A 60,948-nucleotide genomic window follows, 5' to 3' on the forward strand; every position below is an offset into this window, starting at 1 on the left:
GATATCCAAGCACAGGAAGCACAGAGGGTCCCAAAGAAGATGAACCCAAATGGACCCACACCAAGACATATCATAATTAAGATGCCAAAAGTTAGAGATAAAGAGAGGATTCTAAAGACAGCAAGAGAAAAACAAAGAGTCAGTTACAAGGGAACCCCCAGAAGGCTATCAGCTGAATTCTCTGCAGAAACTGTGCAGGCCAGAAGGGAGTAGCATGATATATTCAAAGTCCTGAAAGGGAAAAACCTGCAACCTAGAATACTCTACCCAGCAGCATAATCATTTAGAATAGATGGAGAGATTAAAAAAAAAAAAAAAAAAACTTCTCAGACAAGAAAAACTAAAAGAATTCAGCAATACTAAACCTACCCTGAAAGAAATATTGGAGGATCTTCTCTAAATAGAAAAGAAGCAAGAATATACAGGAAAGGGAAAATCACAAAAAGAAAGGCAAATATATAAAAAGATTGAAAATCACTTAAATAAGCCAGTATATATATTTTTAAAAATCCAAAAATTCTGGGAAAGCAATTATAACTACAATGAACAACAAAAGGATAAACATGAAGATGGAAAATAGGACATCAAAAATCACAAAATGTCAGGGAGGGGAGTATAAAAATGTAGGTCTTTTAGAATGTGTTTGAACTTGAATGACTATCAGTTTAAAACAAGTAGATATAGTTATGGGTCAGCATACTTGAACTCCATGGTAACCGCAAATCAGAAAAATACAGTTGGGAATTTCCTGGTGGCCCAGTGGCTAGGGCTCGGGGCTTTCACTGATGAGGACCGAGTTCAATCCCTGGTTGGGGAACTAAGATCCCACAAGCCTCGTGGTATGACCCCCCCAAACAAAAAAATTAGAAGTATACAGTAGATCTACAAAAATCAGAAAGAAAGAAACTCAAGCATACTACAAAAGAAAACCATCAAACCACAAAAGAAAAAACAAAAAGAAGAAAGGATCAAAGAAGAACTACAAGAACAACTGTAAAACAAGGATTACAATGGCAATAAGTACAGACCTGTATACCTATCAATAATTACTTAAATGTCAATGGACTACATGCTCTGATCAAGAAACAAAAGGTATCCAGATTGGAAGGGAAGAGGTAAAATTGTCATTATATGCAGATGGTACTCTATATAGAACACCCTAAAGACTTCACACAAAAACTATTAGAACTGATAAATGAATTTAGCAAGGTAGCAGGATACAAAATTAACTTATAGAAACCCGTTGTATTTCTTTACACTAATAATGAGATACCAGAAAGAGAAAATTAAAAAAACAATCCCATTTAAAATCATGTCAAAAAAATTAAAATACCTAAAAATAAACTTAACCAAGGAGGTGGAAGACATATAATGCTGAAAACTATAAAACGTTGATAAAGGAAAATGAAGATGATTCAAAGCAATGGAAAGGTATTACATGCTCTTGGATTGGAAGGATTACTATTGTTAAAATGGCCATACTCCCCAAAGCAATCTACAGATTTAATGTGATCCCTATCAAAATACTAATGGCATTTTTCACAGAACTAGAACAAATAATCCTAAAATTTATATAGAACCATAAAATGTCCAGAATTGCCAAAGCAATCCTGAGGAAAAAGAACAGTGCTGGAGGCATAACCCTTCCAGACTTCAGACTATACTACAAAGCTACAGTAATCAAAATAGCATGGTGTCGGCACAAAAACAAACACATAGATCAATGGAACAAAATAGAGAGCCCAGAAAGAAACCCACATACTTACAGTCAATTAATCTTTAACAAGGAGGCAAGAATATACAATGGGGAAAAGACAGTCTCTTCAACAAGTTGTGTTGGGAAAGCTGGACAGCTGCATGGAAAAGCAATGAAGTTAGAACACTCCCTCATACCATACACAAAAATAAACTCAAAATGGCTTAAAGACATAAATATGACAGGATACCATAGAACTCTTAGAAGAGAACATAGGCAAAACATTTTCTGACATAAATTACAGCAATATTTTCTTTGATCAGTCTCCCAAAGCAAAAGAAATAAAAGCAAAAATAAAATGGTACCTAATGAAACTTAAAAGCTTTTGCACATCAAAGGAAATCACCAACAAAACAAAAAGACAACCTGCAGACTGGGAGAAAATATTTGCAAACAATGAGACCAACAAGGGGTTAATATTCAAAATAAACAAATAGCTCAAGCAGCTCAAGAAAAACAAAAAAACAAAAAATAATAAACAACCTGATCAAAAAATGGGCAGAAGACCTATATAGACGTTTTTCCAAAGAAGATATACAGATGGCCAACAGGCATGTGGAAAGATGCTCAACATGGCTAATTATTAGAGAAATGCAAATAAAAACCACAACGAGATATCACCTCACACCAGTCAGAATGGCTATCATCAAAAAGTCTACAAATAATAAATGCTGGAGAGGGTGTGGAGAAAAGGGAACCCTAGTACACTCTTGGTGGAAATGCATAAATTGGTGCAGCCACTATGGAAAACAATATGGAGGTTCCTTAAGAAACTAAAAATAGAGGTACCATATGATCCAGCAATCCCATACTGGGTAAATATCTGGGAAAAAGGAAAACTCTCATTCAAAAAGATACATGTACCCCAATGTTCATTGCAGCACTATTTATAATAGCCAAGATATGGAAACAACCCAATTGCCCATCAACAGATGACTGGCTTAAGAAGATATATATATATTTATATAGTGGAATATTACTCAGTCATAAAAAAGAATGAAATATTGCCATGTGTAGCAACATGGATGGACGCAGAGAATATTATACTTAGTAAAGTAAATCAGACGGAGAAAGGCATATACTATATGATATCACTTATATGTAGAATCTTAAAAATAATACAAATGAATCTATATATAAAACAGGAACAGAATCACAGACGTAGAAAACAAACTCATGGTTACCAAAGTGGAGAGCAAGGGAGGGAGGGAATAATTAGGAATATGGGATTAATGGATAAAAACTACTATACATAAAATAGATTAGCAACAAGGATTACTGTTTAGCACAGGGAATTATACTCAATACCTTGCAATAAACTATAATGGAATATAATCTGAAAAAAATAACTGAATCACTTTGCTGTACACCTGAAACTAACACAATATTGTAAATCAACTATACTTCAATTTTTTTTAAAAAGCTGAGTCAGAATTAAAAAAAAAAAAATCTCCTGGGCTCTGTGTCCTCATCATAGAGAGACATATCTAACAGGGTTGTAAACAGCAGGACCAACTATCCTAGTTTTCCTGGGACTGGGGTGAGGGGGTGGGGCAGTTCTCAGGATGTGGGAATGAGGAGTTCCCCAGGATGTGAAAATTTCAGGGCTAAAACTGAGGATGTCCCAGGCAAATAAGAATTGGTCACCCTAGTTGTAAGCATATGCATTGTAAAGATGTAGGTGTGATAATTACATTGATTCTATTTATTTATTTATTTTTGGCTGCGTTGGGTCTTTGTTGCTGTGCGTGGGCTTTCTCTAGTTGCAGCCAGCTGGGGCTACTCTTCGTGGCGGTGCACGGGCTTCTCATTGCGGTGGCTTCCCTTGTTGCGGACCAGGGCTTGAACCCGTGTCCCCTGCATTGGCAGACGGATTCTTAACCACTGCGCCACCAGGGAAGTCCCACACAGATTCAGAGAACAACTATTTTCTCATGCCCGTTCCCCTATCATACCCATCTCATAGGTCTAGTTTTTACCTGTGCCCTTGGGGACATCTAAGGCAAATCTCATGATTTTTATAGTCATCTCAGATAATAGAGACTTTCAGTCCCCATTTTTTTTCTTTTTTTCTTTTTAAGTCACATGCAAGGAAAAAAATTGTGTCAGTTCGGTAATTGCAATGCTTTTGGCAAGTTGCGTGCAGCTGCAGCGGTCATAGTCAGTTTTTTATTTACGTCCCTACCTGGCGCTTCTCTTCCTCCTCCTCCCTCTCTCAAAGCTGCAGTTTTCTCACGTGTTGTCCGTAGATGCTTCCCCTCCAATAGGTCCTGTGAGGAAACCCTCAATCTTTGTGGGGTGTCCATGGTTACATTTCCAGCTTCTTCCCGCAGGGTTCATCTCCCACCTCCAGGTGGCGCTCCTGGAAAGGATATAAGACCCCTGATTCATATTCTGTCTCCCCCTCTCCCTCTCTTCCCCTCTCACCCTCCCTCTTCTCCAGGCTGTCCCAGACATCTTCAGAGCTGTCAGCACAATCTTGAGCCCTTGAGATGTTCCAAACGTGAGCGAGATCCCATTCTTCTCTGGGTCGTGCCCCTCCCCCATACTAAGTGCTCTGAGTGGCTCAGTTGAAGCTTTTCCCCCTTGAAGCTTGGAAGTGCGAAACCAACATCCTCACCACCTTCCTATGTTGAAGACAGAATGGGACCCACAGCGCAGCAAGTGCTCTTGTAAACAAACATATGAAGACAAAACAAAACAGCTCTTTAGCACCAGGTGGAAAACGGACCTGGGGTGGGGAAATTGGGTTTCCGGCTTAAGTCACGCGTGGATGGTCCCACTTTCGAGTCTGGCCTCATTGGCACCTATAGTCTGTGGGTCTGGGCAGAAACTGAGTTTACAATGATCCTACTTTAATGTTCTGTTATATATGTGTGCAAGCACCTTGCAAATGTCGCACAAGGGTAAGTTTTGAAGACAAATGGATGGTAGGAGTCCATTTTCACCAAAAAGCAAACACAAACAAGTAAACAAACAAAAACTCCACAAGAATTCATGAACAGATGCACACAAAAATGAAAGGTGACATTCACCAAAACGTTAACAAGGGATGGGGGGCTTCCATGGTGGCGCAGTGGTTAAGAATCCGCCTTCCAACGTAGGAGACAAGGGTTCGAGCCCTGGTCTGGGAGGATCCCACATGCCGCGGAGCAACTAAGCCCGTGAGCCACAACTACCGAGCCTGCGCTCTAGAGCCCGCGAGCCACAACTACTGAGCCCGCGTGCCACAACTACTGAAGCCCGCGCGCCTAGAGCCCGTGCTCCGCAACAAGAGAAGCCACCGCAATGAGAAGCCTGCGCACCGCAACGAAGAGTAGCCCCCGCTCAGCGCAACTAGAGAAAGCCCGCGCACAGCAACGAAGGCCCAACACAGCCAAAAATAAATAAATTTATTAAAAAAAAAAAAAAGGGATGGGAACTTGAGTAATTTCTTCTTTTAAGTACGTGGATGTGCTACTTCTTACATGAAAATAGTAACTGTATAATAAAATGTACTGCAGTAAGTGTGGATGGGTGATGTGTGTAAACGGCCTGCATACCATTCATTCCTCAGAAGGTCACTTTATTTTGGTTGTTTTGCAGCTGTCGGTTCATTGCCTCCGGGCAAGGCATGGAAAACAGCTGAGTCTTTTCCGTATCCATCGCTTGAACCACAGTTAAAGAAGATTCCTTCTGGAAAGGGAACAGAAAGTTGGAGGCTAGCGCTGTGGAATCTGGGAGAGAGCCGTGGGCGTCTGCAGAACCATTTCCTCCGCACCAGGAGTGTCATAAGCAAGAACAAATCTGACTCCATATTAAATCTGTTTCTTTTACTTTAACCTTTACTTTCCGTGGCTTTTGTTACAAGTTATTCACTAAAAGGATGTTGCCTAGGCTAAAAGCATACATAATGGCCTATGGCAGGGAATCCTGCTGCCTCTGCCTGAATGTTAAACTAAAATCGCTTTGTTCAGCTCCCAGGGAAACATCCTGACCCAGCCCACCTGTGGATGGCTGCAGGAAAGAAGAAATTAACACATCCCCTCCCCAGTCCGGCCAAACCAGGAGATATCTGCAAGACGGACCGGCCTTTTCACTTTACCTCCTCACCTCCCCCTCTCTGTTCTGTAAAAGAAGCTAGCAGCCAGACGCCGGTAAGAGAGTTCTCTAGGACTCTAGTCCACCGTTTTCTTGAACTCCTGTCTAACCAAATAAAGTTGTTATTCCTTGCTCGAACACCTCCCGATTTATTGGCCTGTCGTGCGTGAGGCAGAACGAGCTTGGACGCGGTAACACGAGGAAATGCCAGAGGGCTTGCTTGCCTCCAGCTGAGAATGATGATTAAAAAGCTTCAGCTGGGGCTTCCCTGGTGGCGCAGTGGTTGAGAATCTGCCTGCTAATGCAGGGGACACGGGTTCGAGCCCTGATTCTGGGAGGATCCCACATGCCGCGGAGCAACTAGGCCCGTGAGCCACAATTACTGAGCCTGCGCGTCTGGAGCCTGTGCTCCGCAACAAGAGAGGCCGCGATAGTGAGAGGCCCGCGCATCGCGATGAAGAGTGGCCCCCGCTCGCCGCAACTAGAGAAAGCCCTCGCACAGAAACTAAGACCCAACACAGCCAAAAATAAAGAAATAAATAAATTATTTTTTTTTAAAAAAAGAGTCCTTAGGAGTCTGTCTTTAAAAAAAAAAAAAAGCTTCAGCTGAACCCCCGTGGCACACATGCTCTGAAACAAGAGGCATGACATTTTTTTAAAGGATGCACTTGCCAACTACAAATTGGCACTTGCCCTCTACCTCTACAAGGATTAAATCATGAGCCGCTGCCCCTGCGGACCTTCCACATGCCCTGAAAGGAGTTCAGGGTGGAGATCAGGAATGAGGCACTCTGTGCTCCGGGAAAAACGGGCAGAACAGGCCTTCAGAGAGTTAGATATTTTCAGGAGAAGATTCTAGGAGCCCAATTCTTGCATCTCCTCATATCTAGAAAAGCACTAACATCTTTCATGGTGATGTCTGCTCCGCCTGACTAGCCGTAACCTTCTGCAAAAATGTGTGCTTGATTGCATGTACCCACCCACCCTTCACCAAAATCCATATACACTGACCTTCCCCCTGCCTCTTCGGAGCAGTTTCTCAGAGGTCTCTGAAATGCTGTCTCCCGGGCTACAGTCCTCATTTTGCTCCAAATAAAACTTGACTCACAGTTCTCACGCTGTGCATTGCTTTTTCAGTCGACACAGTCTAAAGTGACTACTCAGCTGAGGGACCTGACCAGTATCCTCAACATCCTCAAGGTCATTCAGAACAAGGAGAGTTTGAGAAATTGTTGCAATCAAGAGGAGACACATTGTATAAATGCAATATATCCTGGAAAGGAACAAAGGACATTAAGTAAAAACTAAGGAAATCTGAAAAAATTATGGGCTTTACTTAACAATAATGTATCTATACTGGTTCATTATTTGTGACAAATGTATCATACTAAGAGTAAGATATTAATAGGGGAAACTGGTAATAGGTAATAAAGTAAATAGGAATCTCTGCACTATCTTTGCAATTTTCTGTCAATCTAAAATTATTCTAAAATTTTTTTAAAATTTTAGGGAATTCCCTGGCAGTCCAGTGTTTAGGACTCAGCGCTTCCACTGCTGGGGTCCTGGGTTCCATCCCTGGTCAGGGAACTAAGATCCCACAAGCTGCGCGGTGCGGCCAAAAATAAGTAAATAAATAAAAGGGTTTTTTTTAACTTTAAAGGATGAGACAAAGACGCATATGAGGAGTACCTTGCAACCCTTTCTAACATGATGACGTCTTCACGAGATCTCTGCTCACATCTCATAAAGCACAATCACACCCAGCCCGTCCCTCAATTAACCATTAGCAGAGGGTATGGGATTACCATGATGAGCTAAGAGCAGTGCATAAAGTTTCACATGCAACAGAATCACCTGGAGCAATTGTTATATCATAGATTGTTGAAGCTCACCCTCAGAGTTTCTGATGCAGTAGGTCCGTTTAGGACCCAATTATTTGTATTTCTGACCAGTTCCCAGGCAATGCTGTTGTTGCTGCCCTGGAGACCACACTTTGAGAACCACTGGCTTGCTAAGCCTTAGACTAATCAAGATTCACATCTGGGACCAGAAAAGGCCAAATATCACCAAGACTTAAGGATGGTTACTCGATACCTGAACAAGATCGGGATTCTCTTAGCAAAGCAGCTTGTGAGAAGTGGCTGTCTCCTATATGTTACAATGGCTTTTATCATTTCCCCCCTTTCTATTAATATCATTACACTGGCTTTTTGGAAAAATTCCTCAATCAGATCTTCTGTCTCAATAATTTGTTCTTCAGCTGTATCCATTCTACTGTTTATCCTGTTATAGGCTAATATTAAATTCTTTATTTACTGTCATGTTTTCATACCTAATATTTCCACAAAACCCTTGCTTTATGGATTATTGTTCTTTTTTTCACATTGCTAACATGTTTCCTTATCCCTTTGCCATATATTTCTTTTTTAAAAAACATTTTTTGAAACTATTTATTTATTTAGGCTGCGACTGGTCTTAGTTGTGGCATGTGGGATCTTTTAGTTGCAGCATGCAAACTCTTAGCTGTGGCATCTAGTTCCCCGACCAGGGATCGAACCTGGGCCCCCTGCACTGGGAGTGCAGAGTCTTACCCACTGGACCACCAGGGAAGTCCCTCTTTGTAGTATATTTCTTATACTTACATAAATTCTTGGTCCACCTAACATCCCTCCCCCCAAAATCATGCCTTCACCCCACCAATCAACTCTTTAGGGACAGAGCTTCATAGTCAAACCCTTGGGGAGAATGTGACAGTTTTACGACACAGCTGTACATTGTTTGACACTCCTTCCTTCAAGAGATGGGGTCTATGACCCTGTCCCCTCAAATATTAGTGGGTCTGTGACTGCTCTGGTCAATAGTTTGGCAGATCTGACCCCAGGCAACTTCCATATCTAGGTCATAAAACGCGATTCAACTTCTGCCTTGTTTACTGAGCCGCCATGCAAAGAGTCCAACTACCTTGATGTCGCCATGCCACGAGGAAGCCTAAGACACACAGAGCGGCCATGTGTATGCACTCCACTCACCTGTCCCCTAGACGAGCCCAACCTCGGAGTCACCCTAGCCCTGCACCAGCTATGTAAGTAAAGAAGCTTCCAGGTGATTCTAGTTCATCCCAGTACCCCACCCCTCATGCCACCCTCAGCTGGTCAAGTCCTCCCAGCTGGAGCTGCAGATATAGTGGAGCAGACACAGCCATCCTCTCTATGCTCTGCCCAAATGCCTGACCCGTAGCATCTGTGAGCACGATACAGTGAAGGTTGTTTTATGTCACTAAGTTTGGGATGGTTTGGTATAAATCGATAGATACCCAGAGCAGAGAAGCAGCATTGGGAAGAGGCAAGGGTCCCAATTTGAAGGGATGAAGTGGTGAAAGCCTTTTTTCCTGTGGCCCCTGCTGTAGGTCATTGCTGCCATTTTTTGTCGCTAGAAGGAAGCCAGTGATTGTCTTCAGCCCAAGGGGGGATGCAGAAGGGGCAACAAGACTCACCAGCTGCTCTTGTCCTAAGCCTAGTGTCCGATACAATAACACTTAGAACTGTAATTAATATCTCCTTACAGAAACTCAGCCTCATCCTACATGAAATACACTCGGACCTCCGTATCCACGGGTTCTGCATCTGCGGATTCAGCCAACCGCGAATGCAGAATGCGCCAGTGGGAAGGGCCGACTGAACTACACCATTTTATATAGACGACTTGAGCATCCGTGGGATTTTGGTATCTGTGGGGATCCTGGAACCAATCCCCCACAGATACGGAGGGGTGATGTACTCTCATTTCCAGCCTCAAGCCGCTTGCCCAACCCCATAAGACTCCCCAAAGCAGAGAAGGGTTTGGACACATGGGGTCCCTTTGTCCTGTTCCAAAGACCCTTGTTCAGTTCGGCAGTTTGAGAAAGGGAACAAAGCTGCGGAAGTCACACCCTCTCCCCAGCTTCTGTCCTCTGCCCCACGGTTTGGTTTGTCTTTTGCTGACCCTACAGGAAATGAGATGTGGTTTATTTCTACATCGTACTCTTAAAAGCCATCCCCTACTGAGCTTCTCTTGGCGTTGAGTCCTCCACTGACACAATAAAAATTCACTATCAGGGCTTCCCTGGTGGCGCAGTGGTTGAGAATCTGCCTGTCAATGCAGGGGACAAGGGTTCGAGCCCTGGTCTGGGAAGATCCCACATGCCGCGGAGCAACTAGGCCCGTGAGCCACAATTACTGAGCCTGCGCGTCTGGAGCCTGTGCTCCGCAACAAGAGAGGCCGCAATAATGAAAGGCCCGCGCACCGCGATGAAGAGTGGCCCCCACTTGCCGCAACTAGAGAAAGCCCTCGCACAGAAACGAAGACCCAACACAGCCATAAATAAATAAATAAATAAATAAAAATTGTAAAAAAAAAAAAAAAAAAAAAAATTCACTATCAGATTCTAACTCATAAAATAGAATTACCATACGATTCAGCAATTCCACTTTTGGGTATATACCCAAAAGAATTGGAAGCAGGGACTCAGATATGTATATTTGCATCAGATATCTGTATGCCTGTGTTCATAGCAGCGTTATTCACAAAAACCAAATGGTAGCTTAAACAACAGAAATTTATTTCCCATAATTCTGGAGGCTAGAAATCCAAGATCAAGATGCTGGTTTCTGGTGAGAGCTCGCTTTCTGGCTTGCAGATGACTGCTTTCTCAGTGTGTCCTCACGTGGCTTTTTCTCTGTGGCGGGGGGTGGAGGGAGAAAGAGAGAGAGAGACAAAGGGAGGGAGGGAGAGAGAGAGAAGAGAGAGAGAGAGAAGAGAGAGAGAGAGGGAAAGAGGTCACTCTCTGGTTTCTCTTCTTATAAGGACACCTGTCCTATGGGATTAGGGTCCATCCTTAGGACCTCATTAAATCTTATTTACCTCCTTAAAGGCCCTATCTCCAAATATAGTCACATTGGAGGTTAGGGCTTCAACATATGAATTTTGGGGAGATTCCATTCAGTCCATAACACCATACAATGAACTATTATTCAGTCTTAAAAAGGAAGGAAATTCTGATGCACGCTACAACATGTATGAAACTTGAGGACATTATGCTAAGTGAAAGAGGCCAGTCACAGAGAGACAAGTACTGTATAATGATTCCACTTATATGAAGTACCCAGAGTAGTCACATTTATACAGAAAATAGTTGCCAGGGGCTGGAGGGAGAGGGGAATGGGAGTTATTGTTTAGTAGATACAGAGTTTCAGTTTGGGAAGATGAGAAAAGTTCTGGAGACTGAGGACAACGTGAATGGATTTAAAGCCACTGAAATGTACCCTTAAAATGATTAACATGGTAAAAAAAATTCTAACTCATATGGATTAACCAGAAAATTCCTAGGCACTGCAGCAGACAGAATAAGACGGAGAAGTTATGGGCACCCTGGTGATATGAATATTGAAAACTGCAAAGCAGGGACTCCGCAGGGGGGCTCAGGTTCAATCTCTGGTCAGGGAACTAAGATCCCACAAGTCACGTGGTGTGGCCAAAAACAAAACAAAAAACAAAAAAACTGCAAAGCAAATCTGCAGGAGAGCAAAACTTCTAACCAAGTGAGGTGGTCGGTCAAGGCACCTTGAGTGACTACCCTGGGATGAACCCCAGCTTTGGGGCTTTCATTGCACTTTATGAGAGTTGAATCTGTAGGGATTAGACCCTGGTTGGGGAAACAGGAGACTGAATACTGGTGCACCAGAGTCCTGTTAAGCAAGTCCTGCTCATCTCTGGAACTATTTCATTTATCCAGTTATTTAAGAAATATTTATTGAGCATGTGTGCTGTGCCGGGCATTTTGGGGGAAGAAATCAGAATCCCCACCTTCGTGGAGCTTATATTCTCCTTGGAAAGATGGGCACAAACAAGCAAATAATATTTATAGATTGTGATGAGCGTTATGCTACATATAAACAGGGTGGCGCTATGTAACATAATTGTGTGGAGGGTAGGTCTTACCTTTAGGAAAGAGTCAAGGAGCGCTTTGAAGGAAATGTGTTTCAGCTGAGAATTAAAGGCTGTGAATTATCCAGCCGTGAGAAATGTAAAGGGGATGACATTTCAGGCAGAAGATACAGGCCGTGAAAAGGCCCTGAGGCAGGAGCAAGCTTGGCATGTTCTAATTCTAAAAAGGGACACTCAGCCAGTGTGGCTGGAGCAGAGAAGGCTGGTCAGAACTTAGCACGAGGGCTTCCCTGGTGGCGCAGTGGTTAAGAACCCGCCTGCCAATGCAGGGAACACGGGTTCCAGCCCTGGTCTGGAAAGATGCCACATGCCGCGGAGCAACTAAACCTGTGCACCACAACTACTGAGCCTGTGCTCTAGAGCCACGAGCCACAACTACTGAGCCCGCGTGCTGCAACTACTGAGGCCTGCGTGCCTAGACCCCGTGCTCCGCAACAAGAGAAGCCACCACAATGAGAAGCCCGCGCACCACAACGAAGAGTAGCCTCCGCTCGCCACAACTAGAGAAAAGCCTGCGCGCAGCAATGAAGACCCAACGCAGCCAAAAATAAAATAAATTTAAAAAAAATAATGGGGGCTTCCTTGGTGGCGCAGTGGTTAAGAATCTGCCTGCCAATGCAGGAGACACGGGTTTGAGCCCTGGTCTGGGAAGACCCCACATGCTGCGGAGCTACTGGGCCCGCGTGCCACAACTACTGAAGCCCGTGAGCCTAGAGCCCGTGCTCCGCAACAAGAGAAGCCACCACAATAAGCATGCGCACCACAACAAAGAGTAGCCCACACTCTCCACAACTAGAGAAGGCCCACGCGCACCAACGAAGACCCAACGCAGCCTAAAATTAATAAATTATTTTTTTTTTTTAAATGATAATAACTTAGCATGAAAAGAGAGGCCAGGTCTCACAGAACTTTGCAAGCCACAATAAGAAATTTGAAGTTTTGTCTAAGCGGAAAAAAGAAGCGCAGTGTGGAAAACGCAGTCATTAACACTGATAAGGGAGCTGCAAATTCCTAAGCCCGTCTTATCTTGTGGCTTTTCACATCTCGCATTTCAGCGTTTTTCCTTGCACGTGAAAAACGAGTAGGCAGGGAATATTTTTTACAGCTGCTGTTGTCAGATTCTGCAGTGTTTCCCCCTTTCTTCACAAAGATTGTGCAACATCCGTTAAAGCAAGGAAGAGGGGCAGGGCTGAGGAGGGGGCGGCCCTCAGCCTCCACAGGTATCCCCCAGCCTGAGCCACCAAAATTCCTCACCCAGCTTATCACAATCGCCCCCTAAATGATTACCCTGCTTCTGGCTCATGCACCACCTCAACCATGTGGTCTCAACACAGCAGACAGAGGGAGCCTTTAAAAATAGGATTGCCAGATTTAGCAAATTAAAATCCAGAATGCCCAGTTAAACTTACATTTCAGATCAACAACAACAAAATTTTGGTATAAGTACGTCCCTTGTAGTTTTAGGGAGATATTTATACTAAAAAAAATTCATTGTTTACCTGAAATTCAAAATTAACCGGGGGGGTCTTCCCTGGTGGCGCACTGGTTAAGAATCCACCTGCCAATGAAGCGGACATGGGTTCAAGCCCTGGTCTGGGAAGATCCCACATGCCGCGTAGCAACTAAGCCCGTGCACAACTACTGAGCCTGCGCTCTAGAGCCCGCGAGCCACACCTACTGAGCCTGCGCTCTAGAGCCCGCGAGCCACACCTACTGAGCCTGCGCTCTAGAGCCCGCGAGCCACACCTACTGAGCCTGCGCTCTAGAGCCCGCGAGCCACACCTACTGAGCCCGCGAGCCACAGCTACTGAGCCTGCGCTCTAGAGCCCGTGTTCCGCAACGAGAAGCCACCGCAATGAGAAGCCCGCGCACCGCAACGAAGAGTAGCCACCGCTCGCCACAACTAAAAAAGAAAGCCCAAGCGCAGCAACAAAGACCCAACGCAACCAAAATTTAATTAATTAATTAATAAAAAATTAACTGGGAAACCTATACTTAATCAGGCAACCCTATTTTTTTTTAATTAATTAATTTATTTTGGCCAGACTGAGTGGCTTGCGGGGTCTTAGCTCCCCTACCAGGGACTGAACCCAGGCCCTCGGCAGTGAAAGCGTGGAGTCCTAACCACTGGACCACCAGGGAATTCCTGGGGCAACCTTATTTTAAAACCTAAGTCAGATAATGCCCCAAACTCTGAAACAGCTCCCTATTTTACTCAGAGAAAAAGAACAACCCGAAGTCCTTAGAATGAATAAAAGTATCTTTAAAAGCCTCATTCCCCACTTCTTTGTTTTTTTCTTATAGCTTCATCTCCTACTTCTCCAAGCACAGTGGCTTCCTAGGTCACTCCTCAAACACACAAGATGCATTTCTGCCTTTGGTCTTTGAGCTGGCTGTTTCCTCTTTCTAAAATGTTCTGCCTCCAGATAAAGGTATAACTAACTTTCTCACTTCCTTCAAGTCTTTGCTCAGTTATTGTAACCTAGCAGGACGCTATGGGGCCTTCCCGGGACAGGGCTTCCCCCATATCCTCTGCTTTAGCTCCTCTCTGAAGTACCGAGATAACAGTATCTGATGCACATTGCCTGAGATTTTTTGTTTTTTTTAATTTATTTTATTTATGTATTATTTTTGGCTGCGTTGGATCTTCGTTGCTGCACACGGGCTTTCTCTAGTTGCAGCGAGCAGGGGCTACTCTTCATTGCGGTGCACAGGCTTCTCATTGAGGTGGCTTCTCTTGTTGCAGAGTGTGGGCTCTAGGCGCATGGGCTTCAGTAGTTGTGGCACGTGGGCTCAGTAGTTGTGGCACGTGAGCTCAGTAATTGTGGCTTGCGGGCTCTAGAGCGCAGGCTCAGTAGTTGTAATGCACGGGCTTAGTTGCTCTGCGGCATGTGGGATCTTCCCGGATCAGGGCTCAAACCCGTGTGCCCTGCACCGGCAGGTGGATTCTTAACCACTGCGCCACCAGGGAAGTCCTGAGTGAAGAATCCTGTGATGAGACTCTTATTCTGGATAATCCAGAAGGGCCCAAAGCAATCACAAGAGTCCTTATAAGAGAGAAGCAGGACTGTCAGAGTCGGAGAAGGAGATGTGAGAACAAAAGAAGATTTTAGATTTCCACGAGCCAAGGAATGGCAGCAGCCTCTAGAAAAAGTGCAAAAGGCAAGGAATGAATTCTCCCCTCGAGCCTCCAGCAAGGAACGCAGCCCTGTAACACTGTGCTTTGAGACCCACTTTGGACTTCTGCCCTCCAGAAACTGTAAGATAATAAATCCATGTTGCTTTAAGTCATTAAGTTTGTGGCTATTTGTTACAGCAGCAGTCGGAAGCTTATACACTATCCTATTGAAATTTGCAACACCCTTCAGCCATTCTGATCCTCCCTTCCTTGTATCTTTTCTAATCCGTTTCTTACCTTGCATCTTCTAATCTTTCTAGTCTTCCACTTTCCAGCTTCTACAATAGAGAAATATAAAGGAGGTAAGAGTTGTGGCCGGGGTCGAGTGAACCAACCTACAGGTTCTGCTAAAGGTGATGGTGCGGGTCCTTGGTACCACTATCCTTCCTCTAGGCGCTGAGAAAGAGAGTATGTTCCCTGAGGAACTACAGTCAATCAGGCAATAAAGAGGAAGGAGATTCACTTGCTCTTATGGCACCATCCCGGGGCTCCTCCAGGGAGACAAAGAGAGTCTGGTGAGGAATGCTGGAATGCTGGAAGGAAATTGGCACCTGGGGGGATAAAGTGGATATCAGAGCGTCTACCTTCTTCCAAGGTAATTGATGAGATATATGGTCTCTCCAGCTACAGAGCCCTAGAGAAGACCACAGTCCCCCAGTCAACTTTGGCCCCTTCACATGCCCTGTACTGAAATGAGACATCTCGTGCTTTTTTCTTTCCCCTGATTCTCTCTTCTCCTCTAATAAGACTCTAAGCTATCAAAAGGTAAGTGTGGCAAATTAAAGAGTATTTTCAGAGGCATCCTCTTTACTTGTACCCATGGGCTTTGGTGCCTTACCACATTCTGTCCCTTGTCAGGGTAATTCTATCAGCTAGGCTGAGCTCAGTTGCAAGGAACCGATTACCTAACTCTGGCTTAAGCAATAAAGATAATTAATCGTTTTGCCCAACAGGAAGGTTTTATCCAAACACTCGAGGCATGCCAATAAGGACCAAGCCCTTTCTATTTTACCACTCTGACATCTTTAATGTTTGGCTTGTTGCCTCCAGATCGTATAATGGCTGGGGCAGCTCCAAGCATCTTGTCCTGGCACAAACACGTTCGAGCGTAAAAGAGCATCCCTCCTTGCCTTCTGTGTTCTTATCAGGGAGAAATAGCCACCCCAGAATCCCAGCTGGCTTCTTTTTATTTCCTCATCTGTTAGATGGAATAATAGTAGGAGCATCTCCTAGGGTTGTGAGGCTGAAGTGTGTTCATGCAGAACACTTAGGACAGTGCCTGGCGCAGACGAGGCACTTAACAAACGTTAGCTGTTATTATTATCAGTAATAATAGTAATAGTAAAAGAGGAGGAAGAAGGAGGAGGGAGAGGGAAGGAGGAGAGGGGAAGGAAGAAAAGGAGAAGAAGGAAGAGAAGATGAGAAGCAGAAGAGAAGAGAAAGACATGGACCATGTCCAGAAGCTCTGGGGAGCAGGACTGAGAAATTCCTCAATCTGACTCTCAGGGTGGCCCTCGTCAGGCTCCTCCTATTTTGCCCCAAATAGGTCCAATCCTGCCTACATTCCTCCTCTTAGGGAACCACTGAGGGATTTGCTCCTATCTACCCTAACACCTCTGTTGCTAGGCAACCTTCTACTACATCTCCGGCACTCAACTTTCACGGAGCATTGGGCCTCTGTCCAATCGTGGCTGAAGTCAGAGTCTGGTGCCTGTCGGAGGACAAGGTGAGGAAAGAGAGATTATATGAAAGATCATAACATTAAAATAGCTACTGCTTAAGTGCTTATTATATAACACTAAAATAGCTACTGCTTAAACACTTATTATATACTTATTATATAAACACATTATATAGCACTGTGCATTATTATCATTAATAGTTAACATTTACAGAACACTTACTATTTAGAGGTCTACTACTGAAAACTTTACATGGATTAACTCATGAATCCTCCCAGCAACCCTATAAAGTAGGTAACATTATTATCCTTATTTAAGAGATGAGAAAACTGAGGCATAGTGAGGTGAAGCAACTTGCCCAAGAACATACAGCCAGGAAGCGTGACCCCTTCACGAGGCTGGGACCAGTTCCTCTTCTTTCCTCACCACAAGCCTGACCAAGTCTCTCTGCAAGAGAGAGGGTAACTCCTCTCTCTCAATCCCTCTCTGTGAAGAAACACAAAGCCATGCATAAATTGACATGCAAAAAAGAAGCAGAAAGACATCACACAAATCATTTAGATGCAAACCCGTAGACAGGCACCAATACACAGAGATACACCAAAGCACAGATGGACACAATTGCATAGACACAAATAGAAACCCATAGAGAAACAGCTACACAAAAACATATTGAGAGTCTTCAACACACCAGTACACCACAAACACACATACACACACACAGAAACATACAGAAACAGAGATGCGCATGCACAGAGAAATTTACACACACAACACCTTGCACATGTGCACACACAAACAGCATGTACACACAACAGAAACAAAAGCACAACCCCAAGACAACTGCAGAGGTGACAGAGACAGAGCCAGGCATGACCCAAGAAAGGCTGGGACTAGAATGGACCCTTCAGAGCCGTTGTCCCAGGAGCCCGTCTCCCTAAACAAGACCAGAGGCCAAAACCTCATCCAGATGCAGCCTGCAGATTGTTTTCATACAGCCACAAGCTAAGACTGGTTTGTACAAGTTTAAATGGGGTTTCGCTGGGTGGTGCTGGTGCAGGGACTTCCGTGAGTTTTCATACAGGCTGTTTCTTGGTCAGGGATGTGGGGTCCAGAGGTCTGATGGGAGCCAGAGGAGTGACTCCCAAGCTCACTCCCACAGCTGCTGGCAGGAGGCCTTGGTCCCCCGCCCTGTGGGCTCGCCGTGGGGCTGCTCATGACATGTTTTCCCCCAGAGTCCGAGAGAGAGAAAATAAAAGAGCAACCAAGATGAGACCCACAGTGTCTTGTATAACCGAATCTTGGAAGTGACGTACCATCACTTCTGCCGTATGCTATGGGTCCCACAGATCAATCCTAGTGCAGTGTAGGAGGGCACTACACCGGGTGTTCTGTTACTCAGGGTTCTTCAGGGAAATAGAACCAGTAAGACGTGTAACATACACAGAAAAAGGTTTATTATAAGGAATCAGCTCACGTGATTATGGAGGCTGGCAAGTCCAAGATCTCTAGGCTGTGCCAGTTGACTAGGGACCCGGGAGAGTTGATATTGCAGTTCCAGGGTGAAGGCAGTCTGCTGGGGAATTATCTCTTGCCCAGGGGGGGGCTGGGCGTTTTCTTCTATTTTTTTGTCCTTCAACTGATCAGATGAGGCCCATCCATCATATAGGAAGCAATCTGCTTAACACAAAGTGCATCCTTTTTTTTTTTTTTTTCTGCCACGCCACTCGGCATGCAGAAACTTAGTCTCCCAAATAGGGATCAAACCCACACCCCCTGCAGTGGAAGCACAGAGTCTTAACCAATGGACCACCAGGGAAGTCCCCAAAGTGCATCCATTTAGACATTAATTTCTTTTAGCAACACCCTCACAGAAACACCCAGAAGAACGTTTGACCAAATATCTGGGCACAGGGACTTGGAACTAGGTAGAGGCGATGGTTGCACAACTTTGGAAATGTACTGAATGCCACTGAATTGTTCACTTAAAAATGGTTGATGGTTGGGACTTCCCTGGTGGTCCAGTGGTAAAGAATCCGCCTTCCAATGCAGGGGATGCGGGTTCGGATCCCTGGGCGGGGAACTAAGATCCCACATGCAGTGGGGCAACTAAGCCTGCATACCACAACTACTGAGCCCACATGCCTCAACTAGAGTTCCCGCCTGCCACAAACTACAGAGCCCACACTCTCTGGAGCCTGCTGGCCACAACTAGAGAGAGAAAACCTGCATGCCACAACTAGAGAGAAGCCCACGTGCCACAGGGAAAGATCCCACGTGCCACAACTAAGACCCAACGCAGCCAAAAATAAAAATAAATAAAGTAAAAAAAAAATTTTTTTAATGTATGGCTTTTAAAAAAATGGTTGATAGTTAATTGTATGTTATGTGAATTTTACCTCAGTTAAATACAGTTGTCCCTCAATATCTGAGAGAAATTCGTTCCAGGACCCGCTGCGAATACCAAAATTCAAGGATGCTCAAGTCCCTTATTTAAATGGCATAATATTTGCACATAACCTACACGTATCCTCTCCTATACTTTAAATAATCCCTAGATTACTTATATTACCTGACACAATGTGAATGCTATGTAAATAGTTGTAAATACAATGTAAATGTTATGTAAATAGTTGCCTGCCTTGGCAAATTCAAGTTTTGCTTTTTGGAACTCTGGAATTTTTTCCCCAAGTATTTTAGATCCCCACTTGGCTGTAAATAAATACCTTAGTAAACATTCTGAAGGCTAAATAAAATGTGCCTGTAGGTCTTATCCAGCCTTCTGGCCATGAGTTTGAATCCTTTTCTTTGGGCTTAAAAAAAAAAAAAGACAATTACACCGAAAAGTACATACAATAGGATTCCATTTACATGAAGTTTAAACCTAGGCAAAATGAAACAACCTTTTTTTTAAAAGAACAGAATTTTAGTTTGTAAAACTATGAAGAAGAGATAAGGAATGATTTAGTCAAAATTCAGGGTATGGCTGTTTATCTGTGAGAGTTGTGCCTTAAGGTGGGGATATTAGTAAGGAAATACCAGCAGTTTCCAAGATACTAGTTCTTTTCCTTAGCCTGGGTTCTGAGATTAGTGGGTGTTTTTAATTTTAATTCTTTCAATGGGATGTTGAGTCTGCATTTAAGAGAATCAAACTCAGACTATTCATACAGTTGTATCCATAAGTCAGCACATACATGGTGCACTTCACATTTAAAAATAAATGTCTGCTGAATAAAAAAAACCCACACATTTGGATGTAGGGTGAAATGTTAGCAATAGGTGAATCTGAATAGAGTATGTGGGTCTTCTATACGCTACTTTGGTTCTTGCAACTTCTCTGTAAGTTTGAAATTATGTTCAAAAAAGTAAATGTAAACAACAAGGACAAAAAAGGTGGTAGATTTCAAGAAGCTTCTATTTTCCTTCACTTCAAAAAATATGAGGTGACCAGATGCAAGTTAATGCTTTGATAAATTATCCCATAGTATAATGTGATTCCAGTTATTTGTCTCAGAGGGGTCTCTATTTCCTTCTCCCACTTTTGGAAAATCCACAAATACCCTAAGTGGGAAAGAGGGTGCAGAGTGAAGACCCCACTGGACAAAGAGTCATTCCCCCAAGACCAGAGGACCCCGTCCCCAGGGCAGACATCTTGGGGCTTCCCTGAGTCCACTGGGCACAAAGTCAAGTAGAAAAATAAAATTGTTCGTGATCCCTTTTCCTAGCACTTATCTCAGTTTATAATTACACATTCATTAGTGTGATTATGTGATTAATATCTGTTTCCATCACCAGACCATCAGCCCAGCAGGGGTCCCTATATACTGTACTGTACGCCCAGCCCAAAGTGCCAAATAATAGTGACAGCAAGACTGATGGTGTTATGATCCTGTGCCAGACAGTCTTCCAGGGGCTTTGCAGGCATTACTGCAGCGTTCACTCCTCACAAGGACTCTACGAGGTAAGCAATGCAATAAGCATGAGGAAACAGAGAGGGTAAGCAAGTTGTTCAAGCTATGAAAGGGGGGGGGGCCAGGGTTTCATACCAGACAGTCCGCGTCCAGAGCCCACATTCTCAACCACGGCCGGACACTTCTTCTGCCCCTTGAATCAGAAGCGAATGCACATCCCCAGCTCTCCGCTCAGTATCCTTAGCATGATGCTGAGTTCAGCGCATAAAGAAAGAAAGAGAATGTCCTGCCAGAGTGCCCCACTGAATCGGAGGTGGGGTGCAGCCTCAGCGAATCAAGGAAGGGTTACCCCACACCTCCTGGATGACAAATGATCTCCTTGTGGAGGAGGCTGCTTCCAACCCTGGGACAAGTCATAATTACATGATAAATGTTATAAGACTTATGTAGTGTAATATGTTGTATAAATATCATGTTTTATATATATAAGTATTATATTTACATAACAGGCTATATTGTATAAATATCATGTTACATATATATTGTATTTATATAATAAGTTATATAAATATCATGTTACACATATATGTATTATATTATTTATATAATATGTTATATTGTATAAATATTATATTACATAGGTGTAATCCTATGAATGCTCTATTTATATATGACAGAATATTAATATATTTTATATAAAGATTATAATATATGTTATAACTATATATGATTATATAACATATAGTTGTATTTATAATTAGAGAAACATTTATGTGAATATATTAATATATTATAATATCCATAATATCAATATAATAATCTGTTTATTATGATGTAATCATGTATTCTATGTAATATTGGTATAATATTATAGAGAATTTTATATTAAAATATAGTATATTCTGTTAGAATTTTATATTATAATATAAATCTTCTATCTTATTAAATATATTAATTTTACAATATTACATATATTAATTGAATTTATAGTAAATATTTAAAATTATATATATTTTATGTAATATATAATATATATAATTACACATATAATTTATAATTAAATATAGAAGCATTTAAGAGAATCACACACAATATTTGCATTCATAAGATGGCACATATTCCATATTTTAAATATTTTTAAATGTTTAAGAGACTTTGGCCTTTGAGATCAGCTTCAGCAATTCCTATCTAATTGAAGAATTCATTCGAGTTGTGATTTTTGAGGTGAAATACGTACACTGGTCTTCATGAGAGGAGGCTGGGCCCTTGGGCTGAAGGATTTCAACCCTTGACACCAGGTCTTCATGGCCTGGTCACTGTTAGTTGTGGTTGACTAGCTTCTACCAATATTCTGTTCATAATGATACGTATATTCTCTAAGATGATGTACGCTTCCTCTACAGCAAGTCCTGAGTCCTCCTCAGAATTTCCTTTCACTTCCGTATCCCTACCAACAGTCTCGTCCAAGGCAATCATGGCTGTTTCTAGCATGCACCTCAAAACACCTCCAGCTTGTACCCATTCCCTAATTCCAAAGCCACTTCTGCATTTTTAGGTATTTGTTACAGCAGAACCCCACTTCCAGGGACTAACAGGTGTATCAGCTTGCTAGGGCTGCCCTAACAAAGTACCACAGACTGGGGGACTTAAACAACAGAAATGCACTGTCTCACGGTTCTGGAGGCTGGAAGTCCAAGATCACGGTGTCTGCAGGGCTGGTTCCTTCTGGGGGCTGCAAGGGAGAATCTGTTCTAGGCACCTCTCCTTGGCTTGTAGATGGTCATCTTCTCCCTGTGTCTCTCCACCACATCTTCCCTCTGCATGTATCAGTGTCCTAAGCTCTCCATATAAGGACACCAGTCCTATTGGATTAGGGCCCACCCTAATGACCTCATTTTCACTTGGTCACATCTGCAAAGACCCTATCTGCAAATGAAGTCAATTCTGAGGTCCTGGTGGTGAGGACCCCCAACATATACTTTCAGGAGGGACCCCTTCAACCCATAACAGTGTTTGTGTTCCAAACTGTTGAGTTTTCTGTCACTCTCTATGGGTTCATTGACATGTGACTTTGGGGCTGACAAGTAGCATGTAGTGGGTTTCTGGAGAGCACAAGTGACCCCTTTTCTCTACCCTGGAGTGCACAAATCACATCACAACGGACTCCAAATCAAAGTTGTTAAATTTCCAAACCTTTAATCCCAAATCAGACCACAGTGAGGTCAGACCCAGAGATTCTCTCCTCCCCTCTTCCCCTGTTTCCCTGAAGGAAGTCTCTCCCACCAGCGAATACATCCAAATCTGTGGAACAAAAAGCTCCAACTCCCTCCCAAGACCCCCTGACCCCACCCCCCCACTCCCCAGTTACCCCATCAGGTCCCCACCAGCCTTCCCTGGGGACCCTCGTTTGCAAAAATCCTCTCCCCGTCCCACTCCTAAGCAACCCAAATTTAGCCCCCGAGAAAAACATATTTACAGAGAAAAAAGATGAGGGCATGAGGGGCAGTTCTGTGCAAACAGCATGGGCCCCCAGGGCAGGGAGAACACAGTTTCTCTAGGACATGGGGCAAAAGATTCTGAGGGGCACGATGGAGAAAGGAGAAGGGTTTGGGAGTTGCTTAGAGAAAGCACAATGGTGGCCCTAGGTGGCCCTGTGCCCCCACTTGGGACAGAGGGAGCCCCAGGGCCAGGGAGGCAGGGTGAGCAGGAGAAAGAAGCCACTCCCCAGGATCAGGACCAGGCCGGCCCCCAAGCCACAGCCCAGAGACCAGGAGTATTCATAGGTCAGGGCTGGGGATGGGGGAGGCTCAGGGCTAACTCTCTGCAGCAAGGCTTGCACGGAATGGCGGAACACCTCCAGGCTGACCAGAAGCAGCAGGCCTGCGGGGAGAGGAGAACAGATGTGGCCCTCAGGCCCCTGGGGTCCCCAACGGAGGTCTGAGCCTCTCCCCCAATATACCCCATCACATGCTTACTCAGACAAGAAACCTGGGGGACCCCCTAGTGATAGGAACAGAGTAAAGGGACAAAGTAGGTGATTACATAGTTAATCCCACTAGGGGACTGTAAGTAAAGAAAAAAAAGCACGGGAGACCCCTGTAAGTTAATGGTCACTCAAGAAAGCAGGTTCGCTTAACCATAAAACCATGCAACAGAAGCCTGAGACATGCCCCCAGACGATGAAACAATGGTTGAATAAGACCCACATCCTGCCCAGAGAGCTCAGGAAGTTAATGATTCCTAACGCTCCTCGGCGCACATTAAAAACAAAAATATAAGGAAAAGTTGACATTATGCTGCAAGCTGAGACGATTCATCATATTTTAGTATATGTTACCGCCTTTTTGCTCATTTCCATTGTGCCATGACAGTCCCAGTTTGACCATGTAGGGACAAGAAAACTGTCCCGCCTGACTTGGAGGAGGAGCTGATGATGGAAGCTTGATGTCTACTCAAGAATGAGGAAGAAGGTGGTCTTCTCCCCCTCCCCATTTTTCCTTTGATTATAAAACTGTAGCCCACTAAGTTCTCGGCGTGGCACCCTCTAACTCACCCGCTTGTAAGGCGCACAAGCATCTTATTCTAATAAAGCACTTCTTATCTATCACTTGGCCTCTCGCTGAATCCTTTCTGTGCTGAGACATAAAGAACCGGAGCTCCTCAGAGCCCCCCGAGATGCATTTCTGCAATTTCACTAGCACCCCCTCAACAACTGCTTATTAAGCACCTACGCTATAGCAGGCACAATTTTAGAAGCTGGAGAGAAAGAAAGAACAAGACACAAATTCATAGAGACAGAAAGTAGAAAAGGTGGGTGCGGGGGTGGGGAGAAGGAATGAGGAGTTGGTGTTTAATGGGGACGGAGTTTTAATTGGGGAAGATGCAAAAGTTCTGGAGATGGATGGTGGTGATAGCTGCACAACCACGTGAATGGACTTAACGCCACAGAAGTGGACACTTACAAATGGTTCAGATGGTAAGTTTTATGTGAACGTGTCTTTCACCACTTAAAAAAAGAACAAAGCAAACCAAGGAAAAGTCAAATTAAGACTCCATTAAGACTTCAGTAAAGAGTGATGATGGAATCTAAGTTGAAACCGTAGAAGCAGAGAGCAGAACGGTGGCTGCCAGGGACTGAGTGGAGGGGAAAATGGGGAGATGCTGGTCAAAGGGCACAAACTTCCAGTTTGAAGAGGAATAAATTCTGGAGATCTAATATACAGCATGGTGACTATAGTTAATAATACTCTATACATAAAATTTGCTAAGAGAGTAGGTCTTAAATGTTCTCACTACAAAAAAAAATTTACTATGTGAGGTGATGAACGTGTTCACTTGTTTGATTGTGGTGATCACCTCATGATGTATATCAAAATATATCAAAACATCAAGTTGTAGGGGACTTCCCTAGCGGTCTAGTGATTCGGACTCAGCACTTTCACTGCCATGGCCCAGGTTCAATCCCTGGTCAGGGAACTGAGATCCTGCAAGTTGTATACCTTATATACAATTGTGTGTATATGTATATATGTGTGTGTATATATATATATATACACACACAATTTATACTTGGCCATCATATCCCAATAAAGTTGAAAAGAGAAAAGAGTGATGGTGGATTACAAAATGAAAAGAAAATCAGTCAAGTAATGCAATTTGATTAAAGAAAAAAAAAGGAACAAGACAGACAAAAGAACACTAACCTGACAGAACCTATGTTCTACTTGGAGGAGACAAATGGTAAACAAATAAACCAAGGCTTGCAAAACTCAAATGTCTCCAGGAGACAATGAGAAAGTACAAACAAGTGAGCAGGCAGGTGCGGTGGGGGCAATGGCAAAGCGTAGCCCAAACCCGGCTTCAGCCAACTGCAGCCCATCAGAAACGGCGACTCAGTGGACCAGATCTTCTGATTTTTCAAGAACAGCTAGCATTTTTTTAAACGATTATGATTTTTACGGGAATTCACCCAACCTTTAAATATTGGCTCAGAGAAATCTTTAGACACTGCCCGCCAAACAGCACATTTATGGGCCGTCGCTGGCCTGCGGGCGACCAGGTTGTAACTGCCAAAGTAAACACATGAGAAGACGGGATAATTTCAGACAGTGATGCACGCTAGGAAGGAGATAAAAACAGAGTGATGGGAAGGGCCGTGACATCCAGGGGTGGGGCTGGGACTTTACATGGTGTCATCAGAAAAGCCATTGGAGCTGAGACCCAAATGGACAAAAAGAAGCCAGCCACGCACAAAACAGCGATGGCTATTCTGGGCAGAAGGAACGGCTGGTGCAAAGGCTTTGTGGTAGGGTGGAGTAGAGTGTGTTAGAGGGAAAGAAAGAAAAGTCAGTGCAGCGGAGCAAAGAGGATGGGGGAGGGGAGGGTGGTGGGCAGTGGAAGCACAGAGGTGGGCGGAGTAAGATCACGTAGGACCCTCCGATGGTCACGCATGGCTCATGCATCCTGGCTGCCTCCCCTCTCAGACCCCGGAGTCTGACTTCAACCTTGATCTCTGACCTTCCTTCCTCCCTACACTCCCAGTTCCCCCATGGTTTTGTTTTTGTTTTGTTTTTTAACTTTTTTTAAACAATTAATTTATTTTATTTTATTTATTTTTTATTTTTGGCTGCGTTGGGTCTTTGTTGCTGTGCGCGGGCTTTCTCTAGTTGCGGCGAGCGGGGGCTACTCTGCGTTGCGGTGCGCGGGCTTCTCATTGCGGTGGCTTCTCTTGTTGCGGAGCACGGGCTCTAGGCGTGCGGGCTTCAGTAGTTGTGGCACCCGGGCTTCAGTAGTTGTGGCTTGCAGGCTCAGTAGTTGTGGCACACAGGCTTCGTTGCTCTGAGGTATGTGGGATCTTCCCGGACCAGGGATTGAACCTGTGTCCCCTGCATTGGCAGGCGGATTCTTAACCACTGTGCCACCGGGGAAGCCCTCCCCCATGGTTTTAAGTCAGGGGCCTGGAGAATACAGCCTGGAGTCTGCGTAACGTGGCTCAGTGGTCCCTTTGTGATCCCTTCTTGACCTCATGCAGGTCAGCATCAGGGTACTGGAGGTGGAAAAGCATCTGGACGAGGGAGAGACACCATCGAGTCCCCTTCATTCCACTGCTAATTCATGCATTCTCTCATTCAGTCAACAGATCTTAATTGAACTCTCATTATAAAATATATATAAAATACAAGAACAAAACTAGGGACTTCCCTGGCGGTCCAGTGGTTAAGACTCCGTGCTCCCAATGCAGGGGGAACGGGTTCGATCCCTGATCGGGGAACTAAGATCCTGCATGTCACACAGCACAGCCCAGAAAAAAAAAAAAAGACTAATGAAGGGGCTGTCCTCCTGGAAATTCACCCCAAAAGGGGTGATGGACAAAAATCAGGTAAATGTATCGATGTGGGCTGAACTGCATACCCCCAAAAGTTCACACATTGGGGTCCTGATCCCCAGTGCCTTGGAATTGACTATATTTGGAGTTAGGGCCTTTAAAGAGGTAATTCACTTAAAATGAGGTCATTAGGGTGGCCCTGATCCAGTATGTCTGGTGCCCTTATAAGAAGAGATGAGGACACAGGCAAGCATGGGGAAGGACCATGTGAGGACACTGGGAGAAGACAGCCTTCTACACGCCAAGGAGATTGGCCTCAGAAGGAACCGAACCTGCTGATGACATGTTGATCTCGGACTTCCAGCCCCCAGAACTGTGAGAAAATACATTTCTGGTGTTTAAGGCACGTAGTCTGTGGTACTTTGTTATGGCAGCCCTAGCAAACAAAGGCATACATAAATGCATAATTTCAGGTAGTGATCAATTCTATGAAGAAAAATAAGGCAAGGTAGGGACACAGCAGGGAAGAGGTCTACTTTAGACAAGGTGGCCAACAATGGTCTTTCTGAGGAGGTGACGTATGATCAGCGACTGAAATGATCTGCAGAAATGCGACATGGGAAGCGCTGGCGGAAGAGCATTCCAGGCTGAGGCGACAGCAGTGCAAAACGCTCTGAGGAGGGAATGAACTTGGAGGGTCCGAGAACAGCAAAGAGGTTAACATGGACAGAACAGAGAGAACAAACGGTAAGAGGTGAAGTCTCACGTAGCCAGGAGCCAGGCCACGTAAGACCTCGGAGCCACGTTATCCTAGTGGTAGAAATTCATCCGTGGCTTTCGATCTAGGTGGGAACCGCAATATGACTTATGGTTTTAAAATGTCACTAACTCCAACACAAGAGGCAGGTAGGATTTGACCGTGGGCTGTAGTTTGTGGAGCCCTGGCCTTGACACACTAGCTTTGCAAACAAGAATCTAACCAAATGCTCCCACATCTCACCTCTTCCACTAGACCTTATGAATGGGTATTATTATTATTATCCCCACTTTACAGATGGGAAAATTGAAGCCTAGAAAAGGGGCACGTGGGTTTGAGCCCAGCCAGGTCTACTCCAAGACTCTTCTCTTAGGCACATCACTTTACCTTCTCCCTGATCGAACCTGACTTCCCTCAAATGACCTAGAAGGGCCCACGTGACCTGGCCCCTGCCTGTTTCTTCAGCCTCCTCTCAGGCTGCCCTTCCCATCCTACAGCAGTATGGAGTAGGACTTTTTTCAGGACTTTATTTTTGTTTTATTTTATTTTTATTTTGTGGCTGTACCGCGTGGCATGCGGGATCTTAGTGCCCCAGACCAGGGATTGAACCCGAGCCTCCTGCAGCGGAAGCACAGAGTCCTAACCACCAGAGCACCAGGGAAGTCCCATTCAGGACTTTAAATGCACCCAATTTGTTCAAGCCTGGAGACCTTCGTGCTGCTTGGAATAACTGTCTGCTTACCCCTCCCTGAGCCCGCTGTACACATCCTCATTCTCTACATCCTTACTTGAATTACACTTCTTCTGAGAAGGCTTCCCTGACCACCACCAGTCAAGTCTCTGTTGGGTCTCCCTGTTATACATTTTCATTAGACTCTTTACTTTTCATTTATAGCATTTACCACAAGTGGTAATTGTTAACATATATTAATTTATATGAGTATTATTGATTTGCCTAATTTCTATCTCCTCCCTGGGTTGGAATTTGGGACTCCAACCCAAATCTTTTGACTCCCTGTTGATTTCCTGGTTTGTTTTTTAAATTATTTATTTATTTATTTATTTTTGGCTGTGTTGGGTCTTCGTTTCTGTGTGAGGGCTTTCTCTAGTTGCGGCGAGTGGGGGCCACTCTTCATCGCGGTGCGCGGGCCTCTCACTATCGCGGCCTCTCTTGTTGCGGAGCACAGGCTCCAGACGCGCAGGTTCAGTAGTTGTGGCTCACGGGCCCAGTTGCTCCGCGGCATGTGGGATCTTCCCGGACCAGGGCTTGAACCCGTGTCCCCTGCATTGGCAGGCAGATTCTCAACCACTGCACCACCAGGGAAGCCCTGGTTTGTCTTTTAAACCAGTATCCTCGTCACGCTCCATGCTCCAGCCTCACTGGCTTTCTTTCAGGACTCGAAATTCACCGAACTCTTTCTAGCTTGGTTACCCATACTTTGATGTTTTAAGCGTCATCTCCTCAGAGAGGCCTTCTCTAACTCTGCTTTAAATGAAGTGCCCTCATTATGCATTCTCACAGAACTCTACTTTTCCTTCATAGCACTTAACTGCAGTTTGTAACTGTGGGATGATTTGTATCATTTCTCTGTCCTTAACCAGATGATAATCTCGTTAAGGGCAGACACCTTTCTAATGAATAAATGAAAGACAGGGAATGACTGAATTTCCCCCTTTATTTAGGAAGCTCTCTAAGGCACAAAACAATAATAAGAATGTGATTACTAATCATTTCTATTCGAGTGTGCTCTTGAACACTCATATCTCCCTGTCTCCTTTATTTTTGTTTTTGTTTTGGCCGCGCGGAGCTTGTAGGATCTCAGTTCCCCAGCCAGGGATTGAACCCATGCCCTCTGCATTGAACCCATGCCCTCTGCACTGAAAGCGCAGAGTCCTAACCACTGCACCACCAGGGAATTCCCTCCCTTGACTCATCTTGCACCAAGCCTCTACTTCATTTGTTAACTAAGGTTACCATGTACCTTTGCGCAAACTTTGCCCCGCTCTATGCGCTGATCTTCATTCTGTTCACTCATCTTCTTTTAAACTTGCCAAGTCTTTTACAGACTACATATATGCTATTCCATCACCACTATTACCACATCAAGGGCATCACCATCATCACCATCATCACCTCCACCACAACAAACATCACCAACATTGCCACCACTACTGTCAACTCCATATTCTGACTGGATAATTTCTGTTCCTCCTTCGATTATCAGCTTAAATATCACTTTCTCAGGAAGTTTCTCTGACAAGCCCCCCTACCCCAGTGTGTACCCCTTATATGATTTATCATAACTCTCATCACAATTATAGTTGGATTATTATATGTGTAATTGTCGGTTACTGTCTATCTCTGTCAGAATCTAGGCTCTATGAGGGCAGACACAGTGTCTGTCTTATTAATCTTATATCTCCAGCCCTTAGCTCAGTGCCTGGAACATAGTAGGTGCTCAGTAGACACATGAAAGATAAATAAATGAAGCTTATATAGTTAATGACTTATCTATCCACCTTAGAAAACATTTGATCCAATGAGGGCTACATTTCACAAGAGGCAGAATTTTTTTGGACCCCCAACTCCAAAAATGCAACAGTTCTTGCAGACTCCAGGTCCAAATCTAAAAGAGTGTTTGGAGAACCTTCAATTCCCAGCCAACAACAGCGCTTGGACCATCCTCACATTTGAGCCTACTATAGCCCTTGTGCTTCCCAGCATGCAATGGTGCTTAGAGACCTGCCTCAACCTGACAGCATACAACAGTGCATGGGGACGTCCTTCAACGTCCCAGCTTGCAACAGTGCTTGGGGACCCTAGATTCCAATCTAAATAAGTCTTTGGAGACTCCCCAATTCCCAGTCAACAACAGAACTTAGAACTCTCCCATCTTTGAGACTTCTATAGCCTTTGAGCTTCCGCCAATTCCCAGCACACAACAGGGCTTAGAGACCCAACCTCCCAGCCTACAACGGGGCTTGGAGACCTCCCTCGACCTCCCAGCATGCAACAGTGCTTGGAAACCCAACTTCCCAGCATGCAACAGTGCTTGGAGACCTGACCTCCCAACATGCAATGGTGTTTGGAGACCCGACCTCCCAGCATGCAATGTCCTCAGTCTGCAGGCTCTGAACCCTCACCTGAGAGGCCAAAGCAGATGGCTCCAACCCGGAGCAGGAACTCTGCACCTTTGCTGAGCACCATGATGATACAGAGGCACCCCAGGGCCATGACTGCCAGGCCTAGCACTGCTATCACCGCAGCTGCCAGATTTACCTCTGTGAGGAGGGGAAGGGGAAGTAGAGAATACAGGATGTAGGGAGTAGAGAGAACTCCCATAGAGGGACCCAGAAGATCCAGGACTAGAGAAGAATTTTCAAGTAGAAGATCATCCAGTCCAATGTTTTACTTATACTGTTGAAGGAAGAACTAAGACTCAGAAAGGGTCAGTTAATTGCTTAAGGTCACAGAGCAAAGAAAGGACAGAGCCAGGATTAGAAGGAGATGGGAACTACCAAGTATTACTTATGATCTGGTCACCATTTGTTTACCGGTGAGGAAACTGAGGCAGTGGGGTGTGTGGGAGACAACAGAGAAGGTGGTACGTTACAGCGGAATGATCCAAGTCAGAACTCTCCCCAGCTACTTTCTAGCTGGAAGATTCTGGTAAAGTCACTGAACCTCTCTGAAGCCCAGTTTCCTCCTCTGGAAAATGAAGATCAAAATCTCTACTTGACTGCTGTGAGGATTAGAAATCACATATGTAATGCAGCCAGTGCACCACCTGGCACACAGCACTTGTTCCATATGTGTGCCCTGTGATTATTTTGCTATCCTAGGGGAGCACAGCGATTTGCCCAAGCTCACTTAGCACCAAGATAAAAAAGACAGGAGTGGAGAGGGTAAGTAGGTCCTCCATAAAGAGTCCTCCACTGTTTATGGAGGACCTACTATGTGCCAGGCACCATACTGCATGTCTTAGCTGCATCATTTCATTAAATCCTTACAAAGACCAGATAAGGTTCATGACATACCACAATTCCTTTACTGGTGGGGATATTGACATACTGGGGTGATGGAGAGACTGTGGTTAGAGTAGAAAGGGTAAAGTCTTAAAAGTTTTATTGTCCAGTATGGTAGACACTAGCCACGGAGGGTCTTTTCATTTTAAATGGATTTAAACTGAACAAAATTTAAAACTCAGTGTCTTAGTTGCACCGGCCACATGTGGCCAGTGGCTACCCTATCGGTCAGTGCAGATACAGAACATTTCCACTCTCATGGAATATTTTATTGAAGAGCACTGCTTTAGAGTTGGAATTATTTGGGTTCGAATCCTGCCTCTGCCTCTGCCACTTCCTGGGAAAATAAATTAAACCATTTATGGACTTGTGTTTTCTCATCTGGAAGATTAAGATAAAGCCCCTGCCCTGCAGGGTCATGGCAAGCACTGGAACTCTTATAAATGAAACACCCAGCGCTGTGTTTAGCATGTGGGAGATGCACACTTGTGAGATGCTAACGTACTATCCACAGAGAGGGGCTGGGACTTGCCCAGAGTGACACGGCATGCGGCAAAAGCAGAGCTGAGGCAGGAATGTTGGACACAGGGCTCTGGAGAACCACCTGTCTCCAAAGATGAGACCTCCCCAGGATTTAGGAGCTTGTGCCCACTCTGCAGCAAAGCAGAGAAGAAGACAGTGCTCTCAAGAACCCCTCTGGGATTAACAGATACAAACTACTATACATAAAATAGACAAGCAACAAGGACTTACTGTATAGCGCAGGGAATTATAATCAATACCTTTTAATAAACCATAATGGAATATAATCTGAAAAAAATAACTGAATCACTTTGCTGTATACCTGAAACGAACATAATATTGGAAATCAACTATACTTCAACTTACAAAAAAGAAAAAGAAAGAAAAGAAATCCTTTAGCGTGGTCAGCATATCCCCTCCACCGGGCGAAAAGTTCTTACCTTTCTTTGTGGTTCTCTGGAAGATGTGAGCATCCTCTCCCGTGGTGAAGAATTTAAAATAAGTGCAGTTTGCTTCTGTGGCAGCAGGAGAGAGAAAAAGAGAGGTAATGACATGGAGGTCCCTAGTGTAAGCTCAGGGCTGGACATTTAACATAGCTCACAATAACCTAGAAATATGAAATTAGCATCCCTGATAGACCGAGAGAAATCATGCTCAGAGAAGTAAAACCACCTGCTATCATAGGAGCTGGGATTCCAATCCAGAACTTTGAGGTCCAGATCTGTGGCCTTGAGTGGGTCATTGACCTCTCTGAGCTTCTAATTCTTCCTGTATAAAGTGAGTTAATAGTCTCTTTCCTAGCTCTGTCATATGAGTTTGTTTAGGGTCCAGTGAGATTAGAAATGGATAATCACTTTATTCAACAAAGCACCCCAAGATCCAGGCAGAAGGCTAACAGACTCAGAAGAGATTCCTATCTCAGAAAGGATTCATGTCCAGACTACACAAAGAACTCTTGCAGATCAGCAAGAAAAGAGAGATAACCCAATTGAAAAATGGGCAAAGGATATGAATAGTCAATTCATAGAAGAGGAAGCGTGGATTACTCACAAGTACATGAAGAGATTCTCCACCTCACCAGGGATCACAGAAATGCAACTTAAATCAGCAGGGAGATGGCACTTTAGATCAGTTAGATTGGCAAATATTAAAAGGATAATATCAAGCATTGGAAGGATAAGAGGAAACAGCTGGGGGTGTAAATGGGTACTAGTCTTTTTGGAAAGCACTCTGACATACTTTATGAAGTGAAGTATGTTTATCCCTATAACCCAACAGTTTCACTTCTGGGTATACATTCAGAAAAAAACCACGTGCAGGAACATATATGGGTTGCATGATGTTCATTGCAACACTGTTTATAATAATAGGGAGTTGGGGGCACTTCCCTGGTGGTCTAGTGGTTAGGACTCTGCGCTTCCACTGCAGTGGGCTTGGGCTCGATCCCCGGTCCGGGAACTAAGATCCCGAATGCCACACGGCGCAGCCAAAAATAAATAAATAAATAAACAGGGAGTTGGAATCAACCTAGGTGCCCATCTCTGTTGGAATAGACAAGTAAATGTGATGGATGCTTCCTGGGCAAGTCTCTGCAGCACACAGTAGCCACGAACTAGACTAACAGAAAGCAGCACGGAGAGATTTGAGAAACAGTGTTGAGCAAAAAAATCAAAAATAGGAAAAAATCTATAGCACGATATCATTTATGGAAATTAAAATACATACATATATAAAAAACTACTATATTTTCTAAGTTAAAATACATATTCATGGATGCATATCAAATGCATTAAAGAGATGAGTTAGGAAAGAATGAAAAAAAAAGAATAAGAATGTAAAATAAAGCACAAGAAGGATCTTGCAAAGGCTGGTAATGATTTTGTGGCATAAACTAAAAAGTATGATTCATCCAAATTTGTGTACTTGAAGTTCAAGAAATGCCACACTAAAAAAAGGCGCTTTCTAAATTGCATTTTAAAGCCAGAACTTCCCACAGAATTCACCTACTCCAACTTTTTCATTCCACAGATGGGGAAACTGAGGAGAGAACAGAAGGAAAGGGAGGAGAGAGGTCGAGAATAAGAGGGGTATAAGAAATAGGAGACAGGTCAGGTGGTCTGGGGAAGTGGAAAGGAACTTTCCGAATTGAAGGGGGATGCTGAGGGACAAGAGATAAACTCCAGAGTCAGGTGAGGTGGTGCGGGACACTCCACCTGGTACTCTCAAGGAAAGAAAAGGGCATGAGATGTCCTGGCAGGAGCAGTGGGAAATGTGAGTCCTTATCCTGCAGCAGCAAAAAGTAAAGGATGCTTCGTGCAGCAGAGCAAACGGTGAGGATGCAACCTGTCACAAGTCGGTGGGGGGAAAGCGGTCTTCCTCTACAAGGGAAATGGGAAGTCTCAACTAGAGAATAAGAAGGTGTGGTACATCTTTCTGAGAGAGTATGGGGTGTCTGGCATCCCATTTTAGCTACTAATGATTTAGGGCATCTTGTCTCTGACCCCAGAGGATATGGCATATCCCATTTGGAAAAGAGTAGGATATGGGTCACCCCCCTTTGGGATGTCCTTTGATGGGCCATGGGATGTGTGGGATATTTCTGAAATCTTGAAATTTGTGAGATGTCCTCTGAAGGGTCAGGATTGTGGGATGATGGTGATGGTCCTTTAAGGAGACTGAAGCTCTTTCTGACCATTAGGGAGACATCAAGGGATGTGAGGGACCCCATATTATGCAGTTAGGTGGGGCAGGACAGCCCCCCCAGTGCAGTGAGGACCTTTGGGACATATTTATGGACTAGTGAGATGCAATATAGTGTCGCTGTTAAGAACAGAGATGACCAGGAACCCTCCTACGCTGTTGGTGGGAATGTAAATTGGTACAGCCACTATGGAGAACAGTATGGAGGTTCCTTAAAAAACTAAAAATAGAGCTCCCACATGACCCAGTAATCCCACTCCTGGGCATATATCCAGAGAAAACCATAATTCAAAAAGATACATGCACCCCAATGTTCGTTGCAGCACTGTTTACAATCGTCAGGACATGGAAGCAACCTAAATGTCTGTCAACAGAGGAATGGATAAAGAAGATATGGTACATATATATAATGGAATATTACTCAGCCATAAAAAAGAACAAAATAATGCCATCTGCAGCAACATGGATGGACCTAGAGACTGTCATACTGAGTGAAATAAGTCAAACACAGAAAGACAAATATCATATGATATAGCTTATATGTGGAATCTAAAAAAAGGGTACAAATGAACTTATTTACAAAACAGAAGTAGAGTCACAGATGTAGAAAACAAACTTATGGTAACCAGGGGATAAGGGGGGTAGGGATAAACTGGGATATACACTCTACTATATATAAGATAAATAACTAATAAGAACCTACTGTATAGCACAGGGACCTCTACTCAATACTCTGTAATGGCCTATATGGGAAAAGAATCTAAAAAAAGAGTGGAGATATGTATATGTATAACTGATTCACTTTGCTGTACAGCAGAAACTAACACAACATTGTAAATCAACTCTACTCCAATACATTTTTAAAAATTTTTTTAAATTAAAAAAAAAAAAAAAAAAGAAAGAACAGAGATGACCAGGGTTCAAACCCCATATGACTAGCCTGGGCGCATAGACTGAGACATTTATATTTCTCGCTCCTCATTTTGGGGATGATAATAGGGTTGCTATGAGGATTGATGAGTTCATGCAAGTGAAATACTTAGAACAGAGCCGGGCACTACATTAGCACCTAACATTTTTTTATTACCAGAGCATCCTATTTCTCAAAAATTTGGGAACTTCCTGCTTGAGGCTCTGAGGGGTGAGAATTAGCCCGTCTGCACGCTGAGTGGGTGGCACCTCAGATAACAAGGGTGCTTGGCATCCCACTTTGCTATCAAGGGCTTGCAACATACTAATTTGGACCCTAGGGATGTCAGAGATCACATCTGGAAAAGTGAAGGAGGAGGGAAATCCCATCTGGAGCCCAGAGGGATAGGAGATCTTCTTTGAGGGGTACTGAGATTACAGGACATCCTTTGGAGAGGAAAGAGTGTTGTAGATGCCATACGGGTGATCAAGCATGCGACATCCTAAATGGGCTCTGAGGGGTGTCAGATAGTTTCCTTGGGTCAGTAGAGGCGAAGTGAGATCCCATTCCCGTTCCCTAGGGGTATAGGATGTCCCTCTGGTATAAGTTTAGGGCATGGCATGGCCTGTCTGGGAGAGTGAGAGGTATGGGATAGCTCTCTGGCATGGGTAGGGGTGAAACAGCCACTCTGTAGGGAAGTGAGGGGTGTCGAGGTGCCTGGAAGAGAAAATGAGAAGGGCTGGAGTGTCCAGTTGGGGAATTTGAGGTGGAATGGGTAGGAAACGAAGAAGATTTTCCAGGAAGCACAAGGTCTGCCCTGGGATGTTGGGAGGTGTTTGCTGAGAGCTGTTTGGTGGAACCCGTAGGAGGGAACAGCATAGACTGTACTTTGGGGTGGGCATCAAGGTGGTCTTTCTCCCCAGGGCCCACAGGATGGGGGTGCAGGCTGTCTCCAGGGTGGGAAGAGCAAGCTGACACCAGGAACCCAGAGTCTTCCTCTAAGGGTGCAGGCTGTCTCAGGGGCACGAGCGTTTCTGGGAGACACAGGCTGTCTGAGGGCACCGGCTGCTCTGGAGGTACAGGCTGGTCTAGGACAGACGGGTTTCGGGGAACAGGCTGCTCTGGGGGCAGAGGCTGGTCTAGAGCTACAGACTGGCCTGGGGGTGCAGGCTAGTTTGGGGGTACAGACTCCCTCTGTGCACAGTTTGTGCCTGGGGCAGAGGCTGTCCCCGGAGCACAGGTTGATGTGGGTAGGGGCGCATTCTGAGGGTGCAACCTCTCTCTCCTCGGGGCTCAGGCACGGGTTCCTCGGACACGGGATACAAGCCGTGCGCGGGGGCGGCGGCCGCTCACCTCCGGGCAGCTCCGCTGGGCCGCAGGTGTCCCTGCCCGCGGGCACGTCCGCCTGCCACAGTCGCTTGGTGCACATCTTCCAGAGCCCCAGGTGGGCAGCATCACAGACGGCACTGCGGTTGTCCCTGTAGGTGTTGAGTTCCACCCAGAACTCGGTGCCCACGGCCAGCACTGCCAGCGTGGCACCCACGGAGGTCAGCAGCAGCGCCAGCTTGATCTTCCCCTCGTGCTCAGGGGTCATGCTGGCCTTGCGCGCCCCGTGAGCTCGCCGCCGGCCCACGGCCCCCAGCCGGCGGTCCTCCTCGTGCATGAAGAAGTTGGACCACATCATCATCCTCGTCGCGGGCGATAGGGCCCAGGTGCAAAGGAGGCAGAGCTGAGGTGGGCTCCTGAGGGCGGGGAGTGGGGAGGGAAGCGCCTGGGGTCTTGAGGTGGGTGAGGGGCTCAGTTTCCACTGGTCTGTGAAATGGGAAGATCTGAATCCTCCCTGGAACCTCAAATGAGGAAGTCAGGTCACTTCTGGGACCTAGATCCTCTGCTGGGAACCCTCTGAGGTTCAGAGAAGAGCCTGGAGTACCCACAGAAGCTCAGCAAAGAAGATGAGACTAGAGATAAAGCTAGGTGCCCCCAGCCTCACGGTTAGAGCCTGGGTACCCAGGAGGGGGGCCTGAGAGCTCCAGAAGCAGGAGAACTGAGTGTCAGCTGAAGCTCTGAGGGGCTGCTCTGGGGTCCCCACTGGAGGGAGTCACCAAGGGGAAGCTGTGTTTCCTTGCGGGGGGGGGGGTGGGACTCCGAGCTTCCCACTAGGGCTCAGAGTTTGGGGCACACAGGAAGGGGAGCTGAGGTCCTCTCTGTGTTTGAGAGGAGATGCTTCCTGGCTTCTTTGGGCTCAGAGTCTGGGGAAGGAGAAGTTGGGTCCCCTCTGGGGTTCAGAAGAGGAAAAACTGGGGTGCAGGGAGTTCAGAAGGGGAGGTCAGAATTACTTCAGAGTCTCAGAGAGGCAGTAGGATTCCCCCAACTTTCACAGGGGGGACCAGCAGAGTCCTGGCTGGGGTTCAGAGACAGGAAGCTGGGGACCTGCTGGAATTCAGGAAGAGGGGAGTAGGGGGGTCTCCCTGGCCATTCAGAGAACAGACCAGAGAAGGTCTGCCCTAGGGGCTGAGAGAAAGGGGCTGAGGGGCACCCCCAAGGCTCAGGAGGGGGACCTGGGGTCCCTGCTGGGGCTCAGATGAAGGGGCTGTGGTCCGCACTGCGGCTCAGGAAATGGGGACCAGGTCCCCGCACGCGGTTCAAAGGACAACTGGGACCCGGAAGGGACTCGGTGTCCCTTTGGGATCACTCGGCTGCCCCTCCCCCGGGCTCCCAGGGCCGGCCGGGTCGGGACGGCTCCAGGCTCAGCTCCAGGCCAGGCGCCTCCCTCAGGCCTCCCACCCCCGTCTCCTGGGTAGGGACCCCTCTCGCTCTCCTGCCTCTGCGCGGCGCCAACCCCAGCTCCGCGATGCCTCCGAACCGTCGGTTCTGCACGCCACTGCTCGCTCCGCCCGCCGGCCCGGCAGCTCCGCTCACTCCCAGCCTCGCCCCCATCCGCCCACCCCCTTCACCATCGCCGGCTATTTCGGGCTTGACCCGTAAATAACACCCGCACCTGTTGCCGGCGCCTGTTGCCATAGGGATCCCGGGTATTTTAAGGAGACGAGGGGCGGGGAGAAGGACGGCTGCCCGGGGAGGAGGGGCTGGGGGCCAGGTCCCGACCCGCTGGAGACCGAAAGGACTTTTACTTCCTTAAGGGGCAAGGGCGGGAGCTGAGGGTCCCATCTCCCAGCTGGCGGGAGAGGGGGCAGGGCGGGGAACCAGGAGTTTTGGTCCGGAGCAGGCCTGGCTGGGAACCCGAACTGCTCGGTCCAGGGGAAGAGGGGCAGGGAGGCAGGACTCCTGGGTCTGAGGGAGGGGGAGCTGGGGGACCGGACCCCTGGGTCTGAGGGAGGAGGGGCTGGGGGCCCGGACCCCTGGGTCTGAGGGAGGAGGGGCCGGGGGCCCGGACCCCTGGGTCTGAGGGGGGAGGGGCCGGGGGCCTGGATCCCTGGGTCTGAGGGGGGAGGGGCCGGGGGCCTGGACCCCTGGGTCTGAGGAGGAGAAGACTGGGGCCCAAATCCCTTGCATCTTGAAGGATGGAAAGACAGAGTCCCGGGCTGGGGTCCTCCGCTCCCCAGGAGGTAGAAAGGGCCGGCCTCAGGGAGAAGCTGGTGTCAGGGGCGTGGGAACCAGAGCCACAGTCCTCTGCATCGAGTTTATTAGACGGGGCACCCCCGGGGGACCTTCCATGCAGTTTCAGCTCCCCCAGGGACAGGAACGGGGACAGCCGTGTGGAATGGCAGCAGGGCCTGATCTTTACCCCTTCACTCCCTCCCTCAGCCCCTCTGCGATGGCCCAGCGGGGGACCCACCTTTCACCAACTCCTTTGCCCATGGTTGACTGCTCCAGCCGGCCCGGTGCATCCTAACCCTCTCTGTCCGCCGGGCGTCCTGTGCTGCTTCCGTTGGAGCATGCATTGCCCTGGGATGTGATTGTGATCGTGTACATCTGTGTCTGGCTCTCCCATCAGCCTCTGGCAGGGCTCGGGTGTAAGAGAACCCCATCTCATCGTCCTCAGCACCACCCAGCCCAAAAGGCGTACACAGGAGGCCTTAGGAAGTGTGCGTAGGTGATCTGCATGAGTGAATGAATGGGCAAATGGATGGATGGATGAAGGGAGATGGTGACACACAGACATCCCCTCCCAAGCTAGGGAAGGACCCCCCTTCAGAGCACACCTCCCTCTGCATTCTGATTGGCCGCACTGCCTGTCTTCGGATCTGAGTTTCCAGCTCTGAGATTGCAAGGCCTGGTGCCTGGAAGGCCTCGGGGACTATTTCTTAAATGAATGAGTGAAACCTGTTCTTTCCTTCACCTCACCGGGTATTCCCAGGCCTTGGCAGGACTCAGAGGGGAATCTGAGAAAGTGCCTGGTGCTGACAGCAACGTGAGATGGGAATTGGGCTGGGTGACATCCACCAGCGTCTCCATTCTGAGAAATCAGACACCTTCCTGCAGTACCTCTGCCCTGCCTCCTGAATCCATCTTCCCCTCCCGGCCCTGGGCCTCCCCATCTTCCTCAATCTTGCCTGCTGTAATGGCTCTCTCCTCTCGGGGGTTATTTTTCTTTCTTCCATCTCCCCGTCTGCCAGCCTCCCTTTCTCTCCTTTCACAGAAAGGGTATGAACTTTCTTTGGTGGGAAAGTTCTTCTCACTTTCATACCAAAAGGATGGCTTGGCCTCCCTTTCCCTCCACCTCCCCTCCCACAATCTCTTCCTTCCACTCACTCAAGCAAAACTCCAGTCCCTACCGCTGCACGGCGATGACCTCGTGTCAGGGTCATGTTATCTAACCCGTGGCTACTTTGCTGGTTCCCACGGATCCTTTTCTGGTTCTCAGCACTGGTCTCTGCCTACTTCATGGTCACTCCTTGCCCCCTTAACTACATCTTCCTCCCCGTCCCCCACCATGCAGATGCCCCCGAGTCTCTGGCCGGGTTCTTTCTCTGTCGTCCACACTCATCTCCTAGGTCACCTCATCCAGTCCTGAGACTTTAAATATGCTGTCTCCTATATGCGGATATTTCCAAAACTTATATTTCCAACCACGACCTCTCCCCCAAGCTCCAGTCTCACATATCCAACTGGCTACCTGATACCCCAGCTTGGGTTTCTCACAGGCCTCTAACTTGTCATGGCCCAAGGAGGATGCTTGACTCCTCCCACCTGATCCCTTCCCCCGGTGACCCTTTTCCAGGCAACACACAGCAGCACCACCCAACTTCACACAGTTAAGAGAGTTTTTCTCTTCTCTCTCTTTGGTTTTTCTTTCCCTCCTCTGTTACATCCAGTTCGCCACCACCACGGGCTTTGCCTCCAAAATCCCATTTCCTGTTCTTCCATTTTTCTCCACCCTCACCAGTTCCACATTGGTCCAGGCCACCATCAGCCTCAACTAGCCAGGGACGACAGCCTCTTAACTCCTTACTTCCACCTTCACTCCTAAATCTATTCTCAGCACAGCGACGCGGTTCTGTTATTTTGTTTTGTTTTTATAAATCAAAATAGGAGCATGTCATTCCTATGCCCATCCCACTGAGTCTAGAATAAAATTCCAATTTCTTCCCAGGGCTACAAGCCCCCACGTGACGGGCCCCCAGCGCACGCTTCTGACCTCACCCCAATTTTCTCATCCTTGTTCACCTGCTCGCCATGGGGCCTCCTCAATAATCGGCGACTCCTCAGGGCTTCTGTGCTGTCTCTGCTTGGCCAGAATGCTTGTCGAGTGCCTTTACTTCTCACAACCCACTGCTGTTACTGCTGCAGTGGGTTCTTCCTGAGGCTCCTCCCCTAAAGTCGCCACATCCTGCTTTGCTCTCCCCCCACCCCATCCCCACCTGTGCTGTGTGGCTGGCGGGATCTCAGTTACCCCCACCAGGGATTGAACCTGGCCATGGCAGTGAAAGCCCGGAATCCTAACCACCTTCCCGCTACCAGGGAACTCTCTTTCCTGCTTCATTTCAAAAACACTTCTCTGCAACTGAAATTCTTACTGTTTATTGTTCGTCTCTCCTGTGAGTTCCAGGAGAGCAAAACCTTGGCTATCTGTTCCATACCACATTCCTTGCACCTAGACTGGTCTAGAACAGGTTGGGACTCAATAACTTTCTTGAATACTGAAAACAAACAAACAAAAGAAATAGATGGATCCTATACCCTGTGCGTGCTTCTGAGTCTCCACGTTTCTTTCTGGGCACATCTCTGCATTTCTCTCTGCAGCTTTACCCCTCCATTTCTGTGTATATATATATATTTTTTTGCATCTCTGAGACTTCTCTGTTTTGACTTGTGTATCTTGGTGGCAATCTCTCTCCTGTCCGTTTTCCTCTCCTTTCTGGATCACCTTCCTGTGTCTTTGACCTTTTCCTTTGTCCCTGTGACTCACCTAGTTTTGGTCTCCGTTGCTCTCATCCTTCCTCCCCCGCCTTCCCTCCTTCCCACCGCTCTCCCTTCTGCCCATCCTCCACCGCTTTCTTGCTTTATGTTTGGCCTTTGGACTCTAGAATCCACTACCCCCTAGCCAGCTCTGGCCCCGTCTCCCACCAAATTTGTCTCTCCCGGTCCTTCTCTCCATTTATCATCCCTACACTAAGTTCCCCTCTGTCCCGCTAGTTGTATTCCTTTTCCTCTGTTTCCCAGCATCTCTTTCCAACATGGCCCCCATGGAATCCCTCCCGGGTCCCCTGCCCTCCAGTCTTCTAGGCCATCACAAGGCCTGGCAGATGGGGGGCCTTGGGAAATATTTGCTGAGCAAATGAAGGGAAACCCACTAAGCACTGTCCCTTCTGTGTCCTCAGTGACCTTCAAATCCATTCCCCCCATCCCTCCACCCCCAGAGCTCTTTCCCAGCTCAAGTACCATCCTCTCTCATCTACCCCCCAGCACTGGCCTCCTGTCGAGCCCTTTCCCACGTCCCAGGCGTCTCCTTCTGACACCCACGTCTGACCCTGCTCTTCACCTGCTGCAAACTCTCCCGTGTCTCCTGCTACCCTCAGAATAAAGTCCAAACTCCTCAGCCTGGAACCCTAGCATCCTTAGACTCTGGCTTCTAGCTGCTTCTCTGGTCTTATCTCCCACCCCTACCCTGACCTTCTGCATCCCCAAAGGATGAGCCCTGTCCCCAATACATCATGCTCTTACATCCCCCCCAAGCCGACTCGAGTTGTTTTTTTTCCCATGAAAGCTTTCCTCACCCCCTTCATCACTCATCCTTTTGAAACCCAGCCTGGGTCTAATGTTCTCCAGGAAGTTTCCCCAAGTACTACCCACTCTTGGCAGTTGGTCACTCTGTCTCTTCTTCTCTGGTCAAGCTGCCCATCCTGGTCCCTGTTACAGCACCGACTGCCCTGCCTGGAGTTCTGTTTTTGACTCCTCCTTGAGAGCACCAGTGGGGATCCTGATACCAATACACTACCTGGTACGTTAGCAGATGCTCAAAAACGTCAAGGAGTGAATGGCTGAATTAATGGATGAGTGAAACATGAATCTCTAAGTCCTAGTGTTTCTCCTGCACACCAGACACCATGCCTGTGCTTCAGTATTTGTGTGATTGTCTGCTCCCTCCCACAAGTGAGAGTTTGGAGGGCCAGTGCCTGTGTTTGATGCTGTATTTCAGCATGTCTCTGCCTCTCACTCTCATCTCTGAGTTCCTGCCTCCCTTTCTGTACCATTCATGTTATGATCCTGTTTAAAGCCATTCCATGTCTCCCCACTGCCCTCAAATTAAATCTAAACTCTTGACCTGACCTACAAGTCCCTGGGCAGTCTGGCCCTGCCTTCATCTCCAGCCTCATCTTGTTCCATCTGCATGTGGCTCACTACGTACATGTTAGCCTTCTCTGGAAGCTCTTCCTGCCCCAGGGCCTTTGCATATGCTGTTCTCTGGCTAAGACACTTCCCTCCAGCTTCACCTGGCTGGCTTCTTGTCATCCTTTTGTGTTAGCTAAAATATCCCTTCCTTTTAAACTGGGTTAAGCCTCCCTGCAGGAGCATTTTGTAGCATTTCGGATTTCTCCTTTGCCCTAATTGTAACTTACTGTGGTGTACGCATTTCTTGGATTAACGTCTGTCTCATGCACAAGGTGTAAACTCTATGAGGATGTTGGGGACCCTATCTGACTTCCCTCCTTCTGTAGGCTCAGCATTCGGCACAATGCCTGGCACTTAAGTACACAAATAAATTGCTGGTAATGAATGATCAAGTCTGTCTCTGGGACTGTTTACGTTCCCTCCCCAGCGCCATCCTGGTACATAGCAGGTGCTTTTAAAACCCTTGTGGAAGGATGAATGAAGAAGTGAACGAATGCCCACGTCTGTCCCTTGTCACTTCGCCTTTCTGCATCCCTTCTTTTATCTTTCTGTCTCTTTACATAGAGCATATATATAGTCTGCAGGTATAACTATATAGTCGTGTGTTATGGGTCCCTCTCCAGGAGTTGGGCTGGGCTGGGAGTCCCTCCCCCGTGCCCCGCCCCCACATGCACACAGCAAAACATTAAAAAGAAAACATCTCAAAACTGCAGAAAACACCACAGCCCTCCCCCCTCCCCCCCACAAAAAATAAATAAATAAAACACGACGCTCCCTCCCAACGGCCCCCTCCCTTCCCTTCCCCCTCCCTCAGGGTCCCTGATTCGGAGGGTGGCGGGCGCTCCCCCACGCCCGAGAGGTGGGGAGGGGGCGCGGGGGAGCACCAAGCAGTCTCCAGCGCGCTCACGGGGAAGGAGGGGGGCGCCCCCGACCCCCGGCAGCCTCGTTGCACGCGCGCCCGCGCACGCGCCCCGGACACGCCCCCCTCGGCGCCCCCCGTCGCGCCCCTACACGGGCGTGGTTTTCCTGTTGAGCGTGTTGCCGTTGGAGGCGGCGGCCTCCTTGGCCAGGGTCCCGGGGGCTGGCGCGGCGGGCGCGGGCGCGGCGGGCGCAGGCGCGGCGGGCGGCCCGGTGACCGTGACCGTGACGCCGCCGCCCGCCTCCTTGGGGAAGGCGTTGTGCAGCGTGAGGAAGCCGGACGCCCCCCCGCGGTCCCGCTCGGCGCCCGCCCCGCCGCCGCCGCCGCCGCCGCCCCCCGCGCCCCCCGCCGCGCCGCCGTACGCCCCGCCGCCGGCACCGGCGCTAGCCAGCCCCGCGGCCACGCTGCCCTTGGACGGGTCGCGGCTGAGCGTGTACATGGAGATGTCCGTGGAGGCGAAGCCCGGGCCCCCGGCGCCGCCGGGAGACGCGTCCCGCGACGGCGACGGCTCGCTGGAGCGGGAGCTAGAGCGGGAGCGGCGGCGGTAGCGGAAGCGGTAACTGGGCAGACGGAGGATGGCCGAGGGGCCGCTCCCGCCACTGCCGCCCGCGCCCCCGCCGGCCTTGAGCAGGTCCGAGCGAGACTGGCAGTGCGCCTCGCGGCTGCGCTCGATGTAGATGTTGACGGCCAGCACGCCGATCACCTCGGCCAGGATGAACGACAGCCCGCCGAAGTAGAAGGACCAGCCGTACGAGTAATGGTTCTTCTTCTCCTCGTCCCGCTTCGGGCCCGGCTCGCCCGCGTTGGCCGAGATGTACACGATCACGCCGATGATGTTGCTCAGGCCTGGGCGGGGACGGTCAGACGGGAGCCTCGAGGCCACCCCTGGCCCCGCCCCCGCCCACGGCCCGTCCCCGCCGGCCCAGGCCCTGTCCCGCTCTGGTCTGAGCTCCACCCACGATGGTCTAGGCCCCGCCCCAGATGGTCCAGACCGCCCCGCCCACTGGCCAGCCCAGGCCCCGCGCCATGTTGGCCTAAGCTCCACCCTCAGATGGTCCAAGCCCCTTCCCAGATGGTCTAAATTTCTTCCCAGGTGGCCCAGGCCCCGCCCCGAAGGGCCCCAAATCCTGCTTCGGATGGTCCACCATCCCCAGCTAATTCAGGTCCTACTCTGTTGGTCGAAAGCCCACCCTGGTTGGTCTAAACTCCGCCCCAGTTGGTCCAGGGCCCACCCCAGAAGGTTTAGGATCACCCTTAATGGTCCAGATCCCTCCGGGATGGCCCAAGCCCTGCCCCAGATGGTCTAAACTCCTCCCCAGATGGTCCAGGCCCTTCCCTCGCTGGCCTAAACTCTGCCCTTGATAAGATGACCCTGGCTGGGGTTTCCTGGCCCTACCCTGATTGGTCTAACTCCACTCTTAACTTTATAAATCTTGGTGTTCCCTAGGCCTCACCCTCTTCTCGTTTAATTAATGAGGTAATCCCGCTCTGACTCTCTAGGCCCTGACTCTGGCTGATCTGAAGTCGTTCATGATTATCATCTATTCTAGGCCTTCCCCATGCTACTCTTACTAAAGCAGGTCTCCCGTCTACTCTAAGCCCCGCCTCCAGCTTGCTAAACCCCGCCCCCTGAGGATCGCGGTCAGGCTCCTCCCCCGTCCCAGGTGTAGTTAGCCCGGTCTTTCAAATCCTCCAAGCCCCACCCCCTGCAGATCCATCTCCAAAGCATCCCCTGCTGTTTATGCTAAATCCTCCCCCTTCTCCTCTGGATTCCATCCCTTCAGAAAGGCTCTGACTTCTCGAATTTCCCAATACTACTCACTTCGAGTACAAAGGGCGTCTCGCCCCTTAATGCCCTGCCTCACTACCGAGTTGGTCTGGATGCTTTCGCAGGACCAGACCCTTTTTGGGTACACCGGAGCCCACGAGGCCCCGCCCCCTAGAGCAGGCTCCTCCCCATCTGAATCCAAATCACTTTCTCCCTCTCAGGTCTGTCATCTCTGTCTTCAAGACGGCAATTCAGCCTCAAGGCCCCACCCCCTCTCCCAAGCTCCTCCCCTTCCGTCTCCTGGACCGCGAGCTTTGGAATCTAAACTCCTGGCATCCCGGATTACGCGGTAGACAGACACCTGTCTGTGCTGGGTTCACTCGCCCAGAAGACTACCGTAAGGCGACACCTACCTCGCCCAGCGGGTGGCGATGGAGCTTGGGAAGAGCCTAGGAAGGCTCCGGGCCCCAGGCAGCGCCCGGGCAGGGTAGCTGTGCAGGCGCGCGCGCGCGCGCACACACACGTGCGCGCTCGCAGGTGGGCCGCCCCCTCCCTCTGCCTCTCACCTGCTGCCACGAACAGGATCCCTGCTCCCAGAATGATGTTCCTCTTGGACTTGTAGACCCGGGAGGCCGCCACGCACACGCCCCCGAGCAGCAGCAGGATGGCGCTGAGGATGGGGAAGATGCTGGAGGCCCGGACGACTCCTGGAGAAAGGAGAGTATGGGGAGAGAGGTGGGGTGGGAACCAGGGCGTCAGACACGGCCGCCTGTCCGCCCGGCGCTCCGCGCCTCCTGCTGCCTCCGTCTCCGCTTCTCTCTCGCTGGTTCTACAATTCTCCTTCTCTGCCTGGTTGTTTTCTGTTATTGTCTCACTTTCTCTCCTCTTTAAAATTTCTCTCTTTCTCGATCTGATTGCCTCTCTCTTTTTCTGTGTCTTTTTCTTCCTCTATTTTTCTCTCTCCTGGCATATTTTTCTTCCCTTTTATTTCTCTAATCACTCTCCCTCTCTCTTTTTTTTCCCCTCGGAACTTTTCTATTTCTCTGTGGACCCTCTCCCTCTCTTTTTCCTTCTCGCACGCTCTTTCCCTTCCTCTCTTCTGCGCATTTTTTCCTTCCTCCAGATCTTTCTATCAAATCTCTAAATACCTCTCTCCCTCCCACCCACCCCCCTTTCTGCCTGGCTTCATCTGTAGCTCTGGGTTTCTCTTCTCTTACTTTCTCCCTTCTCTACTTTCCCCCCTCTCTCTACAGTCCTTTCCATCGTCTCCCAAACCCTAGGCAACCAGATCGTGCGATTTCTGAGCCCGGTTGAGGCCGCAGCCAATCATAACTCTGGATTTGCCGCGTTCTTGGGGTAGCTACCAATCTCACCACAGGCTTCCCCAGCCAGCTCCCTAGAATGGCCCGTCCGCGCCGTCCGCGCCGCAGATTGCCTCAGGGCCCCAGGGCGCAGTGGCCAATCCCAACCCAGAGAGTCACTGCGCTGAGTTGCCTCGAGTACCCAGGCCATCACGACGGCCAATCAGCTCCCGGGATCCCTTCTCAGCCCGCCCCAAGGTGAGAGGAGGGGGCGGGAGAGAGACCACTGAGCCAATCGGTGACCAGACGATCTCAGTATCTGGGCTTGGATTGGCTGACAGGTTCATCTCTGCGTGTGGTTCTAAGTGCCGGAGCACAGCCCCCTCTCCCCTCGCACTTGCCCAAGCCCGGCAGCCCCCCGACTCTGTCCCCGACCCCCACGTACGCAGCAGATACTCCGCGCTGTCATGGTCGTAGTCCGTGTCCTCCGGGAAATGGTTGATCTTCACGCAGACGCCTCTTTTCAACCCTGGAGGGGAATGGGGGTGATAGTCGTGGGCACTTAAGAGTGGGGGAACCCCGGGTGAGAAAAGACCCTCCCCTCCTCAAACCCCTTCTGATTGGGAGACAGGAAGTGCTGGCTCCTGAGCCTGTCTGTGCACCTGGGACAAACTTTCAACCTCCCGGGCCTCAGTTTCCCTACCAGTTAAAAAAAGAAAAAAGGAAAAGGGAGGGAGGGAGGAAGGAAGGAAGGAAGGAAATCATCCAACGCTCATTAAAAGGCCGCAAGAACTTTTGCCCTGTAACCTGTACGGGGGGGGACAGTCTCTCTGGCCTCTGTTTCCACCTCTGTAAGAAAGAAGGCGTTGGTTTCAGCCATGTCGTCACCCTTCGACTCAAAATCGGTTGAAAATGCGTGGGAAAACGAAGAGGCGGCAGAGGGCGAGGAGGACTACACTTCCCATGAGGCCCTATGAAGTCTTCGAGTCCAACTGTGAGGAGAGAGGAGCCCCAGTGGATCACCGGGGTTGTAGTCTCTTCAATCCTCCATATGGGAGAGGGATTCCCCGGCTCTCTGCGCACTGCACCTGGGGTCCTCTGGGAGGAGATGCAGAGGTCGGAGCTAGCAGAGGCACGCTAGGGGTGCAGTATGCCTCCAGGGGTCCTGCAGTCTCAGCCCCTTCCTCCCCCCCCAGAACCCACATCCTTACACAGCTGCAGGCCGATGTATAAATAAGTATAAGTTTAAATACATTTTGTTTCCTCAATTCTCCAGGCTCCTTCCAACCTCCAGGCCACTGCCCAATGCTGCAGAACATTCTCACATTCTTCACTGGCGAAAAACTTACCCTTGCAAGCGAGCAGCGCATGGGACACCGGCTTGAGGAAGCTTTCGCTCACACACACACACACACCTCCCACCCATTCTGGGGTGTAGCAGCTCCCTGCACTACCACCTTTTTAGCATGCATTGGTTTGATTTATGATCTTCTTCTTCAGCACGCTAGGAGTTCCTGCAGGGGGAGGGCATGGGGTCTGATTCCTCCGTGTGTCCCTAGCATTGCCTGGCACAAAGGAGGCCTCAAGAAATGAGTGTTGAAAGAATTAAATTATGAATGAATATAAGGATGACAGAAGGGGAGATTCGAGGCAAAAGATGACACGGAAAGAAATGGGGGTAAAGGAAAAGATTGGAAAGAAGGACTATAAGGCAGTGAATAATTCCACTAAGAGCTACCATTTGTTAAGTGCTTCCTAGGTGGATTAACTCATCCGGAGCTCACAGGAGATCCACGAAATAGATGAAATAGATAATTTTATTGGTGTCGTGCAGTGACCAAACATTGAGAATTGGAGTCACACTGCTTGATAATGAAGCCTGAATCCATCATGTCCTTATTCTGTGACCTTGTTGGCCTTACTTGGGCCAATTTGCTTCAATCCCTTTTCCTATAACAAGGGGCTACTAGGACCTACCTCACTGGGTTGTTGTGAGGGTTGAATCCAGGTATAGAGATTTAGCACTTTGCCTGGAACACAATTAACTGTTCAGCTGATACCACGCCATATACCCATTGTCCAGATGAGGAAGCAGAGGCATAACAAGGGTTCGTCAATTCACAGCTGATGGGTGGTGGAAGCAGAATTCAAACACACAGCAGTTTGCCCCTACTGGAATGTAAGCTTATAGGCTATTCACCACTCTTCAACATCTAGAGCAATGCCTAACACATAGTAAGTGCTTAATAAATATTTTTATGTATGAATGATTGAATGGGCAACAAGCACATGAAAAGATGCTGCATATCAATAATCATTAGGGAAATGCAAATCAAAACAACAGTGAAATACCCTCTCATGGATATGAGACACCATCCCATTAGGATGGCTACTATAAACAAGCAAACAAACAAAACAGAAAATAAGTGTTGGTGAGGATGTGGAGAAATTGGAACCCATGTGCACTGTTGGTGGGAATATAAAATAGTGCAGTCGCTATGGAAAATAGTATGGAGGTTCCTCAAAAAATTAAAATTACTATATGATCCAGCAAGTCCACTTCCGGGTATATACTCAAAAGAATTGAGAGCAAGGTCTCTAAGAAATATTTGTACATCCATTTTCGTGGCAGCATTATTCACAACAGCCAAAAGCAACCTAAGTGTCCATCAATGCATGAACGGATAAACGAAGTGTGGCATATACGTAGAATGGAACGTTATTCAGCCTTTAAAAGTAAGGGAATTCTGACACACGCTACAACCTGGATGAACCTTGAAGACATTATGCAAAGTGAAATAAGTCAGTCACAAAAATAAAAATACTGTATGATTCCACTCATGTGAGATATCTAGAGTCATCAAATTCACAGAGACAGAAAGTAGAATGATGAGTGCCAGGGGCTGGGAGCAGGGAAGAACGGGTACAGAGTTTTAGTTTTGAAAGATGAAAAGTTTTGGAGCTTGGGTACCCAATGTGAATCTACTTAACATTACTGAACTGTGCTTTTAAAAATGGTTAAGATGGAGCTTCCCTGGTGGCGCAGTGGTTGAGAGTCTGCCTGCCGGTGCAGGGGACACGGGTTCGGGCCCTGGTCTGGGAGGATCCCGCGTGCCGCGGAGCAGCTGGGCCCGTGGGCCGCGGCTGCTGAGCCTGAGCGTCTGGAGCCTGTGCTCCCAACGGGGGAGGCTGCGATGGTGAGAGGCCCGCGCACCGCGATGAAGGGTGGCCCCTGCTTGCCACAACCAGAGAAAGCCCTCGCACAGAAACGAAGACCCAACACAGCCAAAAATAAATTAAAAAAAAAAAAAAAAAGTTAAAAAAAAAAAAAGGTTAAGATGGTACATTTCACATTCTGTGCATTTTACTTAAAAAAAAAAAAAGCCATTGAATGAATGAATGAATGAAGATACACCTTTTGAGTGCAGACGTATACCCATCAGCACACCCAGTATGGTGTGGTGGGGGGGGGGGGTCAAGTTCTCTCCTTTCTTGAGTGGGATTATAGTACTTCTCTCAAAACGTGAATGATAATTCAGTGAGACTGAGCATGGAGAGACACGGCATGCACTCTCCACAGACTAGCCACGCTGGCAGTAATGATAATTAGTACTTACTGAGGGCTAACCACACACCAGGCACGGCTCCAAGCATTTGACAGGTAGGTATTAACACAGTATGCATGACCAGCCCTTAGAAATACTAGGCAGTGATAGTATCCCTGCTTTACAGGTGAGGAAACTGAGGCATAGAGTTGAAGAAATTGCTCAGTTCTATAGATGGTGAATCATGGGGAGGAGACTCTGGGCCTCAAAGGGGAGCTTTTTTTTTTTCTTTTTCTTTTTTTTCTGGCCAAGCCATGCGGCTTGCGGGGGTCTTAGTTCCCCGACCAGGGATCAACCGCCCCTGCAGTGGAAGCGCAGAGTCCTAACCACTGGACCGCCAGGGAAGTCCCAGAGGTGAGCATATTTATGGCAGTAGAGTGCAGTGGTTATGGTGGCCACGAGCACGGGCTTTGGAGTCACATTCTCGGGATTCGCATGCCAGGCCTGCCACTTCCCAGCTGTGTGGCTTTGGGGATTTGAACACCCCTGAGCCTCGGCTTCCTCGTCTGGAAGATGAGGATGGTGATAGCGACCGCATGCGGTATGTGAGCATTCGGTGACACACGAATGACAGAGTCAAGCGCAGAATGCACGGGGGTTATGCCGCATGCCTCTGCGTGTTATCCGACCGGCTGGGCCGGGAGCTCCTTAGGTGCAGGGATGGTGGTGACGCGTCTCTGAGTCTCCCCAGGGCCCGCCTAGCACAGACCCGGGCAGGCGGCGGTGGGGGGAGTGGGGAAGCGGGATGGGGGGCGGTGTGTAGGGGTGGGGGCTGCGGTGAGGACTAGGGCTCTGCCCCTCGTATGTTGGGTGGCCACGTGGCTGACTCACTTCCCCTTTCTGGCCTTCAGCTTCCTGCTCTGACAGACTAGGGTGATAATAATACCTTTCCCCTGGAGCAACTGGGAGGATTCAGTGAGATAATAAGGCGTGCAGAGTGCCGAGCACAGGGGCTTTATATAGTCCGCTCGAATAAACTGGGCTGTGGGTCCAGATTCTGGAGGCTGAAGTTCCTAAGAAGGGAGCTAGACCCATACGGATCCCCCAGCCCTGGGGCTGGTTCTGGGGCACTTGAAATGTGGCAATTGAGACGGAGTGTGAGTGTAAAATAGGCACCAGATTTCAGATGTGGTATGAAGAAAAATGCATACTATTTCATTAATAATCGTCATATTGCTAACATGTTAAAATAATATTTTGGCTACGCTTGGTTAAATAAAATGTATTACTAACTTTTATATTAATGTATTATATTGTATAAATTGTATTTATTAAATTAGATTCATTGAACCTTCCCCTTTGTACTTGTTTTAATCCCACTGCTAGAAACATTTAAGTTATATAGACAGCTTGTGTGATGTTTCTACTGGGCAGTGCTGGTTGGGAGGCTGGGACTTCTGGGTTATCAAGGAGGGGAAACTCAGGGGTTGGTCATCTGAATTCATAATAATAAGAAGAAGAAGAACAGAATATAAACTACATAGTCTAGCCTTTACCCTGTGCCTGCTGGCCTTTTGAATGCTTTACAGGTAATAACTCATTGAATTTGCTCCACAGCCCTGTGAGTTAGGGGCTATTATAATCCCCATTTCACCGATGATGGAAATAAAGCACAGAGAAGTAGAATATATGGCTCAATGTCACCTTTCTGTGCATGGCAGACAGGAGGTAACCCTGTTACCAATCAGTCTTGTTCTAGAGTCTACGTCCCAATCACTACTTTCTACTGCACTTCTCAGAAAGACTTGGAGGGAGATGAGGATGGGACCTAAGAATTCCTGGGGACACAGCGTCTTCAGGGGACAATGGCCCGGGGGGGGGACCAGTTTCTACACCCCTGGATCCCCGATAGGATGGAGGCTAGTGGTTATATTGCTTTGACTCCTGGGAAACAGAAGAGACCTGGATTCAGATCCAGACTCTACTGCCTATTAGCTGTGTGACCTGGGAAAGGTGCTTCCCTTCTCTGAGCCTTAAGCTTTCATTTCTAGGAGATGGGGGTAATAGTGGTACATGGTACACAGGGTTACTGTGAGCACCCAGTGACACATGAATGATGCCTATAATAACAATAAAGTCTACCTTCATTTACCCCCTGCTTAACACAATTCCTTTGGCTCCCAGGACCCACTTACCTCATTTTCCCCAAACCTCTGTGGTCACTCCTTTCTCAGCTCCCTTTGCTGGCTCTCCTCATCTCTCTGATCGTCTTTGAATACTGGACTAGCTCAGGCTTCAGCCCTTCAACTAATTTTTTGGTTTGTTTCTGTCTCTGCTCATCCATCCACATGCCATGACCCGCCCACCAGCCCAGACTCTCCCCTGAACTCTGACCTCATATATCATATCGCTAACATCCTAGATCAGGGGGTCAGAAAACTATGACCCACGGGCCGAACCCAGCCTGCCAAATCCAGCGAAGAATGGGTTTTACTTTTTTTTTTTTTTTTTAATGATTGAAAAACTGTCAGAGAAGACTATCTCGTGGTATGTGAAAATGATATAAAATTCAAATGTCAGTGCCTGTAAAGGAAGTTTAATTGGAACCCAGCCACGCTCATCCACTCACGCATCATATCTGGCTGTTTTAAGGAGTAGCAGCAACAGAGATCGCACGCCCCACAAAGCCTAAGAAATTGACTGTATGGCACTTTGTGGGTCCTTTCCTATACTGACTCCTGTCCTACACAGTATCTCGAATAGGCACCCTCAATTTATTTTTGTAATTTTTTTTTTTGGTAAAGGCACCTCAATTTAACATGTCCAAAACTGAGCTCGTGATAGCCCTCCTTATAATAAATTGGGTAAGAGAAAATAAAACAAATACGATAAAATACCAGCTGTTCCAGCAGATGAATCTCCCCCACCCCTACCCCACCACGTTCTCCGGTGCTCAGGCCACAGCCTTGGAGCAGTGACTCTCAATTAGGGGCGATTTTATTCCTAGTCTGGAGACAGTTGACAATTTTGGTGTCCACACCGGTGGATGCTGCTGGTGTTTAAAAGGTAGAGCCCAGGGATGCTGATACACATCCTACAACACGCAGGACGCACCCCCCACCCCCAGCCCCACTGCCGCAACACGGAATTATCCATCCCCAAATGCCAGCAGCGCTGAGGTTGGGAAACCCTGCTTTCGAGACACCCCGACACTTCTCTCTCATATCCTACAACTGCCCCATCAGCAATTCCTGCCCGCTGTAGCGGCAGAATATACTCGCAGTTCAAACCCAAACTCTAAGGCTCCCACCCCAGATAAGCCACCTCCCATTCTCCCTCTTCCTCTCCTCCTAAATACTCAACACAGCAGCAAGAGCGATGCCCTTAGCCTTTAAGCCAGCTCCTGTCACTCCTCCACTCACGAACCTCCGATGTGGAAAGCAAATTACATTCCAGGACATGGAAGTCCGTGTTATCGCCTTGACTGCACCTCCTACCACGTTCCTGCTCACCAGCTCTGCCTGGGCCACGCGGGCCTCCCCTGATGGTCAAACACAAGGCACATTCCCACTGCAGAGCCTGAGCAATGTTTCTACAGCCTGAAGCATTTCCCTCCAGAAGCCACATGGCTCCATCTCTGGGTTCACTTAGCCCACCCCTCAGACGTCACCTGCTCAGTCTCCTTTATCTCCAATTTCTCCAGTTTCACACCCTTGCCCCTAACACTTCCCATCCCCTCCCTTGCTCATTTTCCTCCTTAGCACTCAGCTCTAACACCCTAGATGTTGTACTTACTTATCTCCCTTATTATCTGTCTCTCCTTCTAGAATATAAGACATATAAAAACAGGGATCTTTCATGTACACACTGCTATATTTAAAATGGGTAACCAACAAGGACCTACTGTATAGCACAGGGAACTCTGCTCAATGTTGTGTGGCAGCCTGGATGGGAGGGGAGTTTGGGGGAGAATGGATATATGTATATGTATGGCTGAGTCCCTTTGCTGTGCACCTGAAACTATCACAACATTGTTAATTGGCTATACTCCAATATAAAATAAAAAGTTAAAAAAAAAAACAGGTTTCTTTGTTGTTGGTTTTTTTCTCCTTCCACTGCTATAGCTCCAGAATCAAGAACAGTGCCTGGCACATAGTATAAGCTCAATAAATAGTGGTTGTTGAGGAGGGGATGAATACATGGAATGATTACTATTTGTTGTACACTGTCCAGCAGTGTATAATGAGAAACTGGGTGTCAAATTATAACATAATGAGAAAATTGGATGGGTGTGAGGCAATAGGGACCAGAGGTGACTGGAGAAAGGGAGACCCTCATGCCTGATCTGAGGAAGCAGCTGCTACTCGGATCCAGCCAACCGTGGCCACTGCAGGATACCGGCCCCATGTTGTCAGATCTTCCACTAGTTCAAAAGAAGCTGGAAATCGGATTTTCAATGTGCAATCTCCCTATTTTTAAATGTTGGCAACCGACTCAGATTTTGGTTTCAGTTTTAAACACTCCGCACATCAGACAAAGCATATCTGCAAATCCCATCCATCAGACCTGAGGTCTCTTGGCTCTTCCCCAGTCACAGCTGGGTGACCTTGGGCAAGTGGCTTAACGTCTCTGAGCCTCAGTTTCCTCATCCACAACAGGAGGGTGGTGCACTGCCCCCCCTCCCCCCGTAGGATTAAACGAGATAATAACATTCCTTGCTCATCAAGAGTGCCTAGCAAGGGACTTCCCTGGTGGCGCAGCAGTTAAGGGTCCGCCTGCCAATGCAGGGGATGCGGGTTCGAGCCCTGGTCCGGGAGGATTCCCACATGCCGCGGAGCAACTAAGCCCCTTCGCCACAGCTATTGAGCCTGCGCTCTAGAGCCCGTGAGCCACAATTACTGAGCCCTCGTGCCACAACTACTGAAGCCCGCACTCCGCAACAAGAGAAGCCACCACAATGAGAAGCCCATGCACCGCAACCAAGAGTAGCCCTCGCTCGCCGCAACTAGAGAAAGCCCGCGCGCAGCAGTGAAGACCCAACGCAGCCAAAAATTAAAAAAAAAAAAAAAAAAAAAAAGAGTGCCCAGCAAAACGGAGGAGGATGGGGAAAAGAGAGGGATAAAAAGAGAAGTGAAGGGATTTTGATCTTTTTGGCCCTGGAGGGGGAAATTGGGGATTGGCTGGTCCCACTCCTTCACGTTGCAGACCAGGGCCCTGAGGCTTGGGGAGGTGACCAGACAGCGATCACACAGGGGGTAGATGCACAGGAGGACTGGAGCCCAGGTGTCCTGCGTCCCAGCCCATCACTTCCATGCTACGTGGAAAGAAATGGCAAAGCTGAGAGCAGGACAGAGGAGCTGCTGAGAGGAAGAGGCCTGGCGTGGGGAGATGGGAGGCCGAGGGAGCTAGCTGGGAGGGAGCCTGCAAGAAGGAGAGTAGGACCGAGCAAAGAACAAAGATGGAGATTAGAAGAGGCGGTGGCCTCAGCGTCAAGAAACAGGGTCTGGAAGGAGGAGGTCAAAGGGAGGATGAAGGGAAGGAAGATGAGGCAGAGCCATCTAAAGACCGCGGAGGACCAGGACTAGTGGGGGAGGCTGGGAGGCCTGATGGGAGAGGCAAGCAGGACAAGACCTACCGGAGGACAAGCCACAGACGGAAGAGGAGAGGGCCATGAGTTATGGGCAGTTAGGGCACGATGTTCTAGGAGAGAAACAGCCAAAGTGAGGCCACAGGGACGGAGGAGATGGGGAAGACGCTGTGACTGGGGCCATAGGAGGTAGGGGCGCTCAGAGCGCAGAGGTAGGACGTGGGGGAGAGGAGCTGCAAAGGGCAAGGAGGCGCGGGGTCGAGATCAAGGTGAGAGGGAAGCGGGGAGGAAAAGCAGAGGGTGCCAGGGCTGGAATCGAGGCAGAGGGAGCCCCTCGCGCAGGGAGGCCAGGCACCCACAGGGCTGAGAGGGAGGGAGGGAGGGGGCTTTCCCCACGGATGAGGGAAAGAGAAGATTAGGGGGGTCGCGAGCGGAGGGGGCGCAGGACGTGCCGAGTGACGGAGAGGCGTGAATGGGGAGGGTCGAGGCGAGGGGGGCGGGATTCAGAAGAGGGTCAGGACGCAGAGAAGAGTGGAAAGGACGGGCGAAAGGAGTGGCGGGGGGGTGGTGTGTGTGTGTGGGCAGGAGTGGCAAGAAGCAGCAGGAGGAGGCGGGAGACCCGCCGTGGGGACCGCAGGAAACCGGGAGATTTCCCAGGGAGGAGGCCCAGCCGGCCGCGGAGGGGACGAGCGGCAGGGCCGCAAATGGAGGCGCACAAGGCCGGGGCCCCCTCCACCCTACCTTCCAGGCAGCAGATCCTCCAGAGGCCCGAGTGGGTGAGTCCGCCGGGGTCCTTCTTCTCCGAGGAGCCGCTGCCCCCGCGGTGGTGGGGCCCGTCGTCGCCGGCCGTGAGGTTGGTGGTGTTGCAGATGAAGGCGCGCGTGTAGAGCCAGTAGTCCGTGCTGATGGCGATGGTCATGAGGCCGAAGGCTGCGAAGGCGCCCACCGTGGTCAGCAACACCTGCACCCCCTTCTCGCACCAGAGGCCCCTCTCTTCGTTCCAGCGCTTCAGCGACTCCAGTTTGACCACGGGCAGCCGGGGGGCCGGGGGCCACCACCGGGGCAGCGGGGGCGGGGCCGTGCCGGCGGCTGGGGGGGTCACAGCGCAGGCAGAAGTGGGGGGCCCGGGGCCAGGGGCTGGGGAGGGGGCGGCGAAGAAGAGGCTGCGGCCGGGGACGGGGTCAGAAGGCAGCCATGGTCGCCAGCTGGTGGAGGGCAGGGAGCGAGATAAAGGATTAGACAGGAAGGCTCACCTCCCTGGATACCCCTTTACCTGCACCCCAGCCCCCCAAAGAAACCCTACTCTTTCCTCGGTTGAAGAAACTCCTTCCACTCTGCTTGCCACTGCCACTTCTCTGAAAAACAATCTCCCTGTGTCCAAGAAATTCTTCCCACTAATCCCACTCTGAGACATACCCCAGGCATCCCTGAGAGTGTCGTAGGACACGCCTCCAGGCCCCTCCAGCTCTGCCCCCCTGGTCTCACCGTCCTCCCCACAGGGAAAGCGTCCCTCACTCCAGCCGCCAGTGCCTCTTCCTCCCCAGGAACCCCTGTCCTGTTCCTCATTTCTTATAAAATGTTCTCATAAAGTTCTACCCACTCCCTACCTTCCCCTGCAAGGCCCACCTCTTCACCTACTATGGCCTCTACTTAGGAAAAATAAATCTCTCAATCTCTCCTCAGCTGAAAAAAACAAAACCAAAAACAACAAACACAACAAAACCCAGATCTTCCAAACTCACCCCCACGGTTTGCACAGCTCAGAAAACCACACGGGTGTCATCACTACCACCCCACCTCCACGGTCTCCTCTGCATGGGAACCCCTGCCCCACTCAGAACCCTATGGCTCTGGACCAGGGTTCTCAACCTTGGTGGCACCTTGAAACCACCAGAGGATACTGATACTTGAGAAATTCCGATTTCATTGGTCTGGGGTGTGGCCCTGAGCATCTAGGTTTTTAAAACTTCCCCCGGGGGATTCTTTTAAAGGATCCAACACCGTTGGACCCCCTGGTTTAGAAGAATGCCCCCCATCTCCATCACATTCCCTCTAACCGCCCCGCTTGTCTTCCTTGGACCACTCTCCCATCCCCTGCTATGTCTTTGACTCAAGGAAAATACCCCACTCTTTCGCTTGCTTATAGGAGTCTTCCAAATCTGGTCCTCAGTAGCTCTACAACTCAGACAAACTCATCAGAGCCATCACTTTCTCCTCCATTAAGAAAAATCTCTTCCGTGAGTTGCACGGCATTTTCTACTCACAGGAATCCCTTTCTCCAGACCCCAAATTCCTCTCCATTCAGAAATCTCCCAAGCTCTGACCTGTATATTCACTGCTGCGGAAGGAAATCCCCCCAACTCTACCCAGCATCCCCCCACCCCATTCCTCTGCCCTTCCACCATCTCCCACGACCTCCAAATCGCCTCTCTGTAGCCCTTGTTATGGGGATGAACCCCCCAACTCCAGATCTCCCCAGCTCACTTCGACCTCCCGCTGTCTCTTGAACTTATAAGAGCCTCCCCACCCCCACCCTGACTTCTCTTACATCACCAAGAATCCCCTTCACTCTTGCCACCCTCCTGCACCTACTCTAGCTCCCAGCATGGCTTCTGCTCAGGAGAATCCCCTTCATGTCTCCCTCAGACTTCCCTTCCTGGGAACACCCCCAGAACTCCCCCTTCTATTTCACCTGTGCAGGAACATACACCATACACTCAGTTTTCTTCCGAATTTCAAAAGATCCCCTCCGTAGACAGTGCCCCTTCGAAAAACTTGATCCACAAGACCACAACTCTCTTTCAATTGGGAATAATTTCCCACTCTGCACCCACCAAGGGTCCACTCATTTTCCTCTCCCACGGCACCCCATCACCACGCCCCCTGCCCTGCCTTTTCCACCTTACCCCAACCCTCCTTCCAGGCATGCAACCCTTACCAGCTTCCACTGCTCACTCTATCTATCCTAGACTCCTTCCCCCAAACCCCCTATTCTAGTTAAGAGCCTGGAAGCCTTAGAGGAGGAAACAAACAAACAAACCAACCAACCTGATTCTGGGTCCCAGTACCAGGGTGACCTTGGCCTCTTCCGCCCCCATCAGCTGGCCCTCACTGGGTCTGCTCCAAGGAGGGGTGTTGGAAAGGTTGTCTATGGGGGGGGTGTCTCCATGGCAACTGGGCCTAGTGTCCCGCACGTGTGTTCTCTCGTCACCTCCACTCCTGCCTGCCCACGCACGGCCCCTGCCCTGGCCCCATTCAACAGTGCCCTGGACGCTGACATCCCCAGCCTCCCTGTCCTCACTTCTGGCCCCTTCCTGTCTTTCCTCTCCAGAAAGACGCTGAGTTTCCTCTCCTCTCCATCTCTCGGCCTCTTCTCCCCGCGTCTGTGCCCCCTCACCACCAGCACCACCACCTCCACTGTCCTAGCAGATTTCTGCCTCCAAGGGGGGTGGGAGGGTGAGCCTGTGACCGCAGCATGTACGCCTTCCCCTGCTGGGCCCCCTAGGACCCGGGATAAGGAGGGGATGGAGAGAGGAGGCGAATGATGGAAATTCTCCATCATATAAAGATTCGAAGATCTTTTCATTTTTTCGATTTGGGGGGCACTCTGCTTGGTTTTAGGGGTTCTTCCTTTAGTCCATCTGTCAGCGGCAGCAAAGGAGGGAGCAGGGGACCCCCCAATTCGAAAGCTCCGGGATGTGAGAGGGGTCATCATCCCCTCTCCCTCTGAAGGGGACCAGCTCCTTCCTCCAGAATTAGGGGGGTCACGGAGCCTTCATTTTACATCCACCCACCTCCGATTAATAAAAAGATCTCTCTCACCTCTGTTAACGATAGGTCAACTCTCCGATGCACGGGGGAGGGGACGTTGAGCCCCCCTGTCGGCAACCCCCCCAGAAAAACCCTTGTGGCTCCCAATTCTCACTGCTCCCCTCCCCCAGCAGCGAGGGACCCAGGCGTCCGACCTGGTTGGGGGGTGGAGATGAGGAGGCGTCCGGGGAATGGGGGTGTTGAGGTGGGAGGGGAGGCTGAGGGGCAGCTCTGAGCTCGGGCCCCGAGGGAGAGGGGGTCGGGATGGGGGAAAAAAAAAGGTGAGGAGACAATTTGGTTCCCGTGTCGCTGGGTAAAGTGCGGAGCTGGAGGACGAGAGAGGGAAGGAGGAGGGAGGGAGGGGGAGGGGAGCCGCTGAGGATGGGGGAGCCACG

At 48.5% G+C, this 60,948-nt stretch overlaps 2 protein-coding genes and 1 long non-coding RNA gene across 3 annotated transcripts; all 3 read right to left on the reverse strand.

Annotated features, from left to right (window-relative positions):
- Window positions 1-2,711: 2,711 nt before the first annotated feature.
- LOC309616957 lies at window positions 2,712-20,702 on the reverse strand. The gene is made up of 6 exons (XR_014237662.1): window positions 18,156-20,702; window positions 15,234-17,164; window positions 10,282-10,550; window positions 6,848-7,109; window positions 5,299-5,431; window positions 2,712-4,118 (listed from the first exon to the last, which is right to left on the reverse strand). It is a non-coding gene; the product is annotated as an uncharacterized lncRNA (long non-coding RNA).
- Window positions 20,703-22,759: 2,057 nt separating this feature from the next.
- Window positions 22,760-38,772, reverse strand: CACNG6 (calcium voltage-gated channel auxiliary subunit gamma 6). The gene is made up of 4 exons (XM_082368310.1): window positions 37,183-38,772; window positions 32,660-32,734; window positions 30,816-30,953; window positions 22,760-23,469 (listed from the first exon to the last, which is right to left on the reverse strand). The coding sequence occupies exons 1-4, from the start codon at window positions 37,514-37,516 to the stop codon at window positions 23,231-23,233; spliced, it is 786 nt and encodes a 261-aa protein (XP_082224436.1). The 5' UTR covers window positions 37,517-38,772; the 3' UTR covers window positions 22,760-23,230.
- A 5,810-nt stretch (window positions 38,773-44,582) lies between these two features.
- CACNG8 (calcium voltage-gated channel auxiliary subunit gamma 8) lies at window positions 44,583-60,632 on the reverse strand. Its single transcript, XM_082368172.1, has 6 exons — window positions 60,566-60,632; window positions 59,792-59,860; window positions 57,485-57,948; window positions 48,057-48,140; window positions 46,877-47,017; window positions 44,583-45,388 (listed from the first exon to the last, which is right to left on the reverse strand). The coding sequence occupies exons 2-6, from the start codon at window positions 59,839-59,841 to the stop codon at window positions 44,631-44,633; spliced, it is 1,497 nt and encodes a 498-aa protein (XP_082224298.1). The 5' UTR covers window positions 59,842-59,860; window positions 60,566-60,632; the 3' UTR covers window positions 44,583-44,630.
- Window positions 60,633-60,948: the final 316 nt, after the last annotated feature.

The sequence above is a fragment of the Balaenoptera borealis genome, assembly GCF_965194805.1.
Source record: "Balaenoptera borealis genome assembly, chromosome: 19".
NCBI classification, from domain to species: Eukaryota; Metazoa; Chordata; class Mammalia; order Artiodactyla; family Balaenopteridae; genus Balaenoptera; species Balaenoptera borealis.

Bases quoted from the DNA above. Each gene is read 5' to 3' on its own strand.
- CACNG8 (XM_082368172.1), bottom strand. From the start codon at position 59,841: ATGGGGGCGGAAGAGGCCAAGGTCACCCTGGTACTGGGACCCAGAATC. The intron at 57,949-59,791 runs GTTGGTTGGTTT...GCCCTCCACCAG, and splicing joins GTACTGGGACCCAGAATCAG to CTGGCGACCATGGCTGCCTT. The intron at 48,141-57,484 runs GTAGGGTGGAGG...ATTCCCCTCCAG, and splicing joins GAGGATCTGCTGCCTGGAAG to GGTTGAAAAGAGGCGTCTGC.
- CACNG6 (XM_082368310.1), bottom strand. From the start codon at position 37,516: ATGATGATGTGGTCCAACTTCTTCATGCACGAGGAGGACCGCCGGCTG. The intron at 32,735-37,182 runs GTGAGCGGCCGC...CTGCTGCCACAG, and splicing joins CCCAGCGGAGCTGCCCGGAG to AAGCAAACTGCACTTATTTT. The intron at 30,954-32,659 runs GTAAGAACTTTT...CCCTCCTCACAG, and splicing joins CCAGAGAACCACAAAGAAAG to AGGTAAATCTGGCAGCTGCG.